This window comes from Macaca mulatta, chromosome 1, assembly GCF_049350105.2.
Source record: "Macaca mulatta isolate MMU2019108-1 chromosome 1, T2T-MMU8v2.0, whole genome shotgun sequence".
Classification (NCBI taxonomy): domain Eukaryota; kingdom Metazoa; phylum Chordata; class Mammalia; order Primates; family Cercopithecidae; genus Macaca; species Macaca mulatta.
The window spans coordinates 181,850,040-181,922,128 of NC_133406.1; the positions used below are offsets into that span (position 1 = coordinate 181,850,040).

Sequence of the window (72,089 nt, forward strand, 5' to 3'; positions counted from 1 at the left end):
CCATTCTCATCTCTCCTCCAACTGTAATGCCTCTCTCACTCTACCCTCCTTCTGCCAGTTTCAGTGTCTATGCCATTTATCTACACCCCTTCCTCAGAGAGGCCCTATCTGATCATTCTCTTTAAAAAGATTCCCACTGTTATTCTTCAAAACCAGAAGATATTTAGAGATCTTCATGATCCCATAGGCACAATCATTTGCCAACTCTTTGGTCAAATAATGTTTAAACATTCAACTAGTTCCAGAGCTACACCCCAGGGAAAGCATAGTACTAAGTTATAGGCAATTCCCACCCGGTTCTTTCCACTCATAACACATATTGCTTCTTGTGATTTTATATTGATTTGTTGACTTATTGTCTCTATATAGCAGTTATCATACTAGCAATTCCTGTTAATATTTATTGGGCATTTACTGTGTCAGGTACTAATCTAAGTACTTCACATAGCAATTCATTTAACATTCACAATAACTCTCTGAAATAGGTTGATATGAGCCTCATTTGACAGCAGAGAAAACTGATATCCAGAAAGGAATTTCACCAAGTCCATATAGTGAGTAAAGGAAAGAGCCAAGTATCAGACTGAGGAGATCTGGCTTCAGAGGTTAAGCCCTTAAACTACAGGCAATATGGAAGCACTGTGAAGGCAGATTTCATGCCTTTTTGTTCACCACTTTATCCCTAGGACCTTGTCTAGTGCCTGGCATGGAATAGGGGCTCAACAAATTGGGAAGGGAAGGGCAGGGGAGGGGAGAAGGTAGGGGAGGGGAGGGGGAGGGGGAGGGGAGGGAAGGGAACGGGAGAAGAGAGGGAGGGAAGGAAGGATAGAAGGAGGAGTAAGGGAGGGAAGACAGGAAAGAAGGAGGGAAGAGAGGAAGAAGTGAGAGAGAGGAAAGAAAAAGGGAAGGAAGGAACAAAGAAAGAAAAGATGGGAGGGAGGAAGGAAGAAAGGATGGAAGGAAGGAAGGGATGGAGGACAGGAAGGAAGGACAGGAGGAACGAAGGAAAAGAGTTTGGGAGAGAGGAAAGAGGAAAGGATAAGAGGAATGAAGGAAGGCAGAAAGGACAGGAATGAAGGAAGGGAGGGAGGACAGGAATAAAGGAAGGCAAGGAAGGGAAATGAAGGAGGGATGAAAAGGAGGATGTTCTGCAAGCCCCATCATGTCTCTCTCTTGGATAAAGTAGGGCTGGGACACACTGAGCAGTTCCCATGGACCAAAAGAGATGCAAGAGATGGTACTGAATGAAACACTGTCCCTGTCCCAGGAGTGTCTTCATCCTGGCCCTCATGGTAGTCCAGTGGATCTGATGCCCTCAATGAGGTCTGGAACCTCTTCAGTGGGTCCTGAATTTTTCTCAACTTAAAAAGGAAGTTCAACTGTAACGCAAACATTCTGCTCTGGGGCCTCTGTGCTGGGCCCTCAGAGCACATAGAGGAATATAACAGAGCCCCCTCTCAAGGAGCTCACAAGCTAGTGAAGAAAAGGAAACCTGAAACCAAGGAGGGGAGTGGATAGTAGCGTGGTCAGGCTAGAAAGGGAGGGAGAGACAGAGGGAGAGACTCATGTCTCTCACTGTTTAATTATATCTCTGAGAGTCATTGCTTATTCTGCTCATGAAGCCTGGGATTCGTTGAGAGCTGCAACCCCTCATCTGCATCTGTGGACTGTTCTGCTATATATGTGACCCTGTAACACACGTTACTGTAAAATAAGGCAAGACTGATAACTAGAGGAATGATAGCACAATAACATGCAAGCTGCTGGATTTTTCCCAGGATGGCAAAGATTTGTTGCACCAAGGAGCAGCAGCTGAAAAGAAGGTACACTAGCATGGCTGAATACATTTGCCACAGAGAGGTAGATAGTGGGAATACTGGACATGATGCCTTTACCCACCCCAGCCCCATCATGCTGGGCTGCTTGTTCACATGCTCCTTCTTGGAAGAGCTTTTGGCATGGTGCTTTCCCATCTTTGAACATTTGCCCTTGCCTACACAACTAAGCAGCCTCATCCCTTCCTTAAGCCTTCCATCAAGCAACCTTCACTAGTTTTAAAGTACAGTCCTAAATTTGCTATAGCATATAGGCATTTGTGTATCCATTTAGTTATTCAAAGTTTAACAAGTCTTCTTAGCTCAATTATTTTTATTAGGATAAATATCCTAATCTTATTATTGTGGTTATAATATTGTACAGGTTTTTGTGGTGTACCCAACCCTATTTTTGCAAAAGTCCTGTTATTTTTAATGTACAATTCTGTAGAACACAAACTATTTCAGGATCCTGTATATAATGTTACAACAGAAATGCCTCTATCAGTTCACCAAAGGCTCTCCCATAAGCTATCGTGGCATTCCTTACATTCCTTACTCCTTTGAAGTAAATGTCAATCACCACATTCACTTTTCAGATGAGAAAACTGAGGCTCTGATATATTAAATGACTTATTCAGTGGAGATGAATTAGGACTTGAACCCAAGTCTTCAGTCTTCATTTTACCCATGGCACTTAGCACAGTTCCTAGCACATGGTAGGCAATCAAACACTAAGTAATTCTGGGAAAAATTAATACTGTCCCCACAGCATTTCTCTATCTAATAATATCATTCATGAATGTAATTTTGAAAAATAAAGAAAGAAATATTGAGGAAAGGAAAAAGGTAACTAAATTTTTTTGAGCTCCTACTATGAGCCAGGAATAACACTGGATGCTTTGTAAACACACACACACACACAATGAGATAGCTTTTGTTACTCCATTTTACAGATGAGAAACTGGTGGTCAGCCCATTTAAGGAAATTACCAAAGATTACAATACTGGCAAGGAAATGAGTTCAGATTCAAATCCAAGTCTTCCTGATTCCAAAGCCCATCCATATTTTTCACTATATCAGTGAAAAAGGCCTGTTACTTGTAGAATAAGAGATGACTTTCAGTGGTAGATAGATACATTTATTTTATAGTTTTGTAATTATATTTATAGTTATCTAAATGTTTATGACAATTGACGCTTGTTATCCATTTACAACAGTACTCATCATCTCTTATAAAATTTGTCTTTTGAGTTTTAAAAAAGTGAGTCCATTTAAAGAATAAATTGATTTTAGACATGTAAGTGGATATAGCAAAATGGAAACAATGATTAATAAGTGACTGAAACTTGAGAAACACAAATCTTAATCCTAACAAATTCCTTAATAAAACATTTTTTGTGTATGTGATTGGTTCCCATAAGGTGTATTGGCAGATATTTTCTAAATTATTTAGAGGAAAAAGGAAATGAAACAAACCCGATTCCATGAGCAATATTTTGAGAAATTTAACATGCTACCCTTTATTTCAATGTTCTGTGTCATTTGGTGTTTCTGTGGTAGTTGCTGTAAGAAGTGCTTGGGTTCTCTTAGAATAAAGGAAGCAGTAGAAGAATTCATACATTTTTTTAAGAGAGTAGTGGAAGTTTTCAGAGCCTGGTGAATATTCCCAAATGATCCACATGCTTGATGTTTGTGCTGTTCAGAGAAACAAAGTAAAAGACCCTGGGACTACTCAGGACACCCGGGTTTCCATCTCATCTCTGGATGTTAACTTACTACATCACTCAAGTAAGTTATGGCTGGGGTGGTCAGTGTCTTCATTATTTAAATGACAGAGTTTTGATTTCCATAACCATTTTCCAGCAGTGTGAGACACGCCCAATAGAGAGAATGACTGTAACTGGCAAAAGCAGTTATTCCTATAACTTACGAGGCACATGCCTACAGTGGGCACTAGGGCCCTTCCAGGTCTGAAAGTCTTATTTCATGATTTCAGTTCCTTGGGTTGCAGATGGCCATACAAATAGCAGTAACGTATACACACTGCCATTAAACAGTCTCTGGATTATGCTTAGAATGTCACACCACAGACAGCATAAGCCAAGCTGGTATAAATTCGTACTTGTCCTACTAGATAGTGAGTATTCTGGTTAATTAAATATCCATGTTAATATCACTGTGCTCATTATAAATGTAGATAAGGATTTTGTATTTTTAAGAAATGCATTATTTAACTGCAATATATCAAACACAATTTAAACTATCACTAGTAAGTGTTCTCTTTTCTTCACTTGATTAGTTTTTTCTTTGTTTTGTTTTTGTTTCTGTTTCTTAACTAAGAAATTAATTTATGCTTATTGTGATAGATTACAATATTCATTCCCTTCTTCTGCAACCTCCATGACTTCCCAGCTCTACTGATACTGAACTTAGCCATGAGATTTGCTTCAGTCAACAGAATGTGGACAGAAATGATAACAGTTCCAAGCCTGGCCTTAAAAAGTTTCACATCCTTCCATCTACCCCAGTGTCTCCCCTGAGAAGAATATGCCCCTGGTAGATTTGACCTCTCTAGGATGAGTTCTAGAATGAGACACATGGAGCGCATTTTAATTTGACCCCCAGCCCCATTTCTCCAGGTTGTAACCTACACACACATGCAACACTGCACTGAAGTTAGCAGTTGCAGGAAAAGCCATCATCACTACTTAGAAAACTGTAAGGGTGGCAGCTGTAATGGGGAGGAGAGAAGACCGAATTAGGTCTTAGGAAGGTGAAGCCACCTCAACTGAACTGCAGACCAAAGAGCAGAAAATAAACTGATTAACATTGTATAGCACTCAGATTCTGTGACGGTTTGTTTCATAAGAAGAGCTAATTAACCTACCTATTGTGATAAGTAAAAAGTTACAAAAATCTAATTTTTAAAGCAAATAAAATCTTCTTTCTAATCCCACCCCTGACTAAGGTTACTAATGATAACCATTTGGTATATAACTTTCTGCTGTTTTTTTTTTCAAGGATTAAAGGAGCACATGCATGTTTAAAAAAAAAATTAGCATAGTGCTGGGCATATGAAGAAAGCACTCATTAAACATTAGCTATTTTTAATTAGTATTCTCACATAAACAGATATACTCAGATATAGGTGTTTCAATTCATGCAGAAATGAGATCATGCTATGCACATTACTCTGAAACTTGCCTTTCTTCACTTAATGCTACATCATGGGCATTCCTCTAGGTCAACTCATCTTTATAAGGGTAAATAGCTCCTCTTTAAAATGGCTACAGGATATTCCATGGTTTGACTATTCCATAATTGTCTTATTTCCACTTTACAGATAAAGAAACTGAGACTCAGAGAACTGAAAGTGTTGGCAAAATACTTGCTACCCCTCCCTATCAGGCCGTCTCTTCTTCCCGTCTCAGGCTTGGTTTTGTAGCACTGTGACACAATTTGGCCAATGAAACATAAGTGGAAGTGCCCATAGGTAAAGCCTTAAGAGCCACCCCATGGTGACAGCTCACTCTCGTCTGTGACATACACCAGCAATATCTCAGACAGAGGCTGCTCCTTCAGCCTCGGTCTCAAGTAAAGAGCTAAGGTGTAAATCAGGCAGGAAATGTAACATGCATATGAAATAAATTCATGTTGTTTTAAGCCTTTGAGATGCTGTGGTTGTTTGTTGCCACAACATGATTTAGAGAATGCTAACACAATGTTTCCAGACTTTCAAGTATTTTGTCATTCATTACAAATATCAATCATCACTGGTTTGGTCAAGCACCAACATGCTAGTCAAGAAAGATGTGAGTTGATAAAATAATCAGGAACAATCACCTCCCTAACTGTATTTTAAAAAACTATCAATAGCCTCCTCCTCAAGTTCCAAATAACTGGCGAAGGATATGATAATATTACAGAAAAGATAAGTCTACCTAGCCCAGTAGGTTTAGGACCATCCTTTGTGTGTGGAAAGCCTCCTAGGTAGGTCAGTATTATAAGAACTTTGACCCAGTTTCTCCGTGTTGCAAACTACATACACACAAATAGGCAACACTGTGTTAAAAGGCAGTAGTTCCAAGAAAAGCCATCACTGCTACTTAGAAAACTGCGGGGAAGGCAGGTGAAACGGAGAGGAAAGTAGAATAAATGAGACCTTAGGAAGTCTAATTCCAGCTTCACCACGTATCAGCTCTGAACCTCAGTTTTCTCAGAAGACTGCTGTGAGGATCCAATGAGTGACAGCAGGTGCAGTCACGACTAATAAGAAAAAGAAACATGTATTCTGATTTTTCAAATTACAAGTGGAATACATGTTCGTTGTAGATAATTTTAAAACCAACAGGCAAGCATAAGAAAGTGGAAATTACCCAAAAATCACAACCATTGACATCCTGATGGTTAATCAGCCATATTTCCTTCTAGGGAAATGCATACCCATATTACATATTATACTTGTACATCACACAAAGCCTTCTGAATGCATTTATTAAGTATATGCATACATATATTACCAGGCCCTCCTCTCAGGCTCTCTCCATTCTTCTTTACCTTTTTGTCCCTCCAAACATGTCCCATATTCAATAATATCCAGGCCTTTGTACATGCACTCCCTCTTCCCAGAATATTCTTTCTCTCTCCACTATCTCCTCTTTTCCCGGCTACTCCTACTCATCTTGGAGGACTCAGTTCCTAGAGGACAATTCTCTGACCCTGACACTTGTCAGATTTCCCTAGGACACCTAGAGTATCCTGTTCCTTGTTTTTCATAGCATTGCCATACTGAACTAGTCTTGCCTCTTTATTCTATTTTCCTTGCTAGACCCCAACTTGTGGGAAGGTACTATAGCTTTTGTTCACCAGTGATTACCAATGGCTGTCCCATAGTAATTGTTCAAAATTTTTTGAATAAATGAGTAAAATACTTAACAATATGGGCTATCTCTATTTCTTCTGAAATCCCCAAAGCACCTTACAATTCTCAATAAATACCCACTGAAAGATTAAATATGGAAGAGTATGTAAGACATGGCAACATGTCTCATGAAGTTTATAAATTAGATGGGAAGAAAGCATTGTAAAAGGAACCTCAGCACAATTAAATGCTATATTCTTTTCTTCTGCCTCCTCCACTACTTTTCTTCGAACTAGAAAGAGCAGAACAAAATCCCTAAGTTCAGTTCCACATTTGTTTCTTCACTGAGGGTATCCTGCAGCACTAACCGAAATAAAACAGCAGCAGCTTTAACACATATGCTCCAACATCTCAGTGGCTCAATACGATAAAGTTGATTCTTCATTCCATCAAAATCCTATTGAGAATATTTCTGGTCGATAAGTAACCTTTCACAGGGTTATTCAGAGATCTAGACTCCCATCTGTGGCCCTGCCCTTCTCTATGACCTTGGAGTCACAGAGACCAGGAGATGCAGAGAGACGGTTTTGTGAGCCAAGCCTGTAAGTGACACACAGCACATCCACTGCATGGACTAAAACTCAGCCACAGGCATTCAGAAAGGAGGCCAGGAAATGTAGTCTATCTGTACATACAAGAGGAAAAGAAAAGAGGTTTGGTGAAAACTTTGTAGTTCTTCTGCCACAGTTGGTAAGGGAGTACCTAATCTTCTCAAGTGATCCCAAGACCAGGTAATTTTGATTTATGGATACTGAAAACACTCATTATTTTGACAGAAAAATATCCATCTAATAGTGGACATGAGAATGTATCATTCCAGGTTTATGAATTTTGAAGGTAAAAAAAGTTTAATTCCAGAAACGAGAAACAGTGACGTTAATACCACTCCTGAATTCCAAATGAGATTCTTTAAGATGGCTTTTATGAACATTGAAAATAAAAATGATGATTACTATAAGTACAATGGGTTCAAAAGGAATTATCATAAATGAACCTAGCATAATTTCTGGCACATAGTAGATAACAAATATATGTTGAGCAGGGGAACTACAATTCTACTTTTAAGGCAACTATCCTATTGACAAATAATTTTAACTTCAGACAGTTCTTTCTTAAATATAGGAAAATTTTCTTCTCTAACTTCTAACCATTAGCCTAGCTCTGACCTCAAAACCTACAGAGACTCCCATGGGCACTCTCTTGGTCTTCCCCCTGCCTTCTCCAACCCACACTTCTCCCAGGCAAATAATCCCAGTTTATTCAATTCTTCTCCACAAGACAAGATTTCAGGCCTCTCACCATTTGCTGTCCTTCCCACAGATATTTGTGGTTGGCCAAGTTGCTTTCCAAATTTCATGCCCACAATATTCCCAATGATGGGACCCAATGGTGTCCAACCAGTAGCATTTAGTAGAATTACTACTCTTGGCTTTGGGCATCGTGTCCTTACTTTGTGACTAGAAGTATTTAAGTAGTGAAGATGTTAGCAAAGGAATTTCTGCATTGGAAGAAAGGCAGGATTTGGAAGGTGACCACTAAGGACTCTTGCCACTTTATGATCCTATAGGTTTTGTAGAAGTTCTGAGTAGAGAAAAGGCATCACCATAAATGTGATAATGTATACAACAGTTATACATTACTCCTTGACAAAAACCTTGAAGGAAATTCAAGAGGACTTCCACAAGGGCTCTGATGTATAAAAAAGATTTATTGGGTATATTCCCTGTGCTAAGCATGCTAGATGCTATGGATACAGTGGAGACCAAGAGATACGGTTTTTCTATATTTTTGACACTTGGCATCTAGTGTGTGAAATGGACTTTAATAAGATAGTTTTTAAAAAAACAAAAAATACATAATTACATAAAGAAATATAGAATAATACTTTTTTAAACATTCTATTGTTAAGAGAAAATCACCATTTCCCTGGCCTCAGTTTTCCATGATGGGACATCTGCTAAAATAACCCTCTTATCCTCTCTTTCCATCCTTTACATATACTCCCCATGGGAAGAAAAGTAATTTGAGTTACCTGATTGCTGAGTTCACAAAAAAGACCCATGCATGCCCCCCTCAGAAACTGGCTCTCTCTTTTCAGAGTCAATTCGTCCAAAGGATGAATACTCTCACTGTACCTCTGAAGAAGGCCTGCAACTGTCCATCATTGCCAGGAACCAGTAGGTAAGTTTAATGCATGGGTGAAACATCGGTGCTATGGGTTGAATGTTTGTCTCCTCCAAACCTCATGTTGAAATTTGATCCCACCTGTTGGAGGTGGGGCCAAATGGGAGGTGTTTGGGCCATGGGAGCAGAACCTTCATGAATAGATTAATGCCCTCCCTGGGGGTGAGGCAGGGAGTGAGTTCTAACTATTCTCAGGAGAGCTGGATGTTAAAAAGAGCCTTGCACCTCCCCCTTTTCTCTCTTGCTTCCCTTTTGCCCACGTGATCTCTACACATCCAGAACCCCTTCACCTTCTTGCATGAGTAGAAACAGCCTGAGGCCCTTACCAGATGCAGATGCCCAATCATGAACTTTCCAAGCAGCAGAATTATAAGCCAAATACACCTTATTTTTACTTTATAAACTAGCAGCCTCAAGAATTCCTTCATAGCAACACAAAGAGACTAAGACAACCAGGAAATAAACTGTGGCCTCCTGTTTGCCATACCCTCCAAACCAGTCTGTATTAATTTTCACATTGATATTTTGATCCTCACTCATCTGATTCCTGTGTCTAACTCTCAGCTGGTTCTTAACTCCTGAAGGTAAGAAATGGGTGTTATTCATAATCCTTCTCAAAGAAAAGTTATAGGGACTTATGAGAGTATAAGGAGAAATCGAATTTACATGCAGAGAGGGCACATTAGGAAAAATCACAGAGCGCCTCTTTGTCATTTAAGCTAACATTCAAAGAAAGATAGAAATTGGCCAAAAACAAGGAAGGGTTAAGAGGGCTCTTATAAAGGTTCTTAGACAACAAGCAGTTTGTCTTATTTGAGGAATAAATGAAGGCTAGTGTGGGAGTCATCAGGACTGGTCACCACAGGATTGTGCTTCCTGGTCCCCTTGTGGCTTGGCTGGGCTGGGCCATGAGACTGGTTTTAGTCAATAAATGTGTGAGAGGTGACATGTGACATTTTTAGGAAAAGACACTTAATTGCTGAGATGAGACTCTTCAAAGTTGCCTTTCCTTCTACCATGAGATCTGAAATGTTCCTGAAGGTGGGTGTTCCATCAGCCTGGGTCCTAGAGGAAGGTAATGTGATCAGAGTGCTTGCCAACCCTTGATGGACATATAGAAGGAGCAAGGAAAAAAAAAAAAAAACTTATTTCTTAAGTCACTGAGGTTTGGGAAAAAAAGATTTAATTATAGCATATGAGCATGTAGGAACAAGAAAAATCTTTATTTCTTAAGTCACTGAGGTTTGGAAATATTTTTAATCATAGCATAACTTAGGCTATCCTGATTGATTCAGCCATAGGCAGTGTGGCTGGAGAAAAGTGAGATGAGAAGTCCTAGCTCTTTTAAGCTAATAGGATGCCTTTAAGGAGGCTTCAGCAAGGGAATTTGACATTTTCCAAATATTATGTATTAAAACAAGGTACTATTGCTACTCAATCATTAAAACACCCCCTTCATTCCACTATGGAAAAGGCTATTTAAAAAAAATCCATCAGCAAGCATTTACTGAGCACCTTCTATACTTCCAAATACCACGCTCTGTATTAAGCATTGGAGATACAAAATAAGAATAAGACACAGTTGCTGGATTGAGAGTCAGGGGTTTAAGAAGACATTTACAAGATCATGTGAAAAACTTTCTCTACTTCAGGTATGTACCCAGTATGGTGACAGCCAAACAGGATAGTAACTATTCGAGGTGAAGCATGAGATGGGGTGAGGGAAAGCTTCAGAGGTAGTGATTATTTGAGCTGGCTACTGAAGGGTGAATAGGAGTTTGCCAGGTAGCCTTTTGATTATGGATAAAAGTACGTGCAAAGACAGGAAACTGTCAGAGGGATGGAAAATATTTGGGGTGGCAGCCACTCAGAGGAATGGAGGGAATGTGGAGTACAGGGTGTGGTAGGCTGCAATAGTATTCAAAAATACTTGCTGCCCCTCCTCACTGACATCAGGCTCGGTCATGTAAATTGCTCTCAGCATAAGCTTTAAGAGTCATGCTCTTTTCTCTCTGCCATGACAGTAATGTTTGGACAGAGGGTGCTTCATTAACCAAGGTCTTTGAGCAAAGATAATGTGTGTAAATCAGAGACACAGCCAATTTATGGTAGATGTATTAGTCTGTTCTCACATCGCTAATAAAGACATACCTGAGATTGGGAAATTTATAAAGGAAAGAGGTTTAATGGACTCACAGTTTTACATGGCTGGGGAGGCCTCACAATCATGGCAGAAGGCAAAGGAGAAGCAAAGGTACATCTTACATGGTGGCAAGCAAGAGAGCTGTGCAGGGGAACTCCCATTTATAAAACCATGAGCTCTTACGAGACTAATTCACTACCATGAGAACAGTACGGGGGAAACTGCCCCCATGATTCAATCTGACCCCATCCTTGACATGTGGGGATTATTACAATTCAAGGTGAGATTTGAGTGGGGACACAACCAAACCATATGAGTGGACATGCAATATGAGTGAGAAACCATTCTGTGGTTGTAACCCAGTAAGACTTTTGGATGGCTAACACAGCATAACCTAGAGTATACGGAAGTGTGCATTTCCAGCTCTTTGACTTCCAGGTACCTAGTAGGATTGCACTTTCCTGCACCCCTTAAGTAAGGCATGGTCATGTGGCTTATTTTAGCCAATAACATGTAAATACAATAAAAAAGTGTCATTCCTAGGAGGGAGCTTTTAAAACCAATATGAGTTCACCAAAGTGATGGAATGATTGTTGAAGCATGTGTCAAGATGAAACCTTCTTCAGACTAGGTTTCTAAATGAGCACATTAAGCAGAGCCCCATGAACTTGAACATGTAGTATGAGCAAAATATAAAATTTACTGTTAAGCCACTGAGATTTTAGGATTGTTTGTTATGGCAGCATAACCTAAACCATCCTGACTGATATAAAAATTGGCTCCTAGATATGGGTTAGTGTAGTAACAACAATAAGCATAACAACAATAAAACTAAACAATCATTTAGAGGGAGATAACTAAGAACACTGCTATCAGAAGCTGAAGGGATGGTGATCTGTTTGGTAAACAGATCACCTGTGATAATACAGAAGGCAGATCATGAACCTGATGAACTAAAGCAAAGGATTGTAAAACAGAAAGTGAGTAGTGTGTGCTGGTGGCTGTTGGATGCATTCTGAAAGTTACTACAAGCTATTCAAAGATGAACTCAGAAAAATTTGGCCTGTTTGCAATTAGGAATGAAATGGAATAGAGAAAATCTATAAATCCAGGGATTTATATCATTAAAAGAGGCAATTGTTTCCCAGTCCCAACTAGTAAAATATAAAATCAAGAAATACTTCTAGCAAGAAAGGACCTGGAAGAAACTCAGCTTTGAAGTAAGGATCAAGTCACAAAGTATGAACCTACTATTAAAACCTCAGGATAGGAGGCTGAGGAAGGTGGATCACCTGAGGTTGGGAGTTCAAGACAAGCCTGACCAACATGGAAAAATTCCGTCTCTACTAAAAATACAAAATTAGCCAGGCATGGTGGTGCATGCCTGTAATTCCAGCTACTCAGGAGGCTGAGGCAGGAGAATCGCTTGAACCCGGGAGGTAGAGGTTGCGGTGAGCCGAGATCGTGCCATTGCACTCCAGCCAGACCAACAAGAGCAAAATTCCATCTCAGAAAAAAAAAAAAAAAAAACAGGATCAATTAAGATCTTACCCAGCATATGCTTTCAACTGGACAAAATGGCTCTGGGAAAAGGAAGAAAGGTCTAACTCTCCCACCAAAACCCAGTAAGCCCAAAGTGCTCAAAATCAAGTGAAGAGCAAGAGAGTAAGACAGCAGAAGAGAGACAGAGGAGTCAACAGGCAGGATAGCAGGAAAACAAAGAGATATGGCAAACCAAAGAAGTATATCTGGAAAAGAATTTTGTGGCTATTGGCACATGGAACACCTTATATCAGATAGATAAGAAGCCTACCTATACATATTCAATACTTAATGTCACTCTGCATCTCCCCAACTTTTAAAAGCTTCTTTAAAAGCATATTTTCCAATGCCTGCTTTAGCTGTGGAAAAGGAAGACTCTCCAAAGGCAAATCCAGGAATCATGGACAACAATGGACAGGGCAGCTTGGTGCTGTGACCACATGGCTCTTTAAGGTTGTCTCCCTTGAAAAAAGAACGAGGGAATTCCGCCAGGGGAAGGAGAGAAGACCAAACATTTGGTGAACAGAAAGGGAGATAGAGTCTTTAGTGCTATTCCCCAAATATTCCTGGAGATCCCTTTGAGACACCTGGTAGGATTACAGTGACCTAAAGTTAGGCATGGCCATGTAACTCCTTTGGCCAATGATGTATGAGCAGAAGTGATGTGTGCCATTTCCAGGTGGATGCTCTGACAGCCATGATGTTCCGAGTTCCTTCCCCACAGACAGGATAGCCTTGAAAAGGGGTATCAAGACAAGGCCTCCTTGAGCCTGAGCCCTTGAGTGGCTACAATGAGCAGAGCTACCCTGCCAACCTACAATGGTCATGTAGCGGAAATGACAAACTTTCACTGGAATAAACCACTGATATGTTAGGGTTGTTTGTTACGGGAGCACAACACTGCCTTTCCTGACAGAACTGGGAGTGACAGATAAGGCTGGAGAGAGAAGTTAGATTGCGAAAAGCCCCTTCTCCCAGGCATAGGAATCGGAACACTCCTGGTTGTAAGGAAAAGCCAATGAAGGCTTCCAAGCAGGGGCGTTAACATGAACAGATTTGTTATTTTTTTTGGATGAAATATGCTATTTCTCAACATAAGGAGAAGATCAGCCTACTAAACCACATGAGGCACAGAGGAACACACAGAACCCTTAGGTAAAAGATATATATTTATACAAAGTCCTAAGTCTTGAAATTTCTAAATACAGGAACTCTGAACGGAGTTATAGTCAGAGGATCAGGCAAGAAAATTTCTTTTATGCCACAAACGCTATTTCCTCTGCAGATAACTAATACTCCACAAGAAAGTTTGCCAGAGTAGAGAAAATACAAAGGAATGTAACACAGACCTGAGGTCAATTTCCAGGTGCATGTGTGACCCAAACAAAGATACTTAACCTCTCTGGGCCTATTTCCTCACATGTTAAATCTGGTAATAATATATGTCTCTCAAGATGGTTGTGGGGAGAAAACAGCATACTTAAATTACTTAGAAGAATGCCTGGCAGATAAGTGTTTAATACATGAAACTTATTTTTATTACTGTTATAAAAAAATATTTAGAACACCAGCTCCCTGATTACAACAGAAAATTATTCAGGGCAACAGACAGAGGAGAATGTTCTCTCCTTGAGGAAGTAACTGGATCTTGTCATCACTGTAAACCTACCCCACCCCCTCCCCAGCTCAGCGCCTGGCTCACAGTAGGCTTTCAGTTACCCTCTGCAGATCAGTGAAAGCTAGGTGGGTGCACGGAGTGAAGAAAAGTTGGCAGGTTTCCCACTGATACCAGCTGCTGTTGGTTTCTGAACACTCAAAGCCGCAAATACCTTAGGGCTGGGGGCAATGAACCCTAGGCTGAATTCCAAGTTCAGAAACAGTGAAGTCTGAATTTAGAACCTAGGAACTTAAACTGCTGCAGGTCCAACTTCAAGCCCCAGTTCTAGACAGAGGCTTGGGAAAGAGCTGACTTCTAACCCTGTTCCCCCTCTCCTCCTCCCCTCGAAGCTTCTCACAGGAAAGTACACCTGGTCCTGCCAAATCGCACTCTTATATCCTGGCATCCTATCCAGGCTCTGCGAGGATGGAAACCGCGAGGCAGGGGAGGGAAGCGAGCTGTTTGGCCACCACCTCCCTAGTGCTGCAGGCGACCCTGTCACACTAACTCCCGGCAGCCCGGTGATGTGGACGGCACCGGCCCCACCTGCAGATGAGGGTAATGAAGCTCAGAGGAGTTCCGTGATTTGCTCGCTTCACACTGTTGCAGCCTGGCCACGAAAGAACCAGCATTCCCGACTTCGGGATTCTTTCCACCACACACTTTCGTCCCTAAGGGGTGGGGGGCGGGGGGAAGATAAAATAACAACCGCGGAAAAGGAACCACTTACATGTGTCTAGCGCTTCCTAGAGGCTACTCAGGATATGGGCCCACCACCCGGCCGGGAAGGCGGAGATTTGAAGTCCAGGTTCTACCCCGGGCTCCTGAGTTCTACTGCGTTACTTTATGCGAGTGTCCCCCGCCTTCTGAGCTTGTTTTCCCGGAAGCAACTCGGCGCGGGTGGAGAGTGTGTGCGTGTGTGTGTGTGTGTGCGCGCGCGCATGTTGTGCGTGTTGTGTTAAGCGTGTGTGTGTTGTCCGGGGGCGGGAAGGGGAGTAGACTAACACCGGGGTTCCCCGAGTTTCGGATCGCCTACACGCTTGTTCCCATCTGGACCCTGTTACCCACTAATTGCGCCCACTATAAAAACTGCCCCTCGGAGGCAAAGCTGTGATCCCCCGCGCCCTTTCCCCCACGGTCCCGGAGGATGAAGTGGGGTGCAACGGAGACTCAGCTGAGCGTCCAGTTTTGGGCAATACAAATCTCTCAGCTTCTAAGAGCAGCCAGACAACCCCGCGGACCATCCCTCCTGAACTTGACCGAGATGCAAACTTCGCAGCGTTTCTCAACGTGGGGGGCCGACTCTCGGGAGACCGCCCCCAAACTTAAGCCCCCTTAGGCTCGCCCCCAACTGGGACTTCACAGAGCCACCTTAAGGGCGGCGCTCCCGCCCCCCGGAAGTGCGGGGGGGCGGCGGACCTGGACTCTCAGCCTCCCGCCCCGCGCGGTGGCGGACGCCGGTGGATGACTTCGAGCCCCACAAGTGGGGAAACACAACCACCCCTCGCCCGCACCCTTGACCCAAAACAACTGGCCGGGTTCCCTGGCCTCCCGGGTCCCCGCATCCCCTGCATCCCAGTCCGCAGCCGTGAACTTGAGCCCCCTCCGTCAGATGTTGCGAGCGTCCGCCCGCTCGCGGCAGCCACCGTCACTAGACAGTCAAACCCCAAGACGTCAGCCCACAATGCACCGGGCGGGCCGGGAAAAACGGCCCGGGGAGGGGACCGGGGAAGAGAGGGCCGAGAGGCGTGCGGCAGGGGGGAGGGTAGGAGAAAGAAGGGCCCGACTGTAGGAGGGCAGCGGAGCATTACCTCATCCCGTGAGCCTCCGCGGGCCCAGAGAAGAATCTTCTAGGGTGGAGTCTCCATGGTGACGGGCGGGCCCGCCCCCCTGAGAGCGACGCGAGCCAATGGGAAGGCCTTGGGGTGACATCATGGGCTATTTTTAGGGGTTGACTGGTAGCAGATAAGTGTTGAGCTCGAGCTGGATAAGGGCTCAGAGTTGCACTGAGTGTGGCTGAAGCAGCGAGGCGGGAGTGGAGGTGCGCGGACTCAGGCAGGCAGACAGACACAACCAGCCAGCCAGGACGGCAGTATAGTCCGAACTGCAAATCTTATTTTCTTTTCCACCGTCTCTCCAACTGCCCAGAGCTAGCGCCTGTGGCTCCCGGGCTGGTGTTACGAGGAGTGCCCAGAGAGCCTGGTCTCCAGCCGCCCCCAGGAGGAGAGCCCTGCTGCCCAGGCGCTGTTGACAGCGGTGGCGAGCAGCGGTACCCACGCGCCCGCCGGGGGAAGTCGGCGAGCGACTGCAGCAGCAAAGAACTTTCTCGGCCCGGAGGACCGGAGACAACTGGCCCAGAGTCCCGGAGCGAACTTTTGCAAGCCTTTCCTGCGTCTTAGGCTATTCGGCGGCGGTAAAGACCAGGAGGCGGCGGACAGCCACGCAAAAGAAGAAGGACGTGCGCTCAGCTTCGCTCGCACCGGTTGCTGAACTTGGGCGAGCGCGAGCCGCGGCTGCCGGGCGCCCCCTCCCCCTCGCAGCGGAGGAGGGGACAAGTCGTCGGAGTCTGGGCGGCCGAGACCCGCCGCTGGTCGGCCTCTGCGGGTCGGCACTGATCCGCGCCGCCGGGAGAGCCGCTGCTCTGGGAAGCGAGTTCGCCCGCGGACTCCAAGGAACGGCGGCGCCCGAAGAGCGCTCAGTGAGTGACCGCGACTTTTCAAAGCCGGGTAGCGCGCGCGCGAGTCGACAAGTAAGAGTGCGGGAGGCATCTTAATTAACCCTGCGCTCCCTGGAGCGAGCTGGTGAGGAGGGCGCAGCGGGGACGACAACCAGCGGGTGCGCGCGCTCTTAGAGAAACTTTCCCTGCCAAAGGCCCCGGGGGGCACGGGTGTCCCCCGCTTGCCAGAGCGCTGTTGCGGCCCCGAAACTTCAGCACGCAGCCCAAACTAACCTCACGTGAAGTGACGGACTGTTCTATGACTGCAAAGATGGAAACGACCTTCTATGATGATGCCCTCAACGCCTCGTTCCTCCCGTCCGAGAGCGGAGCTTATGGCTACAGTAACCCCAAGATCCTGAAACAGAGCATGACCCTGAACCTGGCCGACCCAGTGGGGAGCCTGAAGCCGCACCTCCGCGCCAAGAACTCGGACCTCCTCACCTCGCCCGACGTGGGGCTGCTCAAGCTGGCGTCGCCCGAGCTGGAGCGCCTGATAATCCAGTCCAGCAACGGGCACATCACCACCACGCCGACCCCCACCCAGTTCCTGTGCCCCAAGAACGTGACAGACGAGCAGGAGGGCTTCGCCGAGGGCTTCGTGCGCGCCCTGGCCGAACTGCACAGCCAGAACACGCTGCCCAGCGTCACGTCAGCGGCGCAGCCGGTCAGCGGGGCGGGCATGGTAGCTCCAGCGGTAGCCTCGGTGGCAGGGGGCAGCGGCAGCGGAGGCTTCAGCGCCAGCCTGCACAGCGAGCCGCCCGTCTACGCCAACCTCAGCAACTTCAACCCAGGCGCGCTGAGCAGCGGCGGCGGGGCGCCCTCCTACGGCGCGGCCGGCCTGGCCTTTCCCGCGCAACCCCAGCAGCAGCAGCCGCCGCCGCAGCCGCCGCACCACCTGCCCCAGCAGATGCCCGTGCAGCACCCGCGGCTGCAAGCCCTGAAGGAGGAGCCTCAGACAGTGCCCGAGATGCCTGGCGAGACGCCGCCCCTGTCCCCCATTGACATGGAGTCCCAGGAGCGGATCAAGGCGGAGAGGAAGCGTATGAGGAACCGCATTGCTGCCTCCAAGTGCCGAAAAAGGAAGCTGGAGAGAATCGCCCGGCTGGAGGAAAAAGTGAAAACCTTGAAAGCTCAGAACTCGGAGCTGGCGTCCACGGCCAACATGCTCAGGGAACAGGTGGCACAGCTTAAACAGAAAGTCATGAACCACGTTAACAGTGGGTGCCAACTCATGCTAACGCAGCAGTTGCAAACATTTTGAAGAGAGACTGTTGGGGGCTGAGGGGCAACGGAGAAAAAAAATAACACAGAGAGACAGACTTGAGAACTTGACAAGTTGCGACGGAGAGAAAAAAGAAGTGTCCGAGAACTAAAGCCAAGGGTATCCAAGTTGGACTGGGTTGCGTCCTGACGGCGCCCCCAGTGTGCACGAGTGGGAAGGACTTGGCGCGCCCTCCCTTGGCGTGGAGCCAGGGAGCGGCCGCCTGCGGGCTGCCCCGCTTTGCGGACGGGCTGTCCCCGCGCGGACGGAACGTTGGACTTTTCGTTAACATTGACCAAGAACTGCATGGACCTAACATTCGATCTCATTCAGTATTAAAGGGGGGAGGGGGAGGGGGTTACAAACTGCAATAGAGACTGTAGATTGCTTCTGTAGTACTCATTAAGAACACAAAGCGGGGGGGAGGGCTGGGGAGGGGCGGCAGGAGGGAGGTTTGTGAGAGCGAGGCTGAGCCTACAGATGAACTCTTTCTGGCCTGCCTTCGTTAACTGTGTATGTACATATATATATTTTTTAATTTGATGAAAGCTGATTACTGTCAATAAACAGCTTCATGCCTTTGTAAGTTATTTCTTGTTTGTTTGTTTGGGTGTCCTGCCCAGTGTTGTTTGTAAATAAGAGATTTGGAGCACTCTGAGTTTACCATTTGTAATAAAGTATATAATTTTTTTATGTTTTGTTTCTGAAAATTCCAGAAAGGATATTTAAGAAAATACAATAAACTATTGAAAAGTACTCCCCTAACCTCTTTTCTGCATCATCTATAGATACTAGCTATCTAGGTGGAGTTGAAAGAGTTAAGAATGTCAATTAAAATCACTCTCAGTGCTTCTTACTATCAAGCAGTAAAAACTGTTCTCTATTAGACTTTAGAAATAAATGTTCCTGATGTACCTGCTTCTATGGTCAGGTTATACTCTTCTTCCCCCAGCTATCTATATGAAATTGCTTACCAAAGGATAGTGCGATGTTTCAGGAGGCTGGAGGAAGGGGGGGGGGTGTTGCAGTGGAGAGGGACAGCCCACTGGGAAGTCAAACATTTCAAAGTTTGGGATTGTATCAAGTGGCATGTGCTGTGACCATTTATAATGTTAGTAGAAATTTAACAATAGATGCTTATTCTCAAAGCAGGAATTGGTGGCAGATTTTACAAAAGATGTATCCTTCCAATTTGGAATCTTCTCTTTGACAATTCCTAGATTAAAAGATGGCCTTTGCTTATGAATATTTATAACAGCATTCTTGTCACAATAAATGTATTCAAATACCAATAACAGATCTTGAATTGCTTCCCTTTACTACTTTTTTCTTCCCAAGTAATATACTGAAGCTTTTATTTTTAGTTGCTGAGGTTAACATTGCTGCAATCTGAAGTGACTTGAAAATTAAGAAGCAAAGAATTTAGGAAGAGTCAAACTGGAAGTTGTGATCTGAATGAAACAGTCTCCCAATTTTATTAATTCCCTCCTCTCTACTACCACCCTTTACCCCCAAATAAATACCTATGTCTAAGGAAACTAGCAGTTTAGCATTTTGGATCTGTCTATAGTTTATTTCTTAATTTGTTTCTCAAATAATCAACCTTGTTTAAGTAATTATAGAATCAGTCTCAAAAGATAGTAATCTAATACTATGGAAAAGATTCGCAAGAGAAAACATGAACACCAACTCAATGGTTACATGCATAAATCAAACCTCAGCTCTAGGGAAATGGGAAACTTAAATTCTGACTACAGATGTAACTTAGGAGATCAACAAGGCAGTGCTCAACAAGGGAACAATTTTTTGCTTGGTTGCTTTTCATCCCAAGAGCCAGTGTGATTATCAGGCAGCAAAAGCAATTTGATATCCAGGAATATTTCACAAACCACTAATTGAGGCAGGGCTGTTTGCTCATTAGCAATGTTCTAGTACCCAATAGGTCTGGGAGTGCTAATATCCTGCCTGTGGCTGTAAATCCAAATACACAGAGTTTCTCCTTAGGAGTATCTCTAGGAGTGGAAGAGATTGGACAGGCTTGTTAGCTTCGGGTATACTCTCCCTTGTAATAACACTTCTTGAACAAAGGGTTACTGGGAGCAGAGCCCGGTTTGCCAAACTGAATTTGCCGATGTCAGCAACCCGGAAGGTGAGATGATTTTGACCATATGTAGAAATAGCAGAGGGACAATAAAGCACTTTGGGGTGGGGCTCTGTGGAAGCTAAACAAGAGCCAACTAGAAAAAATAAGCAGGCTGGGGAATTAATTACCTGCAAAGGTAGACTAAGCCCAGACAACAGTACAGCACAGAAAAGCCACACCACTCCCCAGTTTGCTTTAGATTTCAGTGTTTAAAAAAAAAAAAAAAAAGTCTGAAACTCAGGCCTATCCCCATGCCTGATTGTTTCAATTAACATTCTAAATGTATAGTTTTGAAATTCTAACCATTCTAACCAAAAGGGGTGGAAATAAATAATTGTGGTAGAGGAAATTAACCATGATCTCTGGTAAATTTTGGAGACAAAAGATTAACTGCTTATAAACACTTAATGGTTAACTTCATTATGGGCCTTCAATGAGTTAATCTTTAGGTAACACTAATAGTTGGAGCAGATGAAGCTAGTGACACATAGTTATTAATCCTCTTAATTTGTTTTACACATATATGTTACATATATAAAATAATTCAATCAGGGACATAACCCTCTGTGTCTATCAAGACAGAGGGTTCATGAACTCAATGAAAATGCCCAGAAAGTTGTGTGTGTGTGTCTGTACACACTCTTCTGAGGAGAGAGATTGTTGCTTTTATTTGACCCTCCCAGAGTTCCATGACTCAAAAAAAAAAAAAAAAAAAAAAGTTGATAAACCACGAACTGACCAGCTTACATGCCCACTATCAAAAACATATCTTTGTATGAATCTAAATCCCTTGCTTTTTCACCCCTTCATGTTTCTGCTTGCATGTATTTGCCTGGAATACCTTTCCTTCTAGTTCAACTGATAAATCCTACCCCATTCTTCAAGTCTTGGCGTAAGTGACACCTTCTCTGTAAAGCTTCTGTTGGTAACTCCATCTTCAAAGGGAATTAATAATTCCCTAGTGAGCATGATAACATTTCATGAAAAATCCTATGATAGCACTTACCAAAATGTGTTATGAACCTCTGTGTCTCCCGGTCAGAACCCTATCCTCTTCATCAATGGACTCCCAAACTTCTAATGCAGCGCCTAGCATATAGTAGATGTTCATGAAATAAACGTTTGATGACTGAAAGGACAAGTGAGCTCAAACCCTCCTCCAACATAATTCCAAGTCTCAGTTTCTTCTCGTAAATATACTTCATTCATTTCCAGGTGCATAACTCGCGATGGATCAACCTTCACCTCCTCAAAGTCAAACCTGGCCAACCCTCAAGTTCTAAAGCCTAGTTCTTAGTGAGTGTTCTTAAAAGAATTAAACTGTTAACACATTCATACATCCAGCCACACACAGTGTCCCTTCCTGCCTCCACTAATACAAGTGGGCATCTGCTTACATTAAATGGGTCTGCCTGAAACATTAGTTTTAAAGGTAGAAATGAAGGAGGATAGTAATTGTGTCCTTGGGCAGGCACAAAAACAGTTCCAGATGTGTCTTCATTAAAAACAACCAGCTTTATTGGTAATGACAGAGGGGACTTTCTGTTAGTAAAGTTAGACATATTTCAGGGGTCCAGAAATTAGTACCCAATGTTTGCTTGCTGAGACAGGAATCATGCTAATCCATCTATTCCTCCATGTCATTTCATTACTAGAGAAGTGCATTGGTTGAACCAAGGAAAGAGACCATGACTTCTAGTTTGATTGCCCCTTGCCTCCTCCACCTACCTCTATGGTGGTCAAGTAGGATCTCATAGAAGAGAGGAAGAGGGTTAGAAGCTGGGATGGCCCCAGAAGGTAAAACTATTCTTTCCGAACTCTAGAACCTAACTTGAGTTGTTTGGTTTTGGACTTTTGGACATCACAAAGCAGGGCATTCCTCTGGTCCTGGATCTCTTTGGGACCCTGTGCTTGGCTGTGGGGATTCAATGATGAGCAAAATATAATCGCTTCTCAGGGAACTCACATTCTGGTAGAGGGGAATGTGGAGATGAAATAGAAACTACTCTAATTGCACAAGATATATGCTATAAGAAAAAGGTGCCAGATGGGAGCAGAAGGAGGCATTATTAGAAAATGCTTTATGGGAGAGGTGACATTTGAGCTGATCCAGTGGGCCTTACCAGGAAGAAAAGATTGGGAAGAAACTTGCATGCAAAGGCAGAGAAGTATGAGAAAACATCTTGTGTTTAGGGACCTGAAAGCTGCTTAGAGAAGCTTGGAACAAAGGTGAAGAAAACTGAAGGGAGAAGAGGCAGGGAAGTTGAAGGCTTGGGTTGAGAATTAATATCCATTCCATGTTATCCTATAGGTGGTGGAGAAAGTAGGTGAATTTGAAACAGAGTGGGGACATAATACCCTCAAGTTGAGAAAGATTCATGCTGGCAACAGTTTAGAGGATGAAGAAGAGGCTAGGTAAGGGATGAAATACCAAAGATAGGTTTTTACTTTTATTTAGAATGCCTATGGTATTTAAAGTAGTCTTAGAGTTGGGGAAGAAATGGGAAGAAGATGGTTTGGTCCAGGCTACATCGTGCCACCTTTCTTCTTATGCAACTTTCTGACGAGTTAGGCCTAAAGAGGGATACCAGGAGATTTACTTTCCTCTTATGCTACTTGTTCCATGCTTACGTTTTCCTCTCCATTGGGTCCATTTGATACCTGAAAGAAAATCATCTTACAAAATGGTCTAGAGCCCACCTGTTCAGAGTCAGGAAGCTCAAATAAACAGATGTGAATGAAACAGACCTGCAACCGTGTAGGCCAGGCCTTCCAGGTTTACGGCACAGAGTTGGTCCTCACTGCTGCAAGACCAAACTTGACTTTATCTGGTCACCTAGAATTGATTTAAGCTCAATGAGGCTAGTTGACCCAAACTTTATAAACTCCTTGATATATAAACAAATTCTGTTGGGGAACTGATAATAACATTTTACATTCCCATAGCACTCATTTTCTACTACAAGTAATATTGAAATCCTATTTTGTGCCAGAAACCAGGAACACAGAAGAATGAAAGCAACAGGATGCCTTCCCTCACGGAGTTTCTCATCTAGCTAAAAGAAACAGTAAATAAACACACAAGGCCAGGCATGGTGGCTCACACCTGTAATTCCAGCATTTTGGGAGGCTGAGGCGGCCTTATTACTTGAGGTCAGTGGTTCGAGACCAGCCTGGCCAACGTGGTGAAACCCTGTCTGTCTACTGAAAATACAAAACTTAGCTGGGCATGGTGGTGGGTGCCTGTAATCCCAGCTACTCAGGAGGCTGAGGCAGGAGAATCGCTTGAACCCAGGAGGTGGAAGTTGCAGTGAGCTGAGATGGCGCCACTACGTTCCAGCCTGGGCGACAGAGGCTAGATTCTGTCAAGAAGGAAGCAAGGAAGGAAGGGAGGGAGGGAGGGAGGGAGACACACAAATAAATATATGATTAAAGTGTAATGAAGAAAAAGAACTGGGCAGTAATAAAGATAAGATCTAAATTGGGTTGGCAACAAAGTATTTCTGGAGAACTACTTGAGTTGAGAATTCTTAGACTAAGAGTTCCCCAGGTGAAGAGCAGATGAATAGGAGTGGGACATCCCAGGTGGAGAATCAGCATGAGGGAGAGCCTGGGAAAGACTCTGGTGCACCCTAGTAGTTATAAGAAGGCCTGAATCCCTGGAGTATACTGAGCAAAAGAAACAGTGTTGAGCAATGACATTTTGTACTCACCCATCCATACTCTTGTAGTTTCCAAAGCTCTTTTGCCTCTTCTATCTCGTGCTATTTTCACCACTGTTCTAGGGATGCCCATTGATAGTAGTCATGTTTAAAGGGAGCAGAAGCTGAGGCTTCTAGTGAGTTTTAAGTGCTTTTGTTCAGGCCATGGCTCCAGTAACTGGTGGGGAACAATTTGGTCCCCAGGCATCAAGAACCATACTTTTCTCCTATATTGTTCCAGGAAACAGAAACCCTGGTGACCTTGGGTCTCTTACTCAGTGCACACCCCTACGTCTACATCAAGGACCCTGAGGACTGAATTAGTCATCAGAAGGTTCTTTGATGTGCACAGTATCTGAGCAAAGGTAATCAGATAGTCTCCTGGGATATTTCGTCCATGCCGCAGCAATGTCTAATGAACCCTCCTTGCCCTTCTGCAAACTCCCCCTCTCTGGAGAGAACAGAACACTTCTGCGCTGAGAAACCCTGACAGTTTCTTGCTACACAAACTTCCTTCATGTACATCTAATAAAAAACATTGCTTGATGATTGCTTCATTATTGCTTCAAACAATTGTGTTACCAGATCACCAATACATTTATTGCTTTCTTAGGTTGTAGGTACTCACTGGTCCCCTGGACAGAATTTGAGTATTTCCCAAATATCCTGAGGATTGTACATTCATCACCTTGGGCTGATGACTAATCTCTTCCAGGGTGTATTGATTGATCTTAGGTTCATGCTTGAAGGGGGAACTTTTCCTGATATTATGTTATCCTGGAGAAAGATGGGCAGGCACCTGAGTTGTTCTATTATTGACCATTCTACCAGTTAAGATGTTTGCAGGGGCCAGCAACAGAACATGCAACGTAAACCAGAAGTCCAGATATGAAACAAGTCCACAAGTGGCTAATGTAGTGGTTTAATGACATAATCATGGGTTCAGGTGCCTCCTGTCTTTTCATTTGACCATTCTCAGTGTGTCAAGGAAGTTTCTTGTGGGCACTCAAGATACCTGCAGCAGTTCCGGCATCATAAGTCAACACAATAGTCACCAGCAATGCAGGAATGTTTACTACAATCTTTCTGTTTTTATTAACAAGAGAAACTTTCCTAGCAGCTCCCCACCTCCACCCCAGTAGACTTACCTCTTGTCCCATTGGACAGGAGCAGGTCATAGTCCCAGACTCAAAATCATTCATGACTAGGAAATGAGCCCACCATGATTGCTTGCACTTTGCCATCTCCTACCTCCTTGAACTTAAGTGAGAGGGCTTCTGACTTGCATCAGCCAATGAAATGCAAGCAATGGTGACATATAACATCCAGATAGATGCCAAGAGAGCAAGTACAAGATTAAACATCTTCCCTTTTCTTTGCCTTGGCAACTGAGGACACACAGGAATGCAATGCCCATCAGCCTGTGTTCCTAAATGATAGTGATGTAGACAGAGTCCATTCTCCTCTCCCACAACTCCCAACCACCAGCATACCTACAGCGACCATTTAGCATGAGCAAAATCCTCCAATAATTTGTTGCTTTAAGGCACTGAATTTGAGGGTTGCTTGTTCTCATAGCATTATCTAGCATATTCTAACTCTGGTCGGAACCAACAGTAGGAACAATATCCTCTGGTAGGAACCAATAAAGCCTGCCACAAGCATAATAAAAACTGACACGTACATAATATTTATAATATATACCATTTGCTAAATTTCTCCTATGTAGCAGATATTGTGCTAGGACTTCCAGGGTAGGTGTTAAGGGGAAATGGAGCATCAGATCTTATCCAACTTTATGAAATAAGTGACTGGTGGAAGCTCAAGCTGAATCCAACTCTTCCTGACTCCAAATAACTTGCTTTGTCCACATAGGACCTTGCTCCTGAATGATACTGCCACGGAAATTTCTATCTCATTGAACTCTACAACTTCTCTACCACACAGGCACTGTTATTTCATTTTGTATATGAGGAACTGAGATTTAGAGGAAAAAGCTATCTTGCCAAACTTCAGAGCTAGAAAGACACCAGAGCCTCTGCCCTTCCCACTGTTCCTCACTACACTTCTGAACAAAAACATCAGGAATTGAGGTATTATGAGTTAGGGGAGAGAACTGAGGTATTATGACTTAGAGGCATGCAGATTTTGGAGTAAAGTGCCCCTGCATTAAATCTAGCTTCTGCCACTTGTAGCTGGGGAGCCTGGAGCCAGTCCCTTACTTTGATGCTCATTCTCAATTTCTTTCTTTGCAAAATGAGCCAATCATGGCTGCCACAGAAGGTTGTTGGGAGGAACATATATGTAAAGCACTTATATACAGCAGGCACAGAATAATTAGCTAGTTTTTACTGTCAACTTGTTAATTTAAGAAAAAAATCAGGAATACACACACACACACACACACACACACACACACACACACACACAGCCCTAGCTGAAATAAAAACATTTCCCATTAAGATTCAACGAAGTCTCACAGGGCCTACTTCTTGGTCATATAAGGGCTGGCAGGTCCTCTCTGTGGGCTGGAGAAAAGTTTTGTTTCCCCAGCTGCACTCGCAGGGGAATACTCTGCAGGCACTGCATTGTGAACCTGTTTGGCTTGGCTCAGAGGCCTGTCAGCACATTCAGGAAGTGAAGTCAGAAAGAGGCAGGATTTCAAACAGAGCCAGCTGCACACAAATGCCCAGGCAGTGAAATGCCTTATTCGAGCAGGGTGCCTATCAGCCTGGGTTGCCCTGGGTGCTGTCAAAGAAGCCTCTGAGAGTGGCTCTGTGCCAGAAAAGGAAGACACAATCACCAGCACCCAGGCTAAGGCCACAGCTTCCACAACAGGGCAGCCTGGGGGCTGTGCAGGGGTCATCTCAGCCAGTCTCCTGCCTTAGGCTCTCTGAGCTTGCTCTAAACCTGAGCTCTCTGAACTTGCTAGGTGGAGGGGCTAATGTTTATCTCCTGGGAGTCTTGAAGTCAAGGTGTGAGGTTGAGAGGAGAGATGAGGGGAAGGACAGCAAAATGAAGGAATGGGTTACCAATGTTGGGGAGAGGGGAGAGAACAGGATGAAGTGCCTAAGAGCATACAGAATCCTGAGAAGGAACCATGCTGCCACTCGCCAGCCATATTCGCATGCCGAGGAAACAGCAGTGGCTAAAACCTGAATTCTAATATCAACCTCGAGCTGTCAGTGGGAAAATATTTCACTTGTCTAAGCCTCAGTTTCATTCACTGTGAAATGGAGATAATATAATATCTACTCCCACTGTATTGTTGTAAGGATTAAATAGGTCAATATATGTAAAACAGCTTAACCTAGTGCCAGCAAATCATAAATGTATCAGTTAGAATTCCATGGTTGCAAGAAGCAGGAAACTTAGTTTTAAATGTAAAGGATTTTTATTGAAATACATCAGTGAAAAGCCATCATAGATGTAGCTCCAGACATGGCTATATACAGGGCTCAAATGGTATCATCAGGCTCTGATTTCTCTCTATCACTCATCTTGCTATGGGAAGTGTTAGCTTCATCTTCAGTCTCCATGTGGCAGTGTCCAGAAACTCCCAACTCTCCATCCATAGGGGTCAGAGGGCTACAGCAATTTCTCACAGCCTCCCAGAATTATGCTTCATTGATCTAATTGGGTCTCATATCCATCCAATCACTATGGCGAAGGGGTAAAGTGAGATATATTGATCAGCTTAAGTGTAGGTCAAGTGCCCACCTCCGAAACCAAGGTTGTGGAGTCATTCAAAGCACATGGCCAGACAGGGAGGAAAGAGGGTATGTTCAAAGGAAAATCAGGATCTAGGAGGGAGTAGATACTGGGGAGATCAGAAGAAAATGTCAACTACTAGAGCTCATCCATTTAGTGATTATTGTTGCTGTTAATATTATCAAACCTTGCAGCCCAGGCTAGAGGTATCTACTGCCTTTCTAAGACTGGGTCACAATGCATAACTCATTATTGACTTTTTGGTCTCTTAATGGGCAATTCTGGTCAATGTCTTCTCAAGTCTTATCTTAAGAAAGTGAATATCGGGCCGGGCGCAATGGCTCACGCCTGTAATCCCAGCACTTTGGGAGGCCGAGGCAGGTGGATCACGAGATCAAGAGAGATCAGCCTGGCCAACATGGTGAAACCCCGTCTCTACTAAAAATACAAAAATTAGCTGGGCATGGTGGTGCACGCCTGTAATCCCAGCTACTCGGGCGGCTGAGGCAGGAGAATCACTTGAACCAGGGAGTCAGAGGTTGCAGTGAGCTGAGATCGTGCCACTGCACTCCAGCCTGGCAACAGAGCAAGACTCTGTCAAAAAAAAAAAAGAAGAAGAAGAAGAAGAGGAAGAAAAAAGAAAAGAAAAGAAAACATGGTTCCTTCAGAGGGAGGGGACAAGGTAGGAGGGGAGGCCATAAGGGCAGGTGGTTCCAGATGGTATGTGGTTTAACTTGCCATGTCTGAATATAGTACCCTCAAGTCATCAACAATCTGAGCGGCCAGATGATGGTGAGCAAAGAAAACCCAGGTTTTTTCTGAAAATCACACTGCTTCGTTCTTAAAGCAGAACCATTCTTGTGGTAGTTGCCTCCGCACTACCTTGTGTAAAACTGACAATAGCCCCTCAAAGTAATTATCACAGGCCTGTTCTCAGGCAAGGAAACTGAGATCCAGAGTCATTACAGAAAATAGCTAAGGCCCCATGACTGCAGGAGGCAGGAGCAGGATTTTAAGTTCAAGCTCTTGATCATGAAATCAAACCACCTCTGAAGAAGAAAATGAAAAACATTTAAAATTTTATAACATTCCAATGATTCAGCAACATCACACTCCCTAGTGATACCTTGACACATAGTAGGTTTGCAACAAATGCCGATATTTTTTCCTTAATGTAGAAGGCGAAATGGGGGAATTCCAGGGGCCTTTTTATTTTCTCCCTCATCCGTATCTGGGCTTTCTGCCCCTGCTGTTTTAAATTCCATTTGAAATGAAAAAAATACATAACTAAAAACCATCCTCTGCCAAGCCATTTGGATTTAAAACAGATGGGCAGAAACCTGGAAGGAGTCAGGATTCTCCCTAATATATCAAATATTGCAGCCAGCGCCCATCTGAGAGGCTTTGCTGCATTTTGTAAAGAAAACAGGCCATATTTTGAAAATGGATGAGTAAGTTTCACTGTTTTGACTTGTTTCAAGGTCTGTAGGCCAGGCCTGGTTTTGATCTGACAGGTCTGAGTCTCCAACCGTAGGTTATTTCTGTGCAAAGATTCGAAGAGGCAGCACGCTCACCAGGCACAGACCTGAAACGGTGTCCCTTTGAAGACTTCTTCAGTGGGTCTTAAGTGGGATTTGGTGCCCATTGTGGAATCACAGTAATGAACCCAAAACTAATGTTTTTCATTACACCAGCAAATCAGTCAGTCCCTCTGTTTGCTCAGGTGTGCAGCTGTGTGCCCCATGCCCTGATCTCTATACAGTAACAAAATAAATATTTTTTGAAGGAAGAAATTAAAGATGAAGGAATGCCACAACTGATGGGGTGGGGGAAGCGAGAGATAGGAGACTCTGGTCTCTTTAAAGTAGGATAATATATTTGCTATACAATATCTTTACTAATTGGCCAACCTCTAGTCCGTGAAGAAGAAAAGAATCTACTAACGAAGTGGCAGGATTCATCCAATCAATTACTAAACACATCACAACTCCGCAGGGGGCTCCTTGGACTCGAAAAACAGTGCCGGTAGGTGGCGCCAGAGGGCAGGTTCACTGCTTCTCCGGGTTTAAAGGATGAGAAAAAGCCCAGTCAACAAATTGGGCTGGGACAAAAGTATGGGCATCGTCCGCCTTCAGAGGGGACCAAGTATAAATACTTTTCTTTTTTTTAACAGAGTGGGGAATTACATGTGCTGGAAACGTCCTTGCTCCACCAGCCGGACGCAAGGAAGCAAGCGCCAAACACTGTTTGCAGGACAGCTCTTATTTCAGGAATGAAGACTAAGGCTCAGCAGGTAGGAGGCCTTGAGAACTAGCACGGAATTTCCAAGAGGCCCACGCTGGAGCTGCGGAGTGCTTGGCTCAGGGAACTCACTGGATAATGAGACAAGAGACACTTGCGATATTGGAATAAACGCATCCAAACTCATCTCCATTAACAGGGGCACCAGCTTACTATGCTGGGGAAGATTTGAAGATCAAGAGTTAGACAGAACTGAGTTGAAATCTTAGATACATGACTTTGGGTAAGTCTCTTTCCTTCACTGAGCAACAGTTTACTTACGCATGGAATAGGTGTCATTGTTGTAAAGGAGGGAAGTGTTGATTTTTGGAAAACGCTTAGCACAACACCCAACTCTTCCAATCGTATCACTAAACATATCAAACATATCAAACAACTCTTCCAATCATATCACTAAAACCCATTCAGGTGGGAATCAGGATCATGCTGGGTGGGAAAAACAACCTTCTCATTTGTGTCATCCCTGTGCCTATATGTGCTGACTCTCCATGGGCTTATCACAGTATTTTGCGTTTTTAAACTTCATGCAGGTCATCAGGTTGGCTACTCTTTTAATATGAGCGCTACTTTGCAAAGTCCACTTTGCATCCCCAGCATCTATCACAGTCCCTGGAATGTGATAACATCTGTTAAATACACAAGTTTTTCTTAGGAACAAGTTGTTCCAACCCACCATGCTGAGTGATTCAGCTACAGTATTATGGCCACATCTTTTCCTTCACTGTGCTCAGCAAAGAAAGAAAATACTACAAACCCAGTGATGAAAATGAATTTTGAATTTTTAGCCAAAGACCAAATAGGAGCCAGATGCTGAGCAGCCATCTTCGGGAAGGGCCAACTCAACCAGCCAAGGCTCAAAATAAATTCCAAGGCAGAATTACAACATTCGAAGCAATTCTATGATTTTGGTGTCATAGCTGAAGACTTGGACATATGGCATTCTCGTCTATGCATGCCAAAGAGAGCGATGGAGAGGGAAAGGAGGGAAGGACCTGGACAGAAGCAAATGTCAGGAAGCCAACAAGATCAGGGATGCCAAGCTGGGGCCAATACATAGGAAAAGGTGGAGGCCATGGGCCGGCTATCATGAGTCATACAGACTTGGTCACTTAGTAGCCCTTTGATTGGGTAAAGTTACTTGATTGCTGGGAGGCTTAATCTCTTCATCTATAAAATGGGGTGTATTCGTCAGGATAGGTTAATCTGTGCTGTGGTAACAAACTGAAATCTCAGTGACTTCACAGAACAAACATTAATTTTTACCCACCCAAAGTTAAGTCAGTGGGAATCCTCCTACATCCAGTGACTTAGGATCCCATTTTCTTCTATCTCATGATGTTACTACCTCATCATTGGCTTCCAATGTTACTGTGTCAAGAAAGAGAGAGCTTGAGAAGTTATACTGGCTCTTAGGTGCCTCAGCACACAAGCAATGTATGTAATTTCTGCTTGGAGCTTATTGGTCAGAATAAGACACACGGCCCAGTCAACTGCAAGGAAGACTGGGAAATGTGGAAGAGTGTAGGTATTTGGGGAACACTAAATATGCCTGCCCCACAGGGTAATAATTAACTCAATCAGAACTGGATTTCATTGCATAAAACACAGCAGCTAAATAACTCTTTTAATGGCTTTAAGGAGTTAGAGATTCATTTTGCCTGTTATAAAAAGTTCGGAGGAAGGCACTGCAGCAGCTCCACAGCCATCAGGGTCATAGGCTCCTTCTCTGTTTCTGTTCCACCATTCTTCGCATACGGCTTCCATCCTAAAGTCACTTCATGGTTACAAGGTGCCCTCCAGCTTTAATATCCACCTTGCCACTAATATTTCTCAGCAATACAAGGCACACTATCAGCATTAAAGAGCTTTCTCTGAAGCTTACCCAGCAACTTCTATTTATATTCTTTGGCTACTCCTAGTTGCAAGGAAAGCTGGGAAGTGTAGTCTTTAACATCTGTGAATGGGAGAGTGAATACTGGGTAGGTAACTAGCAGTTCATACCAAAATAATATTTAATTCATGGGTTTGTGATGAGTACTATACAAAAGCTAAAAGCACTGCTCAGGACCTGATCTTTGCAAGTGCCCAATATGTGTTAGTTGTGGGGGTCTTTTGTCATTCTTGTTTTTATTAACCAGGTCATCATTTAGGAAGCCAGACTTTGGTGGCAGCATCTCAGGGACCTGTCAAGGAAATTGATGAGTCTCTCGTCTTAGTAGGGAGAACATGGAAGAGCACAGCAGGATATAAGAGCACCAGGCCTTGGGTTAGGGATTAGGACAGGGAAATGGTCAGCACTCAAGAGGAAGGACCAACGCAGAATGTCATTCTCCAGCAGGGAGAAGGAAGGAGGGCAGGCCAAGAGGCAGAATATGGCAGCTATAGGTTTTCCTGAGGTTAACTTTGTTTGAGAGATGTCATTGGCAGAGAAGAGAATTCAAGAAAATATTGTGAAAGACCAGAAATTATCCCAGTGACTGCCTCAGTTGGCACCTTTAAGAAGATAGCATCTCTTGCACTCTTAACTTTGCACCCTCCCCCTTTCTACTCACTGACCTCACTCCATCTCTGCAATGTCACCTCACCTCTTCACTTGATTTCTATCCCCACAAATCTCAGCCCTTCTTGCTGCCATTGCTTTTTCCCTCTTTTATTCAGCCTGAGTACTTACTTCCTGAGTACTTACCAAGAGCCAGACATAATTTTTTGTACTAGGGATACAGTGGGGAATAAGATAGGCAAACTCCCTTGTTTTATGAAGTCTACGTGATGCTTTGGCCTTTTTCCTCCTTGGAATGGTGCCTTCTAGGTAATTCCTCTGGAACTTCTGGAAGCCCCTGGGACTTTTCCTTCGGTATCCTGCATGCAACTCACCCACCACCTCTTTAGTCCTATTCCTGAGGATGAAATCAAAACTCATAGTCACTACAACCCAGATATTAGGGAGATGACTTAATTCTAAGTCCTACCCAGTAAAAAATTGAGACTCTTCATACCTCACTTTAGAGTTGGCTCAGAAACAGGGCAGGGTTAAGCCTATGGGTGGAAGCATTAATGGCCTCACCTGGGAAAAGCTGAGGAAGAAAACAAGTAAAATTAACAAGGTAGGAGAGACCAACCTGCATAATTTCAATTATTTGGGTAGAAAAGTGAATTAACTTCTTTTGTCAGTTAGGGTCCTTGATTGCAAGCAATATAAATGGACTCTAGGTAACTTACATAGAAGAGGTGTACTGGAAGGATATGGGGCATCAACATCGCAAATAAGATTTGAAGGAGAAGCTGAAGGGTCAGGCCTCAGAAAGAACAGGATCCAGAGCAGCTCAGGGAATTTGTTTGAGTTCCATGTCTCTGTTAGAGAAAATGGTCCCCAGTCATATGTCTATGCTTTTTATCCATACCCAAGAGACAAAGTCTTTGAAGAGAGAGGGATATTACGGTCCTAGTTTGAGTTACATTTCTACTTCTTCCCATCTGCAGCCCAAATGACAATTTCTATCAAGTCTGTAAGCCAAGGCACCTGCTAGTTTGTTCCCTGAACCAAAATTGAAGTATGCCTACCAGAATGGGAAGTGAGTGCTGGGCAAGCAGATAACTCAGCCGTCTACCACTCCACTCTAGATAATTTTCTTATTTTCAAACCTATGGCTTTAAGAACATTTCATGAGCATCCATAAGAATAATTCCTTCTGAAAACATTTTCAGTTGTGGGAATCAAGACTGGCTCAATCCTTAATGGTTGCAATAAACTAGATGCTTAAGATGGGAATTTGGAGTGGGGCTGACAGAAATAACAATTATAGGTGATTTAACAATCCAAAAATATATTTTATTTTTGTACTGTTTGGGCTTTTACAATCTGTTCTGTATGTTTATAATTATAATTTTGCTGTATTTTAAAAATCAGTAATATATTCACGTGGTTTAGTCACCTTCCTCCATCCTGCTGCCTAGAACGTAGATGTGTCATTTTGAATTATGAAGGCAAAACCCTAGGAATGGCAGAAAAGTGCACTGGAAGGAACTAGGATCTGATGACTTTATGCAACAGGGACATTATGCCAGCCCTGTCCTGTATTGCTCTAGATTTTTATGTAATAGAGAAATAAGCCACTCTTACTTGGCTTTTTTCTGTTATAGCCAAGCCTAATCCTAACTGATTCCCTAAAGTTGCACCACCAATAAGTGATAGAGCCTTGATTCTAATTCAGTTCCAGAGCCCGGATTTGGGTGAGGAAAAGAGTGACCCAGAGGGCAAATTTAAAGAGGCACTCACTTTCAGGATTGTACAAGTGCTGACTCTGTCCCTGTATGACCCTGAGAGTAGGTGCCTCCTGAAATTTTGCCCCTTAGGCACCTAGCTTACCCCAGAGGCTCAGCTTCCAGAGCCCAGGCTCTTTCAGCCTCAACACACTGACAGGACAACGCCTAAGGTTGAATCAACCTATTGCTGCATCATCACTGTGAAAAATTAACTGGACTCAGTCAGAAATTTAAAATACCATTTTTTGACATTGACTGTGAAATGTAAGAGTCAAAAAGTTTCTGAAACCTCCATTCCATAGCACCCCTACCATTCTGAGAGCTAGCTTTTATCATTCGCTGGCATGAGAGTGAAGAGCCCTTCTGAAATAACTCGCCCTCTCATCCACTCTCCAAGCAGGCAACCTTGTTTATATATCATTTCTCCCACATGAATCATTTGTAGCAAGAGTACAGCTTCCACTTGTCCACGAGAAACGTTCAAAACAATCTTTTCTACTCTACATAAAACCTCAGGAGTAACAATAGGCATTCAGAATGAGGCTGCTATTTGTCAGCCTCTCAAAGTCAGGGAACAAATGAAAGTAACTATGAGCCATCAAAAATCATGTTGAGAGAAAAAAAAAATTCCTTCTGGTGATCGCTCATTTTTCTGAGCCCCCACCGCCCCCTGCCTTCTTCAAAACTGACTTTTATATTATGCTTCCAGCAGAAACCTCCCTAGTTCCTTCTGCTTCTAGTTCCAAGGTGTTATTTTCACATAAAGCTTCCTGAGATCTGTGCAGAGTCATCATAGGGAGAGGTAGAGGGCTAGTGTGGGGTATAGGGTTAATTGCCATTTGCATCTCAGGGATCAGAACCCTAAGCGAAAGGTTAGGGGAAAAGGTAGAGTCATTTCTTAATATTTTGTTTATTTGATATGCTGAATTTGTGTTGAGTTCCACAAAGAATTTCCAAAAAATAAATTTTCTGCAGAATCCCTGCAAATCCCTCGAGAATAGAGAAAGGGTAGGGGAGAGACAGGGGCTGGAGAAGGCAACATAAGTAGAGAATGTGGTCTAGATGGTGGCTCGTGAATATCAGACCCTATCCCAAAGGCTTTACGTTAATCCTCACAGCCCACCTTCAAGGTGTTTTTTTCTTCATTTTACAGGTGGGGAAAGTGAAGCTTAGAGAGATTAAGTAACTTGTCAAAAATCACACAACAAACGGCAAGCAGAGATCCAAACTCGGATGAATCTGACTCGATATCTTTGCTCTTTCAGGTGTTGCCTCGTTGTCTGTGAAAGCCAGTCAATTTCTTGTTAGAGAAAAGATCAGCATGATGTGAGGAATCAGGCAATTAAGGATCTTGTCCCAGCAGGGAGACAGAGCAAAGCTTTCCATTTCCCTGGACCTCAGTGTTCTCATCTATTTAATGAAAGAATAGGGCTAGATGGTTCTTCAAGTACTTCTGTGCTCTCTGATGTATGAGTGTCCATGTCTACATTCATTAAAGGCATCCAACAAAAGAATTAAAATAACAGGAAGGGTGAGCCACAGGCAGGATCCCTCCCTGTGGGTCAGAAGTCCAGGAAAGGCCAGAGACAGCCACTGCAGGATAAATAAACTGAGCTTGGTATTTTTTGCACACTCTCATTTTTCTCATCACCTTCTTCAGCCCTTGTCTGACCATCCAGGTATCCTGACCCTGGCTTTACCACCTCTAGTGCTCCCTCCCACTTGTAGCACCCTATTCTGGGCCTTCTTTGATGCCTGCAATGCTGGTTAAAAGGTGTAACTTTTTATCTAGCCAAATGGATCGCTATTTTTTGCAAATTGTAAGAAGCTGCCCCTCCCACCTGGGTAGACATGACCCTACCCAGGGGGATGTGTGTCTTGGTAAGCAGAGAATAGGCTACCTTTTAGCTTCGCCTTTGTTAATTAGCCAGATGCCCTTGTATAGTGCACAACTCACACAACTGTACATGGCCGTCTTAGAACAAAGCCAAGTGGTGATTCATTTCAGTGAATGGTATTCCATCCATCCAATTACGCATGGCAGAGAGGAACCTAGAAGATATGTTAGACTCTTTTCTTTTTTTCTCTCCCATGTTCAGCCCATTATATTGCTGATTGAGCTCCTATTTATCTCTCAGATTTTTTCATTGCCCTCCATCACCAGCACCCTAGTCAAAAGAACATCATCTTCCTTTGGAACTGAACACCAGCTTCCTAACCGACCTCCCCCCATGTATTCTGTCCCACCTTTTGTGTTCATTCCCATCACTGCAGCCAGAAGATATATGAACTCAACTGTTTTAATACTGAGAGCAGGATGGAGGATCTTTCCAAAATGTAAGTATGATCATCACCCTTTCCTGCTTAAAAATTCTCAGCAACTTCTCTTGATTCTTAAGATAAAGACAAGATTCTTTGACTGGGCCTGCTATATCATCAGACCCCTTCTTACTCCTCCAGCTTCATCCTGCATCGCCTTCCTTTCATCTCTCTTCTCTCCAGCTTTTCTGGAAAGGAGCCCATGCACATGCTATTTCCTCCACTTAGAACCTGGTCTCCCTCTTCACCTGTTAACTGCTATTCACACCGGGAAGCCTTATGCCTCCCTAACAGTAAGGCCATCCCTACTCCTTCTGACACAGCCAACTCCTCTTATAAATCCATTAGCAACAAGGGCCCACTTCCCTTTGCAGCATTCATCAGAGTTATATTTGTTGAATTGATGGATAAAAAGTAATAATTCAGGTCCCAGATTCGGTGCTACATCTGCTAGGAAGCCATTTCTGATGTGTACCAGTCTCCAGAAACAATTTCCCTGTCCCCAAAATGTTCAAAGCATTTCATCCTTTCCTTTCTGATGATACCTTTTATCTTGAAATAGAGTTATTTAGGTATTTGTCTCTCTCTTAGAAATTTAGCACTGGTTCTACTGGGACTCTCAGCAAAGGGCATCCGACGGATATCTCACTGGAAAGGTTCTCACGATGAGAATTCGTGAGCTCAGATTCATGAATTCAGACGTCCACAGGTAATGACAGGTAGGTAACATGAAGGAATGCTATAATGATGTAGCTTTGGGGATGGGAGCTGTAAGCACTCAGGGATTCCTGCTTCAACTAGTAGGTCCCCAGTGACTCAGCACCAGCCATCATCACTGTGTGAGAATGTGGGTCCAGCCTTGTGAGATTTTCTGATTGTTTTTAAAAGAAATCTGGATTTTATTACCTAATTTATCTTTATCCCTTCTCAGACCCTCCACCCCCCAACACCTGGCAAGTGTCTATTTTATAGTAGGTGCTCAGTTAGGATTTGGGGAATGAGTGAGTGAATGTGAAGACACAAATGGATGATAAGTGATACTTGAATGAGCCACTGTCTCTCAGAGGTACACACTGTGAGTTTGAATGTATTTCTGACTTTCCTGAGTCTACATTCCATTCAAAAAAAAATTGGTTGGGACACTTGTAAACCAATTATCGATCACTAATTAAGACTCCACTGTGAGAAGTCGTGTTTTTGTTTCCCATCCCCCTATCAGGTATTTTCAGGTCTGGATGGTCTTGACAGCTTTCTAATCCAATTCAGAGAACTTCCAATACCAGATATGTGCCCCAAATCCTCCAGATACTCAAAACGCAGCTCTCAGGACTGTTATTTGTCACCTATTATATGCCCTTATTGTATGGAAACTCAATTTAATAACTGTCAACACTTTCCTTGAGTCACTTGTTTCTACCAAATTGAAAACATTCGTAGAATATCCATCCTTCTTTTCACATCTCCCAACTGACAAGCAGTTTAGATAATTTGACAGGTGAATGAGAAACTCAGCTCTTTTGTAATCGTGAGTTACCATTAGGATTTGGTTATTTATACTAAAATTTGCCATTGTAATATCAAGTTTTAAAGGAGGGAGAGACTTCAGAAGTTATTTGGTCTAGACGCCAATTTTACAGATGATGAAACTTGAGTCCAGGGAAGGAAAGCAATCAGCCAAGTGAGTTGTGGTGCTGAGATCCAAAGTCAGGTCTTTGGAATCAAACCACTTACTCATTGTATCCCTAGGATATGCCAGATTTCCTAAACACTTTATCATTGGTTATCTCTAATAACACCTCAAGAAAGGTGTATCATCCACATTTTACAGGGAAGGAAACTGCGCTCAGAAAGTTGGCATGATTTGTCCCAAGTCCTCCCAGCTAATAATAAGTCCTCCAGTTAATAAAGCTGGGATTGAAGCCCAGACTTGGAAGACAGAGCTTCTCCTACCACACTATGGTGGTAAAAATCAAGGCAGCTTTGTGAAGATCACATTGCTCCTGAGTGATGGATGTGAGATTAAAAAAAAAAAAAAAAAAAAAGAATGCAAATGCTATCGAGAACTCCAAAGTAGAGATTTCATCGGTTCCTGGGCCCCCATCCTCCACACACAACCAGCATCACTTCCTGAATACCTAGACGAAAACCTTCTCAAACTTTACTATGCATACAAATCATCTGGGGGACTTCTGAAAATGTAGTTTCTGATTGAATAGTTTTTGGGTGGGGCCTGAGATTCTGCAGATTTGGAGATTCTTACCTAAGGCAAATGCCCCTAGTCCTGGGACAACATGGCTTCCTAAACTGGGATTCAGTTTTCAGCAGCCCCATCCTGAGATTATCAAGCAGCAAAGTCTATAAGGTGAGGGAGGGCAGTGTGGTTGTAGTAGGAGAGAACACAATGTTTTGTTTAGTTATCATTTATCAAACATCTTCACTATGTGCTGGGCATAATGCTAAGGACTTCACAGATATAACCACATTTAATCCCCACCAGAACCTTATGAATAACTACGTGTGTCTACGTTTTACAGATGTCAAAGCAGACTTGGAGTTTAGGTCAAATTCACACAGCTCTACCCAATTCCAAAGTTCATATTCTTAACCACAATGACAACTTTCTCCTCAATGAGATTGTTCCCCTTATACCCACAGCAAGTCTGAATGGCACTTTTGAGGGGGAAGGAGTCTTTGAGCAGACACTGCTAAGCTGATGTGGACAGCACAAACCCAACACCATGGTGCCGAAGAATATCTCAGACCAGATGTTGATCAGCCTGCTAGAGGAATGTGCAAAAGATTCATTCACACGCAGACAGAAATAAGCATAAACAGCTTGAGTGAAAACTTAGAAATAACTTGCATACTCAACAATTAAATAATGATTAAATAAAACATAGTATATTAAGCAATGGGCATAATCAATAGGCAGTGGATATACAGGTTTCAGGTAGGATGTTTGCTAATATAGTATGATCTGATTTTTGTTAGAGAAAAAGTTGTGTGCATTTGCATATAGGAAAAAGATTGAAATTAAGTACTCCAAAAATACATCAGTAATATTTGGATAAGATTATTAGTGTTCGTGTTTTTCTTTTATTTTCTTTGTATACTTATCTGTTACTTCTCTTTTTTTCACAGCAGGGAGTCCACCTTAGTTGATAGTGTTTTTGTGTAATTATCAAGGTAGAAATTCAAACCACAGTAGAACAGGAACAATCCCATTAGTCACATCTAACTACGAAGGGATTCATCAGTTGCTTAGTGGGAGAAGAATAGGAAATTCATACTAGAATCCTATTTCACCATTTATAATTGGTTATATATAATTAGACCTAAGCTAACTGTGTTACAAAACATACTAGGAGGGGAAATGAAATGGCATCAAGAATGAAAAGGATGCTGACAAAGGGACTTCAATTCCATCTCGTCCTCTAGCTTTGTATCCTTGAATGGCCTTGCTTCTTCATCTATAAAATGGACATCAGAAATCCTATTTATGGTGTTTTACTGTGGAAAAAAAAAATAAGATGGCATATGTTAAGCAGTTAGCACTCAACAAATAGTAACTATATTACATCCCCAGAATTATTATTATAATATAACCCATATACATATGCGGCAGGAACAGGGCCGACACTATGAGCCTCCTCCACAGGACTGAGCAGAGAGCAGATCTTCACTGACTGCTGGGTTGGGACAGGCACCACAGCCTTGCTGCGACATGGATGGAGCATGGCTTTGCAGTCTTGCCAAGTTCAGGACTCTGCACCAGCACTGACTCCCGCTTAGGGAACATCTCAGGATCTTTGTTTCTTCATTTGGGGACAATTTTGGTGATGTAAGCTATAAGGATTAAATTAAATTAAATCATATTTGGGAAAACACTCTTTGAACTGTAAAGTTGTCAGCTTCAGCCCTGCCTTCCCCAGTTTGCAGAAACCCATTTCTTGAGGCATAGTTCACATCAAAGTTACCTCTTTCATCACCTCAGCCCATCCATCTAAGGGCTTCAAACATGTTCTCAGACCTGGAATCTTAACGGGGGCCAAACAGTACACAGCCTAGCGCATAATACCAAGATCAAACTGAGTGGGACAACTATGGGGAACTCTAGGACATCCCCTAAACTACCAGCATATCCCACATACATATTTTTTTTGCCTTCACTGCCAACCAGACCAGGACCCAACATCCCGGGACCAATCAACAGCACCATTTATGGAGTGTGTTCTGTGTTCTGAGCCTTATGCTGAGTATTGTACTTGCATTGTTTCAATTAATCCTCACACTAGATCTAAGACAAGTAATCTTATCTCCTTTTTACAGATGGGAAAACTGAGGCTTAAGGAAGGTTAGGACAAAAGTTAAGGAACTAACGGTTCATAAATGATGGGCCAGGGTTTCTATTCCAAGTTTATCTGACTGTGATCTTGGGTACTATGATGCCTCTGTAAGAATTATTTTGCAGATGAGTCCCATGAAGGAAACTGACCTACCTACAATCATATAGCTAGTAAGCACCAAAACTGGGATTATAATCTATGTCTCTTCAAGTCCAAAGACATGCTCTCCCTGTGATACTACGCTACCTTCCCCAATCCCGTAAGACTAGTTTCTGCCCAAGTGTCCCTTCCCTGAGCCCAGAGCCTGCTGTTGTCCCTAGCCTATTGGTGAGTGGCCCGGATCCATGCCTAGCTCTTCTTAGTTTCTTTCCCTGGAATCTGGGTTCCAGATTTTGTCCTTGCTGATGGGACACTTGCTGAGGAAGGACAGATCTTCCCAAAAGATCCCTATTGGTTCCAGAGAATGCAAACAGAAGTTCTCACTTCAGACACATCTACCTTTGAGAATGACCACCAGACTAACCCATTCCCTTGGTTGCTATGTTGGATCTGTTAAGCTGCCATGCTCCAAAATGCTGAGTGGGGTCAAGAGGTTGGTCTCCAGCCTGCCTTTTTGCAATTTCATCCTCTGGCTTATTCAGGCCATGTTAGAGATCCATAATGCTCACACTCAGGCCTGAATGATAACAAATATCAGCTGTTTTTTGTTTTATGCTTGTTCATTTCCAGTGGTAAAAGTTGTATGCTCATTATGTTATTTCCCATTGCTACAACAAACCCTTCCTCTCTATAGCAGTGCTACAGAAGCATAAACGGAGCAGAGTTGCAGATGGAATACTGTAACTGGCCTTAAGTACAAATTAAAAATCGACCTAGGTGGTCAAGGGATGCTACAACAGGATTAATTTGCAGATAAAGGTGCTCATTCAAGCTGAAGGATTTAACAGAAAAAAAAGCAGACTAAGAAATAGAATATTTAAACACTTCAAGTCATTTGCTTGGAAAGACGTTCTGCATCTTGTTGGAGGAGCGAGTCATCTTCCTGTGTGAAGTGTTCAAAGCTCACTTCCGGTGAGTAATGAGAGGGGCATTCAGGTCTGGATGCAGCCACTGTGCATGTGGTGAAGTCCACAGCACTACAGCTTCCTCTTCAGAAAGCAGAGGTGCTGCCTCTTAGGCCTCATAATTCTGGGCTCTTCTCCAGGCCACAAAACAACCAGAGTTTCTAAGGGGCATATGCTGATGGCATCTGCCAGCTCTCTATCCAGTGCAACTATGGCTGTCTGTGACTCACAGTAAGCTCCACCGGAAGCCTTTTCCATGTGTTTCTGTGCAGGCTCTGTTGGCTGAAATTCGTGCCAGTCCCGAGAAAGGTCTGTGGTTCTGGCAGGCAGCAATCATGTGTTGGAGAGCTGTAAGGACCCAGCCTTAGTTCAGGCTGTAGCAGCAGAAAGGGTAAAAACACAAGCCAGCACACACTGATGTGTATAGTGAATGGGCCTGGACCACCTCAGTAGGCTGGAAAATATATAGCAGTAGGTCTGGGGGAGAATGTACATCATACACACAGAAGGCTACTCATTTTCTAAGCCAACAATGGCATTTCAAAAAAGAGAAGACCCCATTGCTCTGAAGCAGCAAATCGGGTAGGACAATAAGAGACTTGTGTTAGAAACTCCCATTCTACCTCTTATTTGGGTTAACCATAAGCCTTCAAATGACCCCACAGAAGCAGCCTGCAAGGGAGATGGTGGAGATGTTATCACTTCTACTTTTCACAGGAGGAAACTGAGCTTCCGGAAGGTTAAGTTGCCATGGATCACACTGATAGTCAGCGGCCCCAGGGGATTTGAATCCACATCTGTCTGACTCAAAGGCAATGCTCCTACCTGCTTCAAAATTCATCTCGTTCTGATAAATCATTATTCAAAGTCACCTGTGTTCAATGCTGGAACCAAACACCCTTTTTGGGTACCGAATAAAAGAAAGAAAAGGAGAGAAAAAAGCAGTCTTAGCTTTGCTGCTTTTAAACAATGTGGCTTTAAACAAGTCACTAATAACCTCTCCAGCCTCAATATTTAATTCTGGGATCACTTTGACGAGTTTATCAGGGGAGATTCTTTTGTGCTATTTCCTTTATTGACCCTGAAAAAGTATAGTTTTCTCACTCAGTCATTATTCATTGATTCCTTCAGTCTGTAAACATCTACAGACTACTCAGTGGCAGGCACTAGGGCAGAAGGATAAATAAGACATGGTCCCTGCCATCAAAGAGTCATGGTCTGATGGGAAGAAAGCCCTGTAAAAACAGTCCACAGTCACTCTCTGAAATTACATCTTAGGGCCTTAGGGCTATTTTCACTGCATGGCACTGTTGGGTGACTCATCATAAATTTAGAGCTGGAGAAGAATGCTGAGATTATTCTAATCCAATCCCTCATGTTATGGTGGGAAAACAGGCCCAGAGAGGTGAAGGTCACAGGTAGGAAGAGGTAGAAACTGGTTCTGCACCCAGATCTCTTGACTTCCATGTCTTGCTAATTTTCAGCAGTTATGAGATATCTAAATATTTTCCTTGGTTTTATTCTCTCTACCTCCTTCCATACTCTACAGTTTCATTCAACTAGGTATAATAATGGAAGACAAGGACTCTGAATAAATACGAAACTTCTTCGTGGGAGACTTGAAATCAAAGAAACATCATTTTTTTTTTGGACTCATTTCCAGAAATCTCCAGTGTATGGACCTTGACCTAGCTGAGACACTTAAGTCCCAGCTAACATTAAAATCTGCTGCAGATGAATCTCTTTTGTAAAATGTAGTATATGGAAAAAGTCTCGATCTTGGATTTAAGAGGCCTGAATTCAAAGATCTGCTTTGCGAACAGGTTGCCTTGAGATCTTAAGCAAGTTCTTCCCTTCTGAGGACCTCTGTCAGTCCCCTCAATATCAAAGGAGAAGACCAAATCCAATAGAAGCTCCATGAAAGCAGGGACTTTGTCCACTGCTGTCTCCCCAGTGCCTTGAGCCACACATAGCACACAGTAGGAACTCAACACATGAAAATGTCTGCAAAGGCACTGACGTTCAGAAAATAGGAGTCCATGAAATCATTTCCAAAATTTAGAGTTCGTGTCTGTTCATGTTTTTCCCCTCCCTTTTGTTCAAGGGATGAATGCCTCCCCACCTCCCCTGTCTCTTAGCAACAGTGTGGAAGAGTTGACTGTTCTGAAGCAGTTCTCAAGTTGCGTGACCTGGCAGCTGTGCATTACTCTGTGTACTCTAATATTATCGTTTCGGCATCACTCCCCCTCTGCTGTCACTTCTCGGGCCGTTTGCTCAGAACCACCCGCTCAGCTCCTCTGCTCACTTGTTGCTGAAAACACACCCTGATTCCACCTACCTTCACTGAGCTCGCCTGTGCTATTGTGCAAGACAATAGAAGACTGAACACCCTCAAGCACGGTAATGTATTTTAACAGGAGTACAAGTGTGTAGTGAGGAGGGGTAGATGTTTTGCAATACTTGGCAAACACCAAATTTGAAACCTGTAAACATTTCCCAGGGTCTTCCATGGGTCACTTTATTGTGCAGTGGATTAAGCAAAAATTTTTTAAAACAAAGAACAGTTACTACCATATTGAGCCCTTGCTATGTGTAAGGTAGCTTCACACACTCTTCCCTGCTTAATCTTTTCAACAACACTGTGAGCGCCCACTTTTACGGAGGAGGGAATTGAGGCTTAGAAACGTTGATTAGCTTCTTCAGGTCACAAAACCAGTAAAAGCTGCCACCAATACCGGATCTGGTCTTCTATCTGATTGCAACATCCCATGTTTTAAAATTTAGAAGAATCTAGGCCATGCGTGATCACTCATGCCAGTAATCCCAGCACTTTGGGAAGCCAAGGCAGGTGGATCACATGAGTCCAGGAGTTCGAGACCAGCCTGGCCCAACATGGTGAAACCCTATCTCTACTAAAAATACAAAAAAAATTAGCCAAGCGTGGTGGCACACACCTGTAATCCCAGCTACTAGGAAGGCTGAGGCACGAGAATTGCTTGAACCTGGGAGGCAGAGGTTGCAGTGAGCCGAGATTGTGCACTGCACTCCGGTCTAGGTAACAGAGTGAGACTCTGCCTCAAAATAAAATAAAAACTAGAAGAATCTGGAAAGTTAAGGGTCCACTAAGAACAACCTAGCGAAAAGGAAACAGAATGGCAACTACAGACCATCCAGTTCTTTCTCCACTCACTTTATTTCCTCTCCTAAAACTGAAAAAACTTGTTTTCTGTGACTCCAGTATATAGAGCTGACACTAACATTTGGGAGTTATGAGGAGATACTTAGCAATTATTAGGTCGAAGAGAGTTCTGTCGGAATGGACCTTTCAGCTCATTCAGTCTAGCCCTGATTTATTTTATTTATTTTGTTTTATTTTATTTTTGGAGACAGAGTCTCACTCTGTTGCCCAGGCTGGAGTGCAGTGGCACAATCTTGGTTCACTGCAACCTCTGTTCTCCTGGGTTCAAGTGATTCTTCTGCCTCAGCCTCCCGAGTAGCTGGGATTACAGGTGCATGCCACTACACCTGGCTAATTTTTGTATTTTTAGTAGAGACAGGGTTCCACCATATTAGCCAGGCTGGTCTCCAACCCCTGACCACGTGATCCACCCACCTTGGCCTCCCAAAGTGCTGGGACTACAGGTGTAAGCCACCACGCCCGGCCTAGCCCTGATATTTTATAGATGATAAACTTCATATATTTGGGTGAACTCAAGAAAGTCACCCAAGGTCACCCATCTAATTAGTAAGTACTAGGCCCAGCCTTGTCTGGTACCAAATCCTATGCTCCTCATCTGCAAAGAAGGGGCAATAACACTTATCTATAAAGCTGTGGCTGTGAGGATTGTTTTCAAAGTATTCAGCTAGGTCAGTACCTGACATACGGTAGACCCTGCAAAGGGTAGATGCTGCTGACCCTAAACCTCAGTCTCTTTATTTGTAAATGGGGTGGGCAAGGGCCCTTACCTCTTTATTTGTTTTTAAAAAAAAAAAAAAAAAACCGAATGAGCTCTTGGATGTGCAGAGCTTTGTAGCATTTGCTTCTCAAACACTACCTATCATCTTTTGGAGCTGTTAGGTATGGCATTTCAGGTGTTCCTGGGTGACCTCCCAGGTGGACAATATTAGAGTGAAGTTAATGGCATCCGATCCTGGCCTTTCTTCATTATAAATGATTATAAAGCAGGAGAAAAGAAAAACACAGAAAAAAAAATTAGAAAGTTGCAACTGCATAGATGTTTTACCTTCATAACCTTCTTCTCTTCTTGGTATTGCTTGGTCCTCACTGAAGCCACGGGTCCCCTCCTTATTGCAGATTGGAAGGCTGTTGATTGGAAGGACACAGAGAGACTGGCTCTGGCTGGACTAGGCTCGTTCAGGAGTCGGGTGCTGCCAGGGAAAGGGCTCATAATTCAGGAGGGATCTGCATGCATGTATGTCACGAGACGAGAGAACTGTGGGTTCTGCCCAATATGCTGTGAGGATAGTTTGGACATCTGGCAGTGAAGACCAACTCTAGTCAGGGCGATCCCATTCTTGGTTCACTAAAGTGTCTTTGTTAGGGGATTCTATCACTCCCCAGCTGTACTTCTCCAAAGGCTCTCTCTTCAGGGTGAAAATAACCTTTGTCCTCTTTACCTTGCTTCTTCCAGACTCCATATTCAACACGTATTTTAAAGGCTGCACCATCAGGAGGACTGAGTGGGAGATGAGGAAGTAAAGACAGGTTGTGTAGACAAATACTGCAAGGAGTTTGGCTGGGAAAAGATTGAGAGAGAAAGAATGGGACAGTGGGGGAAGCGCTGATTTTTTTTGAAGGTGATGTTCTAAGTTAGAAAAGACCAGAGCCTATTTAAGTGCTTTTGAGGAGAAGCAAGCCAAGTGGAAAAGGTTGAAGGGATAGCAGCTTAATTGATAGTACAAGGTCCCTGATAAAGCAGGAGGGGAGGGGTCCAGACCTCAGGGGCTGCCACTGGCCTTGAGCAGGAGGACAAGAAGGGGGTATACAAGGAGCAAAGGTGAGAGCACAGTTTGTCCAAGTCCCAAAGTTTGTCATGGTCTTTCTTCCCTCTTTGCCCAGCTGTGGCCACATGCCAGTGCGGTTCTCGCTGCTCCACACACATGAATTAACACCCTCACCACAATCCTGCTACGGAGGCATTTCTAACCATCATTTTCTAGATGTGCAAACCAAATCTCAGAGAACATATGAAATTGCCTATGGTTACACAACTGGTATTATTAATAAAAATAGTGCTGACATTAATACAGCCCTAACTATGTGTCAGACTTTATTCTAAGTACTTTATATTCATTATTCTGTTTAACCCTATAAAGCAGGTACAATTACAATTCTGATTTTACAAATTATTTGCCCAAGGTTCAACAACTTCAAAATGGAGCCAGCACTCAAGCCCAGGCCGTCTGGCTCCCAGGACAGTATTCTTAACCATCAAACTATGTCATCTCTTGTTGTGGGAAACAAGGTAATGGAGATTAAGTTCAAACTCTCATTTGTCTGACTCCAAATGATGCCATACTTTGCAAATTGCATCAGGAGATGAGGATGGATAAAGGTAATTTCACCTTTAGAATTTCTGAGAAGATCCAGTTGTGATGTCTGGGGACAAGTAACAGAAACTCAAGAACCTCCTCAATAGACTCCCTCCAATGACTCATTGTCCTAAATTGGGTAACCAGGCTCTCTACCTCCCTAACCAGCTGGGGTGCCTCTTTGGTGAGAATTTTCAAGGGAGAGAGTTGACAGTGGTTTAACAATCAACAGTGCCCACTGGATTCACACCAGGCAGCAGGTGCTTTACCCAAGCCTTCATTCATTCATTTGTTCATTCTATAAATCATTTCCTGACCACCAGTTCTGCCTGGCAGTGTCATCAGCAGACATGCAAGTCAGGGACACAGTTCTCACTTCTTAAGCAGCTTACAGACTGATGCTTGGTACAGATATGTAAGCAGACAAGTCCATTGCAATGCACGGCCACTTCCTGTAGTGAGATGTGTCCAAAGGGTGACAAAAACAGAAAGGGGGTGCCAGTGCCTGTCTAGGGGAGGGACTAAGAGGAAGACTTCTTTTAAGAAAAGAAATTTGCCAGAGGAACAAGGGAAATGAAAAGGGCATGTAACTCAGGCAGAGGGGGCAACATGTGCAAAGTCAGGGGAGCATGGGTAAGTATGGCGGGTTCGGCTGCAGCAGAAATGCCAGCTTTGAGGGGTGGGAGATGAAGCTGGAGAGGTAGGCATAGGTAGATCATGTTATCAGAGGTGCTGGGTGCCACATGTAGGAATTTAATCTCTAATCTTTGCCACCACCCTGCGAAGCTGTTCTATTACTTGTTCCAATGTACAAATAAGAAAATGGAGGTTCAGAAGAACTGATGGGCCCCCTATTCACAGCTGATAAGAAACAGGGCCAGAATTTGAACCCAGGCTGGCCTGATGCCAGAGCCTGCCCTCTTTCCACTAAATCATAATGACTGCCTTTGGTTCTGCCTCCAAAGTGATTGCACCCTATTACATAACCAAACAAATAAAAAGCCTTTTTTTTATGGTGACAGTGGCAATGTCATTTGAGGAACTAAGATTTGTTCCTTTTACAAATGAGAATTGGGCGCATTTTTCCCTCTGCTCATTATAAAGGCCTGCTTCCTACTGGAATGAATAATGAGGTTGTAGCTGTCTGCATTCAGCCATAGGAAGACGCATAATTGTATTTCTTCCATGATGGAAGAACCAGCTGTGGTGCTAATAAAAATGACTGCTTTTCAATTCTTTCAGCAGAGTAAATAAAACTCCCTTGTGATTAACAGCAAATTGGTTTCCTACAGAGTTGTCAAATCTGAAGGGGTGGGACAAGGGGGGTCAGGGAGAAGATGGGAGTGAGAGCATGGTTAGCGGTTCTACTCCAGCAGTGTTCTTTCTCCAAGTATGTGTTCCAGAGATGCTTTGGGTAGAAAATATCTTTTCTTTTTCTTTCTTGTTTTTTAGAGACAAGGTCTTGCTCCATTGCCCAGGCTGGAGTGCAGTTGCATGATCATAGCTCACTGCACCCTCCAACTTTTGGGCTCAAGCAATACTCCTGCCTCAGCAGGAGTAACTGGGTCTACAGGCACCCACCACCATACCCAGCTAGTTTATTTTTATTTTTATTTTTATTTTTGAGACAGAGTCTCACTCTTGTTGCCCAGGCTGGAGTACAATGGCACAGGCTCGGGTCACTGCAAGCTCCACCTCCCAGGTTCAAGCGATTCTCCTGCCTCAGCCTCCTGAGTAGCTGGGAGGCATGCACCACCACACCAGGCTAATTTTGTATTTTTGGTAGAGATGGGGTTTCTCCATATTGGTCAGGCTGCTCTCTAACTCCCAACCTCAAGTGATCCACCTGCCTCTGCCTCCCAAAGTGCTGGGATTACAGGCGTGAGCCACCTTGCCCAGCAAAAACCTCCAGTCCCTGGGCTGCTCAGGCGGCTCCCCTTCCAAGCTCCCACAGGGCCCAACCCTGTTTAGCTTCACTGGACCAGGCCCAGGCGCCCTCAGGCCGCTATGGTGCCAGGGGCTAGTTTATTTGTGTAGAGATGGGACTCACTCTATTTCCCAGGCTGTTCTCCGACTCTTGGCCTCAAGTGATCCTCCTGCCTCAGCCTCCCATAGTGTTTGGATTATACGGGTGAGCCACTTTGCCCAACCCAAGAAAGATATTTTCAGCTTCTTTCAGAAAATTGCCAATTCTACCAAAGTAACACTTCAGGATCCTGGCATGGGAATGAAAGAAAAAAGGGAGCTCACTTGTTAACAGTCACAGTCCCTAAGACTTTCAGGTTTGGGGTATCAACTCTTTCTCTACCCAGGTATTCATTCATTTATTCTACAAATATTTTAAAGGCTTACTAGTGATCTGTTCATTAATTGACTATTACTGAGTGTCTACTGTATTCAAGGGCTGGGCTTTGGGAATAAATGGTGAAAAAGACCCAATTCCTGCCCTCATGGTGCACACAGTCTAATGAACAGATAGATCTGTTAGTAGTTTTTTATGATTTTTATTTTTATTTTTAAATTTTCTTGTAAACACAGTGTCTTGCTATGTTGCGCCGGCTGGTCTGTCTCCAATTCCTGGCCATAAGTAATTCTCCTACCTCAAACTATTGGGATTATAGGTGTGAGCCACTGTGCCTGGCCATGATTCTTGTGATAAGATCTATGTCTTGGAAATAAAGGTAGTGTATTTTAACAGTTTTTTTCATTCTCTTGGCAAATGGGATAGAAAAACTATTTTGCCCTCACTTTAGGTTAAAGAGTTACAAACCAAGGCCAATGAAAGATCAATCAGAAATGAAGATGATGTCGCTTTGAAATGGCAACAGAAGACTATACGATTCTAGTTGCAAAATATTGGTGGATCAGACAGGGTCCTGATAGGAAACCAATGGAACACTTATATTAGGATAATTGCAAGAAAGTTTATTACAAAGGGAGTGTTTACAAGGATGTGGGTGGGATGCAGACAACTCATAAGGGCTGTGCCGGAACCCAGGGCTAGCAGCAGTGGTGCTAACATTCAAAAGAATTACAGAGGGAATTGGCTACAGGAACCTAGAAGGGAAGAGTAGTGTCGAGAAGATCAGCATAAGAGGAAGAGTGACTGACAGTTGAGGGTCAAAGCCAGATAGGGATGACCATACAAAGATATCAGGGGAACCAAACTCTGCCTTCACTCTCCTGCCTCCCAAGATTTTTTCCATCTTGGAGATCAGGGAAGGCTTCCTATAGGAGATGGCACCTGAGCTGACTCTCAACAGATGAATGGGAGTTCGTTAGGTGATGAAGAAAGTGAAAAAAGTTCCAGGCAGAAAAAAAAAAATAGGCAAAAGTAAGAAAGTGAGAGGTTCAGAGATAGACTGAAAATAAATCCTAAGGGACTTTATATGTTATGCCTAAAAGTTTGGTCTTTGTACCCAGGGCACTGGGGAGCCATTGCATAGGTGACTGCCATGATCATATTTGCATTTATAGAAGATCCCTTTGTCTATTGCATAGAGGATGAATTACAGAGAGGTGGATAGTGAACAAGAAGAGAAAGGCTGATGCAGCAAGCAGCAGATAAAGGGTGAGAGCCTGGCCCAGGATCATTCTGGTGGACATGGAGAGAAGGAGGCAGTTTTGAGGTACACAAAGGAAGTAGCAATCATAGCTGACTGAATGGGAAAGGAGTCCATTGGGGAGGGAGGCATCCAGGCTGATTCTCAGGATTCTGGCTAGAGTGTCAGTGGATGACAGCATTTGCCAGGACTAAAAACAAAACAAGAGCAATAGGTTTGGAGGAGGAAAAGAGATGTCCTTGGTCTAAGGCATATTGAGTTTCATATGCCTGCAGGAAATCTAGGTGGAGTTGCCTAGTGTTACTTGGTTATGACTTCCAGGTTCAGCAGAGGGAGAAAGAGCCAGGCTAAGAGAGAGATGTGGGACACATGAACGCAGTGGTGATAAGGCCATGGGGATGCCCAAGAGGAGCCAGGAAAGCTGGGGGGAGAGAAGGGAGAGAGCATACCTGCTATGCCACTGCCACACCCTCATCTGTAGGATGAACTGGGAGTGCCTCCTTCACCGGGTGGTTGTGAACATAAAAAGTGGAGATGTGTGTTAAAGAGCCTTGTGTATGACAGATACTAACAAGTATTTGCATAAGCAGAGAAAAGATATAAAAGCCAAGGAATTTGATTTTATACTGTGTTCAAAGAACAAAACAACAGCTGCTTTGTACTTAATGAACAACACAATATCATCTCTGTGCTACTGTGTTTTTTCTAACAGACCCGTCTTTCCTTGCTCCTTGGACTGTAAGGGGATAGGAGCTATAACCCACAGTTTTTTGTATTTTGCATACATTTAAGTAATCATAGCATATATTATATAAGCATGGTTATATAATATATATATAACCATGGTTATATAATATAAGCATGGTTGATTGATTGTCTAATAGCAAAAAAAATTTTTTTTGAGAAAGACTCCAAGCTGGATATATAGTTCCAATTACTCCAGCACTTCTCTATAAATGACAAACCACTTGCTCTCTCTGGGTCCTGTTGCTCCCCCACTGGAGAACTGTGATTAATGTCCCTTCCCTGTTTGAGAGTGGTGGTCCAAAGATTAATGAAGTCAGAATCCCTTGGAGATAACATGAGTAAGAAATGGGCTGTATTGTTGTTCTGTTGTAATGAATTTGAAAATTATCCTATATTGTTCAAATGGCAACTGACTCATCAAAAGTGGGTGTTTGGAAGTGATAAATGGAAATTCTGAGAATTTTCTCATTAATTAATTTGGCTGTGAAAATAAGCACTGGCCCACATTCCCAGTGAAATAAAAACAGACTAAAAGGTAACCAAAAAGCCAGGCTAGTATGGAGTGGCATAAATTCTGCCCTGGGCATAGACTCAGAATTTTGGCAGTTAAGTAATAATTTTATATAGGTAATATATCACTTTCTATTATATATTTTCCAAATTTTCTATAATGAGCACATGCTTTTTTATAATAAAAGTTAATTTTTTTAAATATTATTAACATAAAAATATTCGTCATACATTTGTAACATATAAGATAAATATAATAGAGATTAAGTAAATTCTATATTTATTTTTTCCTATGTTTTTGTGTCTGGTTTATTAAAATTCCATCATGTTATTTGCCCTTTATTCTATTACCAAATAAATCAAGGGTTTTTAGCTGTAAGCAACAGAAATTACATCTGATGAATATATACCAGAAAGGAAACATGTTGGGAATATATAGAGGAATTCAAAAGTTCAAAAGGAAAGCTGGCAGCCAAGCTTAGGAAGCCAGGAGGAGGACAGAAGTGGCTCTAGGGGTTCCACAAGAACTATGAGCAGGCTGATTCAGTTGCCCTTTTGACAATCCATGAGTTCAAACTATCCACTCTAATTCCTGTCCAGTTAGGGAAGGAAGATCTGGCCAGCCCAGTAAGGACCATATTTCTGCCTATGGCTAGGGGACAGTAGGGCACCTTGCTAACTGTCTCATCCAGACTGTATCCAAATGACTTTTGTTGTTCACCCAAGGGAGTTCTCATCTTAATACCAAAAGAAATGAAATGGATGTCGGGCAAACAAAAACAAATGCCCAGCACATTAGGTAATAGTTTCCCCCTTACAACTTCTTAAAAGTATAATTTACATATAAACAATTATGTTTCAAACTGACCACTTGGTCTATTGGGGAACTGCTCTGATTGTTAGGAAACCCTTCTGTAAGTGTTGATTCCATTTCTATCCCTCTACAGCAAAAGAAGGGTCAGGATGGTGGTGGAGTTGGAAACAGTATTGTTTGAGGATCAGTTGAGAAAGCTGCGTGAGGGAGTAGCTTGGAGGTGAGAAAGAGATTCAGCTGTCATCACCATCCTTCCAAAGGATGGCCAGCCATGTAGCAAAGGAGTGAGGGTTGTTCTTTCTTTCCCTGGAGGCTATAATTAGGACCAATGGGTGGAAGTTCAAGGGAGGCAAATGCAAATGTAATCTCAAGGAATGGCAGAACTTTTCAACAGAGTTGTGCCACTCTGGAGTATTGGAAGCCTCTATCTCAAGAGGTAGGCAAAGAGGAATTTCAGCATGGATGGGGTTGGGTTATACTTGTATGATCTCTACGGGTTCTTTGGCTCTTGAGAGTCTATTGTCCTATGAGCCTTTATTCTTTGCAAGCCTAAAGTATGTCCTGCTGAAGAGGGTTTCTTGCTTTTCTCAGCCTCTGGGTCACACCCATGCCTCAGATTCAGCTTCTCCTTTTCATTTCGTTTGCTTGAAAACTTGTGTTTGTGGAAGAATTCTCCATGGACTACTTATGCAGGAGAATACTTGGATTTCCTCAACTGAATATGGCAAGCAGGAAAGGAGAGAAAAACCATGAGCAGTGGATTAGTAGTAAGAATTCTTGACCAGCCTGGCCAACATGGAAAAACCCCATCTCTATTAAAAATACAAAAATTGGCCGGAAATGGTGACTCACATCTGTAATCCCAGCACTTTGGGAGGCCAAGGCAGGTGGATCACGAGGTCAGGAGATCGAGAGCATCCTGGCTAACATGGTGAAACCCCTTCTCTACTAAAAATACAAACAGTTAGCTGGGCGTGGTGGAGGGTACCTGTAATCCAGCTACTCTGGAGGCTGAGGCAGGAGAATAGCATGAAGCCGGGAGGCCGAGCTTGCAGTGAGCCGATCGTGCCACTGCACTCCAGCCTGGGCGACACAGCAAGACTCTGTCTCAAATAAATAAATAAGTAAATAAATTAGCTGGCCGTGGTGGCGGGCACCTGTAATTCCAGCTACTCAGGAGGCTGAGGCAGGAGAACTGCTTGAACCTGGGAGGTGGAGGTTGAAGTGGGCCGAGATCGCGCCACTACACTCCAGCCTGGGCGACAGAATGAGACTTCATCTCAAAAAAAAAAAAAAAAAGAATTCTTGAGTTTAAATCCCAGCTCTGCCACTTACGTACTGTGAGATCTTAGGCAAGTCCACTAGGGTCTTGTAATTCTTATTCTAGTCATATGTAAAAAGTACAATAACAATGATAATAAAACTAATAACCTGCCTTATAGGTTGATAAAAATAAATATGTAATACCTGGTTTTTACTGGGTGCTAATTATTTACTAGATTATTTACATGCATTATTTTATTTAATTCTTCTAACAATCACATGATGCGTAGTTTCTATCATTTCTATCTCACAGATGAGAAAACTGAGGTTTAGAGAGATGAAAACATTTGTCTAAGTGTTAGAGCTAAAATAAAAATCAACAGAGTCGGCCAGGCACGGTGGCTCACGCCTGTAATCCCAGCACTTTGATAGGCCAAGGCGGGTGGATCACCTGAGGTCAGGAATTCAAGACGACCAGCCTGGCCAACATGGTGAAAACCCGGCTCTACTAAAAATACAAAAGTTAGCTGGGCGTGGCAGTAGGCACCTGTAATCCCAGCTACTCAGGAGGCTGAGGCAAGAGAATCGCTTGAAGCTGGGAGGAGGAGGTTGCAGTGAGCCTAGATCGCGCCTTTGCACTCCAGCCTGGGAGACACAGAGAGTCTCCATCTAAAAAAAAAAAAAAAAAGAGTCTAACTGATTACTTTCTAATGCCAGACCACAGTTGTCAGAATTACAAGAGCTGGCACATGTTATACCGAACTTAACAGAAGGCCTGGCACATAATAGGGACTCAATAAATTCTAGTTATCTTCTACTCATCGTGCTTGCCACTTCTAGTTATCTTCTACTCATCGTGCTTGCCACTTCTAGTTATCTTCTACTCATTGTGCTTGCCACTTCAATCTTCTATTAAATAAAAACACCAGTTAACCAACATTCATCTTTACATGTTGTTCCCCGGTATTGCCTTCATCCTCAGGCTGGTCACAAGATGGCGGCAGCAGTTCCACATGTCAAATCAAAACACCACACAATGGCCTTCTTCCGAATCTTTTTCAAGAGCAGGAAAACTTTCCTAGGCCTCCTCTCACATGTTATGTAACAGAGTTGGGGCCACAGTCTCACTCCTAAACCAATCACTGACAAAAGGGGATTGATTGACTAACTGTTGGGCCAACCAGATTCACCCCAGGAGGTGGTCCGCTTCCAAAATTTGCCTTCAGCTTAGATGGAAAAAGGAGTTCATGGATGCCGGGTAGGCTACCAACTGTCTCCCCTACACCCCTATTTTCCTGGTAAAGAAATAGAAGGTCAGAGAAATTTCATTAACATGTCCAGAGTCAAAGGGCAAGAGTGGGGTTGCAGCAAAGGAAGCGTGTGGCCAAGGTGGTTCCTAGGGAAGCAAGCGGCTTGAGACTGTGTCAGAGTAGGGAGAGGATTTATGACAGTGGTTCCCAGCTGTACTGCACTAATGACCAGACCCCACCCCTAGGGATTCTGATTTACCTGGTCTGGGGAGAGCCTGGGCCCCAAGGATTTTAAACGCTGACCGGGATATTTTAACGTGCAGTCGAGATACGCAGCACAGGCTTAGGTGGAGAGCTGTTGGAATGTGAAGGCCTCAGGGCCAAAGGCACAGAGTCTCCGCAGGATAACAAGAAGCCTGTCTCCTTTTTCTCCCCAATAATTGCTACCATTTTTTGAGGATCCTCATGTTTTAGGCATAGCTGTACCCCCAAACACTTTACATCTAATAGGCAGTCAATAATCAAATGAATCACAAATGCTTTTCTTATCAAATAGAAAATTTTTATACAACATCCACAAAGTCATACTGTTTCCACTTTACAGATGAGGAAACCAAGGCCCAGAAATTTTAAGAAAGGAAGTCTCTCTGACCTCGTACTCTCCAAGTTCTGTCCATCAGCCCAAGAAATCAGGGTCTGAGAAGCAAAACTAGGCCTAGGAAAGCAAGAGTAGCCAAGAACAAGGCCCTAGAAGGACTAGTAGAGGGCCCCCCTTTCCCCTTCTTTTCCCTCCTCTCCCCTTTCTTTCTGTTCCCCACCACCACCACCACAACCACCAAAGCCTCTCTTTGCATCTTACTCTGTCTGGGACCTCTTTGAGGCGCTCCCACCCGCCTGGGAACACCGGCCTCTTGGGAGAAAGGAGGAAAGGACTGAAGCTTTCTGACAGAGGCACAGGCAGGAGTCAGGATCAATTCTTAATTTTGAGAAACCCCAGAGGTGGAAAAGGACTGTGACCCTGTGAGTTGGGAGGCCTGGGAGTGAGACCTGGTCTCAGCACTTAACTTGTGGTGTGACCTTGAGCAAGGCCCTTCCTATTTCTGGCCTCCAGTGTCTTCGTCTGTAACATGAAGAAGTTGGACCAGAATCTACAGATCATAAACTCAAGTGCTTTTAGGTCCAGGTAGTTGATGTATACTAGTGTGGCAGCCTGGATGAGGGGTCACTGTTGGGGAACTAGCATGCATATGTCCTGTCCACAAGGGTGCAGATTTATTAAATCCCAGCCAGTTATCACCATGGAGGCATTTTGGCTCAGCATCGTGAGAGCTTCAGATTTATTTTTTAAAGTTATGCTAAGAAATCTATATGTTATGTGCACCCTCCTGGTTAATGTTAGTCTGATAACAATAATAATAAACTTCTGCAAGGCAAACAAAATATGAATGTGGGCTGAATTTGGCCTGCAGGCAGCTTCTTTGTGATCCCCGGGCTAAGTGATCTATAAAGCCCTGACTCTCACATTCTGTGATTTCTAAATATAGAAATACCTGACCTCACGTGGCAGAGGGCAAAAACCAGCATTTCTGCACTCACTGAAAATTCTTTTCGAGAAGTAAGCCCAAATGGCATTGTCCTAATTAATAATTCTTAATACTTGGGTCTGAATTTATTGATGAGGCTCCTGCGAAAATTACCCCAAAATCTGTAGATCATAGTTTAGAAAACTAAGGCACCCTCTTTATAGAGAAATAGTGCCCTCTGCTGGAAGAGCGTTGCAGGAAAACACCTTTGGCGTTGAGTTAATTTAATACTTGGAAAGAGTGGATTTGTTTGTTTTCACTTGAAGTAGATTTAATGAAGAATAATAAATAAAATAGAAATGCATATTTATGAATGGTTTGATGTATGTTAGGCAGAACTTGGGCTTTCATGTATCCATTTGGGAGTAATTACTCTTAATCTATTAAAAAAATGTCCAAGATTAGAGAAAGGAAGAAAACATTTGTTACATCAACTGACAGCAATCTGGAATGGCAGACACAGACACAGAGAGGAAATTGAAATCTATGTCTCCAGACTTTGTTCTGGAAAATCAGAGCCTTTATAATAACGTATTGCAAGTGTATAGGCTTTAATAGTTACTTTCACTGCATCCTTTTAATAAACCTTCCCAGTGACACTCCAAGACAGGCATTATTATTATCTCCATTTGACAGATAAAATAAATGAAGGCCAGAGAGTTTGAGTGACCATTTGGAGATTCCTGCACAATGAAAAGCCGGAAATAAGCTTAGGTAAATTCCGTAAACTCTTCAAACTTCAATTTCACTATTTGTAAAACATGGATAAAAACAGTACTCTATTTGCAACAAGGGTTAACTGACAGCATATTTGTGAGACACTTAGCACAGTGTTTAGCCCAGAGTGAACCTGGGACTCCATAGTAGCTGTTGCTACCATCCTAATGCCCGTATCCAGGTCTTTTGACTCCTTACCCTTGCCTTTTCCACAACATTGGGCAGAGTCTTTAATGGTCAAGAAGGAACACCCTTCTGCTGGGATTGATAGCAGTGGTCCCAACCTCTAAAAATACAGTCCAGATTTTTTAACCATTAGTGACTTTGACAATAGCTCTTAAGATCTTGAGTTGCCTCATTAAAATAGGTTGTTCTAAATGAGGGACTTTATGGTTCCTGCAAATTGTGCACCCCACACCACACAAGGACTATTGTGTAGATTCCTGAAATCCACATTTAACACGATATGCTGGGCAATATCCAAAAACAAGTGCTGACAGGTCCTGGAGCCACATCAGAACTGTTGAAAGAACCCACTCCGCTCTGGGAATGCTCTCTGAAGCTGCGACTTGTGCTTTCACTCTGAGATGGGAATCACAAGGACCTAATGCCCCTCGGTCTTTGGTTTCCTTTCTTAAGCCTCTGTCTTCTTGGTGGTTTGGTGATACTTTGGCCTTTTCTCTTCTGGTCACAGCTAAATATTGTCTCGTAACCACAGAACATGCTTTGTGCCATGACTAGGCCTCAACATGAGCCTAGCATAGGGCAGCTGTGCCAGATTGTCTCTTGCAACTCAGTGCCATTTTTGCCCTTAGAAACCTAATAACTAAGTCTTGCAAAATCCCTATTCCCAGAATATATTAGTTTGCTAGGGCTGCCATAACAAAGTGCCAAAGGAATTGGCAGCAAGAATCTTTAGGACAGGACATGGATTTTTCAAAAATACAAAAAAAATAAATTCATCTTCATTATCAATAAATTAAGTGCAAAAATTAATCAATGGAAATGAGAGGGGAAAATAACCCAAAGATAACAACTGCCCACAATATTTCCTTCCATTTTTTTCCTTCTGCTTAGGATTTTATTTTATTTTATTTTATTTATTTTTTTTTTTTTGAGACAGTCTTGTCGCTCTGCCACCCAGGAAGTGCAGTGGCGCAATCTTAGCTCACTGCAACCGCCACCTTCCGGATTCAAGCAATTCTCCTGCTTCAGCCTCCCGAGTAGCTGGGATTACAGGCGTGCCCCCACGCCCAGCTTATTTCTGTATTTTTAGTAGAGACAGGGTTTTACCATATTGGCCAGGCTGGTCTCAAACTCCTGATCTCGTGATCCACCTGCTTCGGCCTCCCAAAGTGCTGGGATTACAGGCGTGAGCCACTGCACCCGGCCTATTTTATTTTTTAAGTGCATATGATCATACCAAATCCTACCATTTCACTTAGGATCATTCACACAAAATCTTCCTGTAAAGTGATAAGTTCTTCGTTACAATCTTATATAATTAGGTTGGTGCAAAAGCAATTGTGATATTTGCCATTACTTTGAATACTTATTCATTTAATAGTCTTTTATTTAATATGCATTTATGTAAAGTATTTGCTAATACTTTTAATAAATTATGTAATTATGTTATTACATAATATTGTTTTGAGTTAATACACCATAGTTTATTTATCCATTCTCCTACCATTGGCCATTTCCCATTTTTGATGTTATAAACCATGCCCAGATCTAAGACATTCTATGACTATCTGAAATGTGAAGAAATATTTGTGTACAAAGACGTTTGTTGTGGTTTTTCATTTTCCTATTGTCTCTCCTCTTCCCCCACCCCCTACACATAACAAACGCACATCCACCCCTAACTACTTGCACTTTGCTGAATAAGTCAAAGTCTCCAGACATGGCCCATGCTGTTCCCTTTTCTGAAATACCCACAACCCACTACCCTTCATAACACACTTACTCATTCTTTAAGATCAAGCTCAAATGTCATCTGCTTTGCAAAGCCTCCTTCACAGCTCCCTAAGGTCCCTTTTCTCTGTTCCACCACACTTCTCTATTATCACTCTGTTGACTGAGTAAATGAGATATTTGGTTAGCTACTTAGAAAGTTAATTAACTGTCACACTACTGGCCAATTTCTGTAAGGGAAGTGGTCTAGCATCAGGCTAGAGAAGTCTGTCACATTTGTATGCATGTGTGTGTGCAAAAGCATTCTTCCTTCCTGTCCTGGATTAATTGAGTGTGTTCTTATGAGATGCTGACACTGTGATGCAGTGAAAGGAACCATGGTCTTTTCCCGGTTTGAATCCTACCTCCCACTTTCTTCCAACACATCCTGAAGAAAAACCATGTATCAGACACAAAGTTGGGCTCTGGAAGTGCAAAAGCAAACAAGATGTGGTCTCTGCTCTTAAGAAACCTAGAGTTTAGTGGAGAAGGCAAATACATAGATGTAAAAATGCATAGAATCTGCACAAGCACTGTTATAGAAATCGATATGGGCTATGGTTTTGGGAAAACAAAGGAGGAAATGGCTCTGTGGGGAGGGAGAAGATTGGCATTGGGTGAAGAGCGAGAAGAATTGACATCGATTTGAAGATCAATAGATGTTCCCTGAGTGGACCAAAGAAGAAAGTGCATATGCAACCAAATAGAGCACAGAGAGATCTGCTTCTAGATCTGATCCAGGTTCCCCCTACTGATGGATGATATGAGGCTTAAATTAAACAAGATAACATGTGTGAAGTGCTTTGTGCCATGACCGGGCCTCAGCATGAGCCTAGCATAGGGCAGCTGTGCCAGATTGTCTCTTGCAACTCAGTATCATTTTGGCCCTTAGAAACCTAATAACTAAGTCTTGCAAAATCCCTATTCCCAGAATATATTAGTTTGCTAGGGCTGCCATAACAAAGTGCCACGAACTGGGTGGCTTAAACAACACAAACGTATTGTCTCACAGTCCTCCAGGCTGAAAATCCAAGATCAGGGTGTTGAAAGCGCTGGTTTCTGAAGTCTCTCCTTGACTTGTGGATGGCCATGTCATTTCCATGTCTTCACGTGGTCTTCTCTCTGTGCCCATCTGTGTCCTAAACTCCTCTTTTTATAAAGACATAAGTCATATTAGATTAGGGCCCACCCATATAATCTATTTTACCTTAATCTGTTTTTAAAAAGATTAAGGTAAGTCTGCAAATACAATCACATTCTGAGGTACTGGGGGGTATGAACTTCAACATGTGAACTTGAGGGGACACCATTCAGCCCATATCGCAAAGTTTCAGGCTTAAAGCCATACATGCAATATTTGAAAGGCAGAAGAGACTCAAAAGCCAGTATTTTGGTTTTCAGCTGGTGGCAGATGTAAAGTTTTTCTGGAGCTGTACCTTCTAGCCATGCTCTTGAACATAACCCATTTAGCTGCTGCAGAAAGCCCAAAGCATTAGCGGCAGCTTCCTGCCATGGCTGTGCTTCATGACTTCCTGAACACTGGCAGTTGGCTCACCTAACCTTTGTTCTGCCGGTTCTTCTAATGGCTTTGTAAGCTAATTTCCTGTATAAAATGTATTCCTGTTTGAGATACCTACAGTGGTTTTTGTTTTTTACTAAACCTTGGAGACTATAGTAGTTATTGTTATTATTTTCTTTTTTTGAGATGGAGTTTCATTCTTGTTGCCCAGGCTGGAGTGCAATAGCACGATCTCAGCTCACCGCACTGCAACCTCCGCCTCCCAGGTTCAAGAAATTCTCCTGCCTCAGCCTCCTGAGTAGCTAGGATTACCAGCGTGCGCCACCACTGCTAATTTTGTATTTTTAGTAGAGATGGGGTTTCACCAGGTTGACCAGGCTGGTCTCGAACTCCTGACCTCAGGTGATCCACCCGCCTCAGCCTCCCAAAGTGCTGGGATTACAGGCGTGAGCCACCGCGCCCAGCAGTAGTTATTATTTTAAGTTATTATTTATGGTTTGGATCTCTGTTCCTGCCCAAATTTCATGTTGAATAGCAATCCCCAGTGTTGGAGGTGGTTGGATCATGGGGGTGAAATTCTCATGAATGGTTTAGCATCATCCTCCCTTGGTACTGTGTAGTGAGCCAGTGAGTTATCATGAGATCTGGTTGTTTAATGGTGTGTAGCACCTCTCCCGTCTCTCTCTCTCTCTTGCTCCTTCTCCGACCATGTAAGACATCCCTGCTTCCCTTTCATCTTCCACCATGATTGTAAGTTTCCTGAGGCCTCCCTGGAAACTGAGCAGATGCCAGCATCATGCTTCCTTTACAGCCTGTGAAACTATGAGCCAATTAAACCCTCTTTTTTAAATAAATTACCCAGTCTCAGGTATTTCTTTATAGCAATGCAAGAACAAACTAATACAAGTGGTATGGGATGGTTGATGAGTGGAGTCTCCAGGAATCTATTAAAGAGAAGAGGGTGGCAAGGCAAGTCTGAACAGATCTTGGAGAAACTGGGATATGAACTAATGACTTGGAATTTATTCTATGGGTCAAAACATTATAAACTTTCCCACTGAAACACTCTTATGGCAGAAAGAGCAAACTTGTGCTGCTAAGGTGATATGTTTGGATCTGTGTTCCCCCTGCAAATCTCATGTTGAGCTGTGATCCCGAGTATTGGCGGTGGAGCCTGGTGGGAGGTGATTGGATCATGGGGACAATTTCCCATGAATGTTTTAGTACTGTCCCCTTGGTACTGTCCTCAGGATGGTGAGTGAATTTTCATGAGATCTGGTGGTGTCAAAGTATGTGGCACCTCCCCCTTCCTTCTCTCTTGCTCCTGCTTTCGCCATGTGAAGTGCCTGCTCCCTCTTTGCCTTCTGCCATGATGAAAATCTCCCTGAGGCCTCCCCGGAAGCAGATGCCACCATGCTTCCAGTACAGCCTGCAGAACTATGAGCCAATTAAACCTCTTTTCTTATAAATTACCCAGTCTCAGGCATTTCTTTATAGCAATATGAGTATGGACTAATACACAAGGGTTCTGATACCAACTGGTACAAATAAAAAAAAATTCCTTGAAATATTTCAGCTCTTCCAAATTTTTCATCTTGGCTATAATATATTCATTTGTTTTCATGTAAAATGATGTTTTTAGTTACTAGCCATCAAGTAAAATTAGCATTCTAAAGTGATGTTATGTTTAGCTTATGGCTTGGGTACTGTCTGAGATCTGGTCACTTACCACAGTTTGGGAAGCACAGCCTGAGACAACATGAAGATATTGAACGGCTTTGAGGAGCAAAGTAAAATCAAGAAGTTGCTTTTCTGAATTATCTCAGTGCTACTGTGTAAAAGCAGAGAGGTTTGTTTGAAGGCTACTATAACAATCCAAGTGAAACATGATGAGACACTGAAGGCAGACGCTGGCAGGGAGTATGAGCAGAAAGGAACCAATACAGGGAATGAAGAGAGCTTGGGCAAGTCCCTTCACTCTGGAACTCAGCAGAATAAATAGGTTGAACCATATGACAGACAAGGTCCTCCCCAGCCCAAAGATATTGTCATTTTTCTCTGCTTATCTTTACTTTCCCTTATGCTTGCCTCTTACTCTATTATAAATATTCATAGTTTATTTCACTCAAAAGGCAGCTAAGGGGACTTTAGCTGCTAGTTTTGCCAATGAGACAAAATTGTACAGACTTGTTTATTTTAGAGGAGGAGAGGAAGTTCTAGATGTAAGCAGTGATTTTTCTTTTTTCTTTTTTTTTTTTTTTTTTTGAGATGGTGTTTCACTCTGTCACCCAGGCCGGAGTACAGTGGCACAATCTCGGCTCACTGCAACCTCCGCCTCCCAGGTCCAAGCGATTCTCCTGCCTCCCAAGTAGCTGGAATTACAGGCATGTGCCACTGCACCTGGTTAATTTTTGTATTTTTAGGAGAGATGGGGTTTCACCATGTTGGCCAGACTACTTTCGAACTCCTGACCTCAAGTGATCCCCCTGCCTTGGCCTCCCAAAGTGCTGGGATTACAGGCACGAGCCACTGAGCCCAGCCTATGCAGTGATATTTTGACAAAGGATTTGAGTAATTTCCAATTCCAGTTTTGTAACATGTTACCTGACATGTAATGGCACTCAATAAATAACTGTTGAATTAGCAAAGTAATGAATGACGAGTCACGTATTTCAATGTATTTAGACACTTCTTATGGAAAGTCTTCCCTTACATTATCTGTGCAACTTGACCTCATCTTGGTCCCACTGCCATAATGCAAGGCATTGTGCTTATGCTGTTGTCTCTGTTCAAAATGCCCTTTGTCTCATAACCCATCTGGAAAATGTCTACTCACTTGTCATAACTCAGTTCTGACATATATTGTTAAAGAAGAGTGTAACTATGTAAAATGAATACAGGCATTAGAGTTGCAAAGACTTAGGTTCACATCCAGGCTCTCACACACACAATGGGAAGTGGTCCCAAGAGTTATTTCTGTTACCTTTTGGTTTATTAAGTGATAAGTAAAACAAGAAAAAACTGTTTTACCAAATCCAGTCATCATTTTCCATGGCTGTGAATCATATTTCTGCAGGCAGTCCAACCTAGTAATAGACCAAGCCTCATATTTGGCTTTGCTGAATGTCTTAAATTGCTGCCAAGTAGAAACATGGCCATGAGTTGAATAGCAAACATATCTGATGGCACAAAAATCTCAACTATAACTGAATGCACCAGAACTTTCACTTCATTCAATTTCTGGATTTCAACCAGATCAAACATGTTGATTAAGCTTGGGCATTGCTGTGCTGGAGGCATCCGTACTTTAAGTTTGGGGTTGACCAAAACTGGGCAAGTTCAGTGAGGCATTCATGGCAAGACTGTGGGAAACCAATTGGAAGGGTGGAGCCCCTCATCCTTCCACTAAACCTACATTTTCAGCTTGCACCCTAATCCACCTTGTTGACGCACCAGGTTCGTGATGCATTTCATCCATTGTCAAAACCTTGGCCATTGAATTCACAGATATGCTCAGCTGTCACCTTCTCTCTCAAGCCTGTTTTCCAGAAGTAACACAGAAATACTTGAATTCTACTTTTGTCATTATATATCAAGAGGTCTAGACAAAATAAAATGTACCTAAAGGGCATGAAATTATAGGCATTTTGAAACAAACTTCAAGGTAATACCAAACCTATTTTTATACAATTCAGCTATCACATTGTACATTCAACATAAACAAGACCATCCTTTAACTGAAAGGTAATTTTTGAGACATACTAGATTTCATTCCTTAGGCAAGTTTCCTAAACTCTCTGTTTCAGTTTATTTGGTATCACATGTGGAGAATAATACCCATGCTGAGACTTTAAGAGAGTATGTTAATATATATAATAGATTATATAATGCATTATTTGTAATAGATTATTACATGTTATATAATAAAGATTATTACATATAATATATGTGATATAATTTATATGATATATAATATATGTAATATATTATGTATAATCTATATAATATATCTAATATATTATGTATAGTCTATATATTACACATATACAATATATATTATTACATGTATAACACATTCTATTATATGTAATAATATATCATATATAATAATATATGTTATGATAATATTTAATATTACATATATGATATATGTTATGATAATATATATTAATATATAATGTTATATGCTCTGATAATATATATTAATATATAATGTTATATGTTGTATATAATAATATATAATATATACAGTTATATATGTGTATATACAAATGCATAAAAATGTATATATACACGTATAATATAAATGTATAATATATAATAAATATATAACACATAAATATATATTCATATATAATATAGTATATATGAATATATAATATACATGCAAATATATAATGTATGTTATACATATTTACATATCATATGTAATATATAAGTGTGCATACATATATGTGCAATATATGATATATAGTATAGATACATATTATATGTGTGATATATACTATATAGTATAGACACAATATGTATACTATATGGTATGTATAGAATATGTTATATATGTAATTTTATACAATATATTATTCCATATATAACGTATAATTATGTAATATATATTTTACATATATTATGTTATAATATATCATATATTGTTACATATATAATATAATTTAGTATATATTATGTTATGTTATGTATATTATATAATAATTATATATCAATAATCATATAATCATTATATATCAATTATACAATCATACATATATAGTATCATTACATATAATACAATAATGTTATTATAATATATACTAATAAATGTTATATATGGAAGATATATATTGTATATTAATATAATATATAAAGATATATATTAATAACTGTATATATTATACAGTTATATATGATATGTATATATGTATGATCTATACTATATAATATAGATACAATAATATGTATTATATATGCAATTTTGTTTATCTATTGCATGTATAATTTGTAATCTATAATATATAGTATATATGCATATTATATGTAATACATTATATAGTATGCATACATATATGTAATACATTATATAGTGTATATACATATATGTAATATATACTATATGATACTATATAATATATGCAATATTATATTTTATATTATATATTATATTATTATTTATTAATATATCATTTTATGTGAAATACATATCTTAATATATGTAATTTAGATTATATATTACATATAACATGTAATTTATATTATATAATATTATATATCATAGTGCACAACATATTAAATAATTATGTATTATATATTATATATCATATATTATATATAATTACATGTGTTACATTATGTAGTATAATATTCAATGATGATATAACACATATAATATGTCTATAATACGTAATAGTTATATATTACATATATAATCTATTATTATATATTATATATTATGTATGCTATACATAATATATTATTGTACATATATTACATATATATTTTATTGTATATGAAATATTATTGTATATATGACACATAATATAATTATACATAAAATAAGTATATATACATAATAAATATCATGTATACTACATATAATTTGTTATTACATATATAACAATATATTCTATTTATGTATATAATACACACACTATATATACATATATATATCTGGCACACAGTGGATGCTCAATATCTTGTTGGTATCTGTAAGTATGCCTCAAAAACTCTACTTTTTACATTGTTTCCTCCGTCAGTAATGTGCTTATAGAATGTGTGTCTATCTCCTTTGTGCAACTACACATTCCTTGTGTTTTTTATGAGTGTTGTGGGAGACGATGGATGAATAATGTATGTTGAGTATCTGCCACAGACCAGGCTTAAGTGAGATGCTTTTCATACAGTATTTCTTGGCTCCTTCCCCAATCTCTGTAAGGAGACATTGGATCCCCATCACAGGATGATGAAAGTCCAAGGACCTTGGACCACATGTGATGCCATATGCTTTGCATTGTATTTGTGCATTGTAGTGTAGGGACCAAGGCCAAAACAATTGTTCAGGAAATATAGGAGAATGCACCTTTGGATTCTTTTTTTTATTATTATTTTTTGAGTGGAGTCTCGCTCTGTCGCCCAGGCTGGAGTGCAGTGGCACGATCTCAGCTGACTGCAAGCTCCACCTCCCGGGTTCACGCCATTCTCCTGCCTCAGCCTCCCGAGTAGCTGGGACTACAGGCACCCGCCACCACACCTGGCTAACTTTTTTAGTAGACACGGGGTTTCACTGTGTTAGCCAGGATGGTCTCAATCTCCTGACCTCGTGATCTGCCCGTCTCAGCCTCCCAAAGTGCTGGGATTACAGGCCTGAGCCACTGTGCCCAGCTCTCCCTCGGATTCTTGAGGCCCCTTCCTGGAGTCTAATGTTCACTAAGGCTCGGCATTTGTGAGCAAGCACTTTGGAATCAAATACTTTGGCTCTTCTACCTTCCAGCTCTCTGACTTTTGACAAGTTCGTAACCACTATGTGCCTCAGTTTAAATCAATTGTAAAATAGAAATCATGATAACATCTACCTCATATTGTATTTGTTTTCGGAATAAACTGAAATAGTGTATGTAAATTATTTTGTACAGTGCAAGTGCTCAATAAATGTCCCCTGAGTGGCCCTGCTGGAAAGATTCAGGAAGCTGCCTATCCAGCGTGGTAGGTCGAAGCCTCAGCAGCCTGGAGAAACTTGGGTGCTGTTGTTCACAGGAAGTGAAGCCCATTTTTAGCTGTAACAGTCTCACAGTTGACAAAGGAATGGTATTCATTTCCTTCAAAAGTTGTTTTGTTCTCTTTCCAAAGCTTTAGGGCAAATACTGGCTCAATAGGAAGCTCTCCGAAGCGGTGAGTCAACAGTCACTCATTCTAAAAGGTGATTCACTTGCCAGAGTGTGCAGTCCACAAATGTTATGGGGGTGGTACCTCTTGGGGAGAGACTGACGATGCCCCTAAATGAGTTGTTTATGATCACAGGCTGCTTATGAACAGACACGAGAACAGATGTGCCAATTAATTTCTCATATCTCCTCCACACTCCTTCACAAAGGGCACAACTCTTTCTCAAAAAGATGCTAAACTTGAGAATGAAGAGCATCATTTATCCCGTTCCCCAGGCCTTTTCAAAACTTGGGTTCACTGAGAGTCAGAGGAAGAGCTGGAAATTTGAATGTTTCAAAGATTTGTGCATTCATATTGAGGTAAAATGAGAGAATTCTTGAAAAGCTGCCTGGAGGGGGATTTTGGAGCCTTGGGAGATTTCAGTGGATTGATGGCCTTGCTTCTGAATTTTTACTTGATGACAAACATTTTGTCAAAATTCAAAAGTATTAACCTATTATTTTTCTGTTTGTTTCTTCCAGTAGACTGTGCACACCTCAAGGATACCAAATCTTACTTTGCATCTGTAACAGGTATGTTTATGAAGTCCAGCATTAGCAATGTGTCAAAATGCCTGAGTCTGAATCTGAGCTTTAGGCAAGTTATTTAATCTCTCAGTGCCCCAGTTTCCTCATCCATCATATGGAGAGTCCAAATAACACTTACCTGGTAGGGTTACTATGAACATTAATTGATCTGATGCATTACTACTCAAAGTGGGATCCAAGACCAAAACAGGTCTACAAACTGTTACCTGTCCCCTGCCAGTTACCTACAGAAAGTAAGAGTAACCTTTGTAGCCATTGCATTCTACGATAGCAGTTTTGTTATATTTTACAAATATATTGGACTGTAATCGATCAAAAAACAATTTTTTAGTTCTTCATCATGATTTGGGACCCACTAGTAATGTATCTCTTCTAATATAGGTATGTTCCAGCATCGGTTTATTAAATTCTATTTTGTTTTATTATAAATACCCTCCTCTTGCTTCTTCTTCATGATTTGTCCTTCATGGTTGTCTTTGAGCTTGGTGCATCAGTAGTACGATTTCTATTTCAGGATTTTTTTTTTTTCTTTTTTGAGATGGAGTCTTGCTCTGTCACCAGGCTGGAGTGCAGTGGCATGATCTCAGCTCACTGCAACGTCTGCCTCCTGGGTTTGAGCAATTCTCGTGCCTCAGCCTCCCAAGTAGCTGGAATTACAGACATGTGCCACCACACCCAGCTAATTTTTGTATTTTTAGGAGAGATGGGGTTTCACCATGTTGGCCAGGATGGTCTCGATCTCCTGACCTTGTGATCCGTCAGCCTCGGCCTCCCAAAGTGCTGGGATTACAGGCATAAGCCACCACGCCCAGCCTATTTCAGGATTTTTAAAGGAGATACATATAATGTGTAATACCCACTAAACGTGGGTGTTATAGAGTTGACAAGCGCTAATGAAGAGTTTTATTTAACATAAGGGCTTGGATTTGATTCTAGGATGAAGCAAGAGTACCATAGCATTCTAAGTGGAAAATCTGGGAGCATGACGTGAGAGGGGCTTCTAAGAAATCTCATCTTCCAGCAATCTGATAGGTGATAGGTTCTCTTTCTGGGTTCCAGGAAAGCTCCCTTGATGAGGTCCTGTTTGAAAGCATCCTTTCCCACCTAATAGGGAACTCCACATCGTAGAGTATGGATTTTGCTCAAAATTAACTTAGGAAATATTGGACCAGAGCAAATATTTAACCAGTGAAACTGTCATAAAAGTTACCATTTTCAAAGTCTGCTAGTTCACAAGCATTTAAAGGGGTGCAATTTTCTCTTCTATATAATGAGAGATTTATAACAGATGAATAATAGCATAATATAGCAAAAATAACAAAGGCTTTGGAATCAGACATGACAGTGTTTTTGTTTTTTGTTTTTCTCTACCACCTATTGACCAGCAAGTCACTTAACCTCTGGTCCTCAGATTCTTCACCTGTAAAATGGGGAAAATGACACTTCACCTTGTGGGCTTTTGTGAGAATGAACATGATAATGCAATGTGTCCCTAACATATAGTATTTCAATCATTGTTAGTTGCTTTCCCCTGTCCTTACGTTTTCATGAAGGCATTTCTGTAAAGTAAATTAAAGATGGCTATAATTTTTTTGCTATTCCTGTCACTGACTAGTGGAGTCTAATTCTCCACCCCTTGAGTCTGAGCTAATTTTAGTGACTTGCTTGACCAATAGAATGTAGTAGAAATCATGTTCTGGGACTTACAAAGCCAGCTTATAAGAAACCTTGTAGCTTTCATCTGGGTCTCTAGAAAAATTAGCTATGGGGGAAGTCAGCTGCCACATTAAAAAAAAAAAAAAAAAAAAAAAAGCCCAATTAGTCTAAGTCTTTCATGCTGTGAGGAAGCCCAAGCTAGAAAAGTAGGGAGGCCAATGGGAGAAGAGAGGCCCAGGTACACCAGTCATCCCAGCCCACATGCCAGGCACAAGTGAAGAAGTCTTCAGAAGACTCCAGAGCCAGCCACCATCTCTGACTATAATTGTATGAAAGACCCTGAGTGAGAACCATCCAGCTAAACAGAACTGTGAGAAAAAATTGTACTCTGTCTGGATGGTCACTGGTTTGAGGATGGTTTGTTAAGCAGCAGTAGAATGCCAGGGCATTCTGCTACAGTAAAATTTTTGGTCCTCCTGCCTCTTGCTAACTAATTAGTGATGGATGGTTTGGCAATAGTTTAGCCTCCATTAGTCTACAATCCCATATCAGCTAGTAAGGTATTCAGACTGGTGTTCCCATGTGGCCCACCCCTCCTTCCCATTTTGTGACCTGTGAGCTTTCTCTTCCTTCTGCTCTGTGAGGCAGGTGGTTGTTTCTTGGGGGAGGGCTGCTTGCCCAGCTGATCCTACCTATGGCTAGGAGGCTAAGTATGAAGATGCCAATTTTGCTTCAGGGTGAGGCTACTTTCGTCAGTCTAAATCTGGTATGTTTATCTTCTCTTTGACTCAACTGGTTCAGAACCAGCGGGGAGTATTGAGACTGGCACCTCAGGGAGACCTCCAAGCTTCCAGCTCTGACATACAGAAGCGTATATGGTCAAGTGTTAGGCCGATTCCTAACTTGCCCTGTGCCCTTGCTTATACGCAATTCTTGCCCATATTGCTAATAATGTATTTAATTTCCTCAAATTACAACGGACCTAAAAGAATTAGAATCATGGTTAGTAAGTTTGCTGGTTTTCTCTTTACACTTTCAATGAATGGGTTATATTACGTACATTACAAAGAGTAAGACAAAAACTTTCCACCAAAGCCAAGTTGGTAAACAAAGCCCCAGAGACGGCCATCATATCCTGTACAAAACTCAAACACAACTTCTGATTTCCCTGGTCAGCCTGAAGCCGACAATGTGCATCTGCTTTATTGAATTCTGTTGGGCCTTTATTATTTCTTTCAGTTACTGCTGTGCTACTTCCAATTATTCTTGCTGTTCAGGACAAAAAAGAGAAGGAAACTTCTGTCCAGGTTACAGAGATGGCATTTTCTACCTATTTTGTATGATAATTGTATTTCCTTTATTTATTCATCCACCCTAAAATAATAGCAGCATTATTCATACTAGC

General features: G+C 42.3%; 1 protein-coding gene across 1 annotated transcript; it reads left to right on the top strand.

Annotated features, from left to right (window-relative positions):
• The first annotated feature begins 16,256 nt into the window (after nt 1–16,256).
• JUN (Jun proto-oncogene, AP-1 transcription factor subunit) lies at nt 16,257–18,573 on the top strand. Its single transcript, NM_001265850.2, has one exon. The coding sequence runs from the start codon at nt 17,241–17,243 to the stop codon at nt 18,243–18,245; it is 1,005 nt and encodes a 334-aa protein (NP_001252779.1). The 5' UTR covers nt 16,257–17,240; the 3' UTR covers nt 18,246–18,573.
• Nucleotides 18,574–72,089: the final 53,516 nt, after the last annotated feature.

What these genes read in the sequence shown, in the direction of transcription:
- JUN (NM_001265850.2), top strand. Translation starts at nt 17,241, where the DNA reads ATGACTGCAAAGATGGAAACGACCTTCTATGATGATGCCCTCAACGCC.